We start from the raw sequence: 72,089 nt of genomic DNA, 5'->3' as shown, positions 1-72,089 counted from the left end.
TGGCTTCAAGTGCAACGGATCACCAAGATCGTGCCAAAAGCTAGCATGCCCTATATCAATAAAGGCATCCCTTCCTATGTAAGGGGGGATAATTTATTTTAATAAATAATAAATAATTATTATTATGAAAAGAGAGAAAAATTAACGGTAAAAAATTCAAACATATAAAATTAAGAGGGAAAAAATATATACATTCAAAGATATTTATATATAACTTTTTAAAAGTGAAAAGTACACAGTACGCACCTCCACACTGTCCTCAAGTAAGTGTGGACAACGGCAGTGGTTTTAACCCAGTTCAGAGTGCATATAAGTTGGAAGACTTTCACTTCAAGAAATCAAGTGATAGACACGACTTCACCCCACTTGAACGCATTATAACTCCTCTATCTATCTCCTTTAAACACATAACGCTATGATTCCTCTACTACCTCAAGCTAATCAAGTCTTTCATCCATTCCATTCTCCCCTAGAAGAAAATATATAAAACTTATTAATAGTGACGATTAAAATTAAAATCACTGTTATTTATTTAGTGATTTAAAACTGTAAGAAAATATTAATGTTGTTTGGAAATTAATTGAGATACGATGAAATAACAACATCCATGACATTTTTTAAAAAAAAGGAAACAAAATGTGAGAAAAAATTAGTAAAAAAATATAAGTTACGGGTGAAAAGTGTAATTAATTAACCAAAAAAATTCAATATAGACGAAAATGAATTAGATTATATTCATAAATTTAAAATCTTTAAAACATAGATTTTTTTTTTTTATAAATCAATTCATACTAAGTTTGAAATCGAATGCAGGGCCGTGGCAACTGCTGGCGGCGGTGACTTTTTTCTTCTTAACAAACATGAAAATCAACCTAAAATATTTGTCATTTTCACTTTTTATTCAAAATATAAACTTATGATTATAAATAAATATATGATTACTGTTGAAACTTAGACTTAAATAAAATAATATATTAGACTTTAGTTATGTTGAACCAAGTATTTTAGTTAGTTTTTAATTTTTTTAGTGGAAAAAAAAATTTATTTAACTGTTTGATAAATAAGTATTTTTTAGTAATTTATTAATAGTTTATAGCATTTTTTTGAAACTCTATTTGAATTATCATATTTTTTATACTTATAGTTTTATATTTTTTTTATTTTTATCCTCGATATATTTATTTATTTTTCTTGTTACATTTTACATATAAATCATGGTTTTTTTTTTCATTTTACACATTTTACCTATTTCAACAACTAATTTTATCAAACATTTATAATTTAATAAATTAATTTTTCAACATCCAACTACCAGCTATCAACTAATTTTTCAATTTTCGACTAATTTTCAGCTCATTTAACCATATATAACCTTTAAATATTAAAGACCGATAAATCTGTGTTTTATTTTTATTTTCAGCATTATAACTTTATATATGATATTGTGATTTATTATTATTATTATTATTATTATTATTATTATTATTATTATTTCATTTCAGTCTTATTTCATCTTAAACCAATATCTTATTGTTATGTTGAACAAATCATTTAATTTAGTTTTTAATGTTTTTTACTTGCTGTTTGACTTTTCAATAAACAATTTTTTTTAAAGTAATTTCTAACATTTTTTTAAACATATTTGAAGTAACATCTTTTTAAAACACTAATTTTTAATATTTTATATTTTATTTTCTTCTATCCTTAAAATATTTATTCAATTTTCTTATTATCATTTTTAAATATGTTTTTTTAATTTTTTTAACCATTAGTTTTACTAAATATTTATGATTTAATAAACTAAAGTTAAAAACTTTTCATTATTAATTTTCAACTCTTAAGTATTAACTAGCTTCTTAACTTTTCAACTTCGACATAATTTTCAGGAAAACCAAGCATAAAAACCAAAGTATGCACAACATAGAAGACAGAGAAGAAAAACATTGATAAAACCGAGAAGATAATATGGATGGCTTTTATGACAGTTTGTATAATATCCGAGAGAAAATTTGTACCACTAATGTTAATTACTACATTGTTACAATTACATTATATATAGGAAGGAAATTTACTTAATCCAAAAATAATTTTTGTAAAGTTATTTTTTACTTTTATCATATTTTTAAAAAAATTTAATGATGGTAATAAATAATTAATCTCAACGATTAAATTTTTAAAAAATAAAAAAATAATTTTAAAAAAATCATTCTTTAAATAAAAGAATCTCACCCCTCTATATATATATATATATATATATATATATATATATATATATATATATATATATATATATATATATATATATATATATATATATATATATATAACACTATGTTATAATATTATACATAACAACAAACACATAAAAAAGAAAAAGAAAAACATAACACAAATTAAACGAATAACATTCTTACTAAGGAATGTAACTTACTTAATTGACAAAGATATAGGGATGTTATAAATCTTATAAATCTTCTCATATCATATTTATTTTGTACAGCTAAAAAACAAATAAATAACGTACGTGGTGCAACGTGATTTTTTTTAAATAATAGTATTAATTAAAAATATAAAATGCATTTTGACAGAAAACATTCATAATCGACACACTAGCGGCACAGCGTAAAATGTCCAATTGTTTTTTCTTAATTTTTTAACCAACATGTAAAGCTGATAAGATTTGACTAGATACATACAAGATAATTTAGTTTTGAAAATTTAACCAATCAGCATGTCTTTTACGAAAACATCTTCGAATAAATTATCATTTTACTTCTACTATCCCATTGGGACCATTGCTATCACACTACATAATCCAAAACATATGGACCCTGGTCACCCTGCCACGAGTAGCACCATAAATATTCATGTTTATTGGTATCGAAAGGTAATCTTAATAATATTGTTCAGAAATCAGATTTTAATCGTATCATCTTTTTTTATCTTATCATGATGGAAATATTAAAAAAATGTAACATTATCATCATAATTCAACGAGCTGTGATTGTCCTGTGATTATTGGTTAATAGAAAAAGGAAAAAGTCGAATTGATAGTGAAAAGAGATGCATTATAAAAAGGAGAAAATGAAATAAACAGAACGTGTACTTTTCTTTTAGCTCTTGGTTAAGTTTCTCATCCTAGAGCTTGTTCTGCTATGGCTGGAAACGAAGAAAAGCTTAACATAGTAATATTTCCATGGCTAGCCCAAACCTTGAACTTGCCAAGCTCATTGCTCAAAAGGGTCACCATATTAGTTTCGTGTCCACCCCAAGAAACATAGAGCGTCTTCCCAAATTGTCCCCCAAACTTGACTTCATTTCATCAAATTCGTGAAGCTTCCACTACCCAAAGTGGAAAACCTTCTAGAAAACGCTGAAGCCACCACTGATGTCCCTTACAACGTCATTCAGTATCTCAAAAAAGCCTACGATGATTTGGAAGAACCCTTTGTTAAAAAATAAAATAAAAAATGAGAAATAAATAAGAAGCAAAATACAAGGTCTTTAATTAAATAACAAAATAACAGTAACAAAATAAATTTAATTGACAACACATGAATAATGCATTATAACATACAATAAGTAGAAGGAAGAAATAAACCAGGGAAAGAATTATTTATCCTGGGTTGAAACGCGCAAATACTATCCTTAGAGAGAAAACGCATCCACTGCACAGGTAAGAAATACTGATTGCGTTCCTCTACGGCAACCCGTTGGTTTCGATTGTGTGCAGTGAAAGGATCCTCGAACCTTATGAACACCAATGCTCTTACTCTCAAGAAATAAATTTTTTCATAAGAGAAAAAATAGAAAAACTTTGAGAGAAAGGGATGAGACTGTAGCTCTGTGTGTCTTTAGAAAAGAGGATATATATATATATATATATATATATATATATATATATATATATATATATATATATATAGACATTTATGCAATAACAAAATATGACTGTTAGAAATTAACTTATCGTTGTAAAAAACAAACGTAACAAACTAGTTGACTCATTAAAACAAAAATCTTAAGAAAATCTAAAATAAATATTTTATTTTATAAAATAAAATTAATATAAGTAATATATATTTATAAATTTTAAATTATAGCACAAATATTTACCAATATTCCCCACATAATTTAAAATTTTAAAATATATTTTCTAAAAGATAATTTGTATAAAAACATAAGAGAAAGAGCATGTGATATTGTATTTCGGTATCAGGAACCTTCCGGGTTTGAGCCTTATACCTAGTGTTTATGAACTTTCACTCGAGAAAAATGTAGTGACTTAATTGGTCTTGAACTACATATTCTTTAACCGGACTTTAGTACACAATCCCTACAATATTGACATTCAATTAGGTTCTAATCAGTGATAGCATGTTACACGGTCTTGCGCTTGTATCTTGTTTCGTGAGTGTCACTTAGAGATTAGCCCATATTTCACAATTGTGGCCCCACCACCACACTCACTAGATGAATCCTCAAAGAGTGGGTTATGACCCTCACCCCTACAATAATTGTCATCGAATTCATTAAGAGGTATTTTTTTATACCAAAAATACACATATATAAATACTTCAACCTTAATATTACCACAATTTATAATACACCTCGTCATAGGAATGAGAAATGGAACAGCTCCGCCAAATTTCATTTTAGTGTACTTTTGCCAACAAACAATTTCGTTGTTACCCGTTGAACTCCATTTATGGGATCACCAATCACACGGAGATGGGTGTCCATTGTTGTAACTAAATAATGGGCTTTAGTCCCATTCCTCTCGACGACTCAAGTACTTGTTGACACGTCAACCCTTTTGTAAGCGGATCCGTAATATTATTTTCTGACCTGAGAAATCAAATTTCTAATAGACTTATGTCTCACTCTTAAATGTCTTCTTTTTTCATTAAAATTTTTGCTAGTAACTTTTGATATAGCAACTTGACTATCACAATGCATTGGAATTGGAGGTATAGGCTTATTCAACAATGGCAAATCACATAACAAATTTTTAAGAAACTCAGCCTCACTAGTAGCAGTATCTAAAGCAATAATTTCTGCTTCCATAGTAGAACATGAAATAATAGTTTCTTTAGCAGATTTCCATGATACTGCACCACTAGCTAAAGTAAAAACATAACCACTTGTTGATTTTGTTTCATCAGAATCAGAAATCCAATCTGCATCACTAAACCCTTCAATTACTACAGGAAAACATGTATAATGAATGCCATAATTGATGGTTTCTCTTAAGTATCTAAAAACTCTTTCTAATGCAATCCAATGAGAATGATCAGGATTATTAGTATACCTTCCTAATCTACCAACTACATATGCAATGTCAGGCCTAGAGAAGTTTGTCAAATGCAATAAAGAACCAATAATTTGAGAATATTTATGTGAAGAAATTCCTTTACTCAAATTTTTCTTTAGCTTGATGGATGAGTCATAAGGAGTAGAAACATGTTTCACATCAAAATAATTAAACCTCTTCAATAACTTTTCAACATAGTGTGATTGGGTTAAAATCATGCCATCATTTTTCTTTATAAGCTTAATACCCAAAATCACATCTACAGGACCAAGGTCCTTCATATCAAAATTTCTAGACAAGAAAGACTTCACATCATTTATGAATTGCATATTACTACCAAATATCAATATGTCATCCACATACAAACATAAAATGACACATCCACTATCATCAAATTGTTTCACATACACACATTTATCACTATTATTGATTTGAAAATCATACGAAAGAACAACTTGATCAAATTTTTCGTGCCATTGCTTTGGAGCTTGTTTCAAACCATATAAAGATTTAACAAGTTTGCAAACTTTCTTTTCCTTTCCCGGTTCTACAAAGCCTTCAGGTTGGCTCATATAAATTTCTTCTTCTAATTCACCATTTAAAAAGGCAGTTTTTACATCCATTTGATAAATTTCTAAATTAAAAACACAAGCAAGTGCAATTAAGACCCTAATGGTAGTAACTTTAGAAACAAGAGAATATGTATCAAAGAAATCTACTCCTTCTATTTGTTTACACCCAATCATAACAAGTCTTACTTTAAATTTTTCTATAGATCCATCAGTTCTTAATTTCTTTCAGAAAACCCACTTACAATCTATACTTTTACAACCAGGGGGAAGATCAGTAAGAAACCAAGTTTTATTATTTTTAAGAGAACTCATTTCATCATTAATAGCTTTTTTCCATAAAGGTGCATCAATAGACCTCATGGCCTCACCATAAGTTTTAGGATCATCTTCAAGCAAAAAAGAGCAAAATTCAGAATCAAAATCCTTAACTTTTTTAGATCTTTTACTCCTCCTAGGTTCAAACACAATGTCCTTATTAGTATTACTACAAGAAGACAAATTAGAACAAGAAGTATCACAAATAGATTTAGACAATTTATTTTTCAAAGGAAAAATATTTTCAAAGAAAGTAGCATCTCTAGATTCCATAATAGTACCATTAGAAATTTCAGACACTTTTGAATTAACTACCAAAAATCTATAAGTAGTACTATGCATATAGTATCCAACAAAAACACAGAATATGACATCCTTTTCTTATTAATGGGGATGTTTACCTTTGCTAGACATCCCCACACTTTAAGATATTTCAGGTTTGGTTCTCTTTTTCTCCATAGCTCATAAGGGGTTTTTTTCAAAATTTTTATAAGGCACTCTATTAAGAATATGACATGCAGAATACAAAGCTTCTCCCCACATATTACTTGGTAAACCAGAACTTACAAGCATAGCATTTACCATATCAAGCAATGTACGATTCTTTCTTTACGCAATACCATTAGATTGAGGAGCATACGGAGGTGTCACTTCATGAATAATACCATGCATTTCACAAAAATTACTCATGTCTAAAGATGTGTATTCTCCACCTCTATCGAAACGTAAAATTTTAATTTTTCTTTCTAATTGATTTTCTACTTCTGTTTTATATACTTTGAACTTATCAAATAATTCACTTTTGTGATTAACTAAACACACATAACAATATTTGGAGAAATCATCAATGAAAGTAATAAAATATCTCTTACCACCATGTGTTAACACATCATTACTATCACATACATCACTATGAACCAATTCAAGCAAGTTAGTTTCTCTTTTAATACATGTAGTAAAACTCTTTCTAGGTTGCTTTGCTTGAATACATGTTTCACATTTTTGTTTTAAATAAATGGAAGCCTTAGGAATAAGATTAAGAGGCATCATTCTTTTGATAGAATTCAGATTCACATGTCCAAGCCTACCATGCCACATATTAGAACATTCAACATTTGCAACAAAAGAAGAAATATTGGATATTTTATTAATAGAGTGAGACATAAGACTTAACTTAAACAAACCATCACAAATGTAGCCTTTACCAATAAAATTACCATGTCTCGTAATAACAACTCTATTGGATTCAAAAACAACCTTGTACCCTTGTTGGACTAACAAAGAAGTACTTATTAAATTTTTCCTAATATCAGAAATATGATAGACACCATCTAAAACAATAAAGTTTCTTGAAGATAGCTCTAGCTTCACTTGACCTTCTCCTAACACATGTGCCATACTCCCATTCCTCATGCTCACAGTACGTGTGCTTGATTCCTGATATAAAGAAAATAATTTTTTATCAGTACACACATGAACATTAGCCCCGAAGTCTATAAACCAATCATTTGAGTTAAAAACACAATTTAACTCAGGGCTAGTGACATGGTACCTGTCAAATGGGGAATCAGAGGCAGCACTGGTGGTAACAACATTAGCCTAAGGTTTAGGGAAAGACGTGGGCTGGCGATGACGTTGAAAACAATTCTTAGCCAAATGATTAGCTCGCCCACAAACAAAGCAAAAAATTTCATTCCCCGAATTTTTATCCTTAGGCTTATTGTTGTTATTAAAAGCATTGTTCTTATTTTTAGAAAAGGAAGGCTTTCTACCAAATTTATTTTTGTTAAACCCATGCCTTTTGAAGGACTTAGAGAAAGGTTTGCTAGAGCTCTCAACAAGATAGGCCTTAGAGTGAGAATCAGATTTTTGCAAGTGTTTTTGAGATGAACGATGTTTATCCTTAATGTGGAGACAGACAAGCAAATCATCAAAGGTAAAACTTTCATGTTTATGTTTCAGGCTTCGAGCAAAATCAGTCCACGAAGGAGGCAATTTTGAAATCATGAAAGCCACAAGCATAATGTCAGGCAAAATGATTCCTTTCAATTTCATGTCATAAATAATGTTTTCAAATTCATGGATTTGATCTGAAATAGATTTTCCATCAATCATTTGAAATTCAATCATTTTTTCACAAGAGTAACAACTTAAACCTTTTTTAGCAGATCCATATTTCAATTCAAGTGCTTCCCATAACTCAACAAAAGTTTTGGTATGGCAAAAAATCTTATATATGTTATCAGCCAAAGCACTTAAAATGCGTCCATGACATAAAATATCTTTATCAGAAACATCATGCTTAATGGTTGCATCAGTTTGAACTATATCAGTAGAGGAAGTTGAAGTTTTTATTTCTCTTTTAGAAATCACAGAGTATAAATCCAATTCAGTGAGCCAGAATTTCATTTGTTGTTGCCAACAAAAAAAAATTTCACCCATAAATTTTTCAGGCTTACTGGAAAGGGACTTAATCATATCCATGGCGAACATTTTGATAAAATAGGATGCTACTGCAGAAAAGACTATGCAAGAAGAAAGAGAAAAATAATTTTTCTCTCTAAGACTATTAAAAAATAAAATAAAAAATGAGAAATAAATAAGAAGCAAAATGCAAAGTCTTTAATTAAATAACAAAATAAAAGTAGCAAAATGAATTTAATTGACAACACATGAATAATGCATTATAACATACAATAAGTAGAAGGAAAAAATAAATCAGGAAAAGAATTATTTACCTTGGGTTGAAGCGCGCAAACGCTATCCTTAGAGAGAAAATGCACCTAGGTAAGAAATTCTGATTGCGCTCGTCTCCCAAGATACGACAACCCGTTGGTTTCGATTGTGTGCAGCGAAAGGATCCCCGAACCTTATGAACACCAATGCTCTTACTCTCAAGAAATAAATTTTTTTATAAGAGAAGAAATAGAAAATTTTGGGATAAAGGGATGAGACTATAGCTCTGTGTGTCTTTAAAAAAGAGGACATATATATATAAATATATATATATATATATATATATATATATATATATATATATATATATATATATATATATAGGCATTTATGCAACAACAAAATATGACCGTTGGAAACCAACCTACAATTGTCAAAACAAACGTAACAAACTAGTTGACTCATTGAAACAAAAATCTTAAGAAAATATAAAATAAGTATTTTATTTTATAAAATAGAATTAATATAAGTAATGTATATTTATAAATTTTAAATTATAGCACAAATATTTACCAACACCCTTGACCCATTTTCTCGAATCTTCCAAAGTTGATTGGCTCTTCTATGACCTAATTTCCTTTTGGACAAGTACTCTAGCTTCTAAACTTGGTATAAAGAGCGCCTTTTACAAAATATGTACTCCACCGTGTATGGACTTCATCGGACCCCCTTTAGTTCTCATGGGTGATAATCCCCTCCAGACAAAAATGGGAGACTTCACTGTTCCTCCACTGTGGATCCCTTTTCCAACAACTGTGGCATATTGGCACTTCAAGATCATGAGAATCTTCAACATCGTTTCTGATAATGACTCGGGCATTTCTGACATATACCGATTTGGTACGGCTATCCAAAACTATGATATTGTGGTAATTAGAGGGTGTATTAAGTTCAAACCAGAGTGGTTTGAAGTGCTAGAGAACATTTACCAGAAATCGATTCTCCTAGTGGGTCAACTGATTAACACTAGATTTGAGGGCAACGAGGATATCACCACATATGGCAGTGAATGAAGGAATGGTTGGACAATCAAGAACATGAGAGTCAGGTGTATGTGGTGTTTGGATGCAAAGTGAAACCAAGGCGAGATGAAGTCATAGAGATAGCTCTAGGTTTGGAGAAATTAAAACTTCCATTTTTTTAGGTACTAAGGGTTCAACATGGACCATGGGATCAAGATGTGCTAGTGTGTTACAGTCTATGAAGCACCGACACAGGACACAACATGGACACGGACACGTGGGCACCTGTAATGTCCAAAATATAGGACACAGACACGGCTATATATATATATATATAATAAAATAAAATTACATAAAATTAAATATGAGCAATAAGCATAAAAGATCTGTTGGAAATAATCTAAGTCTCACATCGGCTAAAAGTAATCCCACGTTAGAATATATAAGTGAAGGGCAACCCTCACCCCTTGAGCTAGCTTTTGAGGTTGAGTTAGGCCTTTCACATTATTCATTCTAAGATGGTATCAAAGTCAGTTCTGATCCTGGGATCACGCTTCCGCTAGTCCTTGCTTTGTGGTGACAAACGCCCACCATTTGTTGTTCATGTGCCAAGCCCAGGAAGTGCTTGGCATGAGGGGGTGTGTTGGAAATAATCCAAGTCCCACATCGGCTAAAAGTAATCCCACATTAGAATATATAAGTGAGGGGCAACCATCACCCCTTGAGCTAGCTTTTGGGGTTGAGTTAGGCCTCTCACATTATTCATTCTAAGAAGATCTAAATTGAAAATCAAGATTTATATATTCATCATCATCTCAAAAGAACTTTTCCTATGATAATGAGTCTCACAAAAAATACTAAGAGACCTCATTATACAATGTGGACGCTTTCTTTCTTTACAAAAAAAAAATTATAAAGCAAGATGATGAATTAGCAACTTCAAGTCTTCAAGAATTCCATAAATTAGCAATCATCATTGAAAAAAGACATCCTCTAACTCTGGTTCATTTACATAGGTTTGGTATCATCATCTTGTTCTTTAGCTTGACTAGGACTAGAAGCACTCATCTCTACAACAATTTAAAAAAAAATAAAAATCAATGTAAACAATTTCTAGGTAAAAGACAAACAAAAAAAAACAATTTCTAATAAATGTTATTCTTGCCTTACTGGCCATGTTGTAGCTTTATTCAAAACAGGATATGATTAGAGGTAGGCAGTAATTTTAGAGCTAGGCAGTAATTTAAATTCTAAACCAAAAAACTATGCAAGAGCTACGAGCTTATCAACCAAATGCCACAAAATTAAGGAATGTTTGGTATTAGAAGAAAAGCAATAAATCAATAATGCTTGTTCATTATGAAGAAACTAGAAAGGACAGCGCATACCAAAAACCAAAAAAGAAACAAAAAGCAATAACATGGAAGGGAGCAGCTGAGTAAATTAGAAAAGAGAAACAGGGGAGGCGATGACGTGCAACGCATACGAAAGGCGACGACGTGCAGCAAGGGAGGCGTTTGGTTCGCTTGCGGGAAACAACAAGGAGAAGACGAAGAAGATGGGAAACAACAACTAATTTTCACTAAGCACGCGCGTGCTCTTATCAAGCACGATCTTATCAACCAAATGCCACCAAATTAAGGAATGTTTGGTATTAGAAGAAAAAAAATAAATTAATAATGCTTGTTCTTATGAAGAAACTAGAAAGGACAGCGCATACCAAAAACCAACAAAGAAACAAAAAGCAATAACACGGAAGGGAGCAGCTGAGTAAATTAGAAAAGAGAAACAGGGGAGGCGATGACATGCATCGCTTACGAAAAGAAACAGGGAGTAGCTGAGCAAATTAGAAAAGAGAAACAAGGGCCTACCTGCGCGGGGAAATGGAGGCGACGACGTGCAGCAAGAGAGGCTTTTGGTTCGCTTGCAGGAAACAACAAGGAGAAGACAAAGAAGACGGGAAACAACAACTAATTTTCACTAAGCACGCGCGTGCTCTTATCAAGCACGATCGTGCTTCTCGAAAAACCTCCATTTTATGAAGCAAAAAAGGCACAATTCATACATCAAAACACACCCAAATTCAAAACGAATAGCACAAAGCATATGATCGCATCATGGGGAACAAAACCCCTTAATCGATTTCAAGAAAACATGCAAGAATCAAGAATTCCCAAATTTCTAGGTTTCTAACATTCAAAGCCAAACACTCAATTAAACCATTCAATTCACATCAGGACATCAATTGGCCCCTCAACCATGAGAATTTCTTAGTTATCATTGTATAGGAAAAATTAAAACACATAAATGAGTTATGAATGTACAAAAATGTGCGAAAATGAGTTCTGAACGTGGTGTCCAAATTTCAAGAAGATCCAACGGTTCAGATCGTAGTTTTACTGGGCTAGGTTTGGGTGTATGCGGGAAAAGAAAGAATTTTGGAAGAGGAAGAAGGGAGAACGAATTTGGGAGGAAGAGAGACAACATAGAAACATATTGTAAATGTGAAAATTCACCTAATATGTCTCTATTTATAACTAGAATACTCTGAGCTCATTATTTACTTTATTTTATTATTTTATAAAAAATGAACTCTATTTTACTCTTTCATCAAATAAATAACCAATTAAAACATCCCTTTATTTTCAAAAATATCATTTTACTTTATTTATTTTCTAATACTATGAAACTCTTATTTTAATTAACAAAAACATTTTTCTCTCATTTCTTTAATTTTTAAAAACTCTATTAATTTTTAAATAAAACTATTTTATTTTGTTTAGGAAAAACGGGGTGTTATAGTTAACACCTCATATGATGGGTTTCTATTTTTGTTTTTTCGGAATGATTTTCAAATGATATGGTCTTACCATAGGTTTAATTAAATTATGTGTACAAAAACAATATCATGATTTTTTTATCAGCAAATATTAATTTGTTAGTTTTTGTTAGAAATGTCAGTGAGGAATTCAAACCCACAACATTTCCCCCTCCCTTCACCCATCATCCTCATATTTAAGTCACTAAGTCAACCTTATATCCTCATCATAATCTTTTTATTATATACAAGTTTAGGTATTCCTTGTACCTCATATCTATTATATGTCCTCTTTGTTGATAAAAAGAATATATGATCTTGTGATAATAATTTTGAAGGACTAATAATAACATGGTGACAAGGGAGAAGGTGCAAATACATTACATGTAAAAGTAAAAACCTCAAAAAAGGGGGAAAGTAGGCCGACTCTTAATGTTGGTGGATTGGAGCCTGCGGTGAGGCACTCACAAAATTTAGATGGATGTGGAAAACAATACCTATCAAAAAGGAATTATGCTTGTGTTGGTCTACATAAAAATGCTAATCTCCAGCCGAAAGATTAAGACAAGGCCCTTCGTGATAGAAGAACATAACTGACACTTGAAGAACCTTGAGAGTATGGTGTATGTGATTGTGACGTTTGGAAGCAAAGCGAAACAAAGTCAAGATTAAGTCACAAAGATAACTCTAGGTTTGGAGAAATTGAATGTTCCATTTTTTTAGGTACTAAGGGTTCAATGTGGACCATGGGATCAAGATGTGTTACAGTTACTATAAGGGTTTGAGGAGCAAACTAAAGGGTGTGGAATAGTGTGCACCAGTTGGGCACCAAAATTGAAGATATTGAGCCATATGCATGTAGAAATTGGTGGGTTTTTGACTCACTCTGGTTGGACCTCCGTGGTGGAGGTTGTTCAAAATGAGAAACCTCTAGTTCTATTAACATTTCTTGCATACCAAGGATTGATTGCAAGACTGTTGGAAGAAAAGAAGATGGGTATTTGATTCCTTGGGATGAACTAGATGGATCTCTTACGAGTGATGTAGTTGCGGACTCAATAAGGCTGGTTATGGTTGAGAATGAAGGAAGGATCTACAGGGAAAAAATTAAAGAGGTGAAGGATTTATTTGTCAATGTTGACAGTCAAGAAAGGTATATCGATGAATTGCTACACTACCTTAGGAGGAGTCTTTATAATTGATAATCTTGTTGTTGTTGGTTCTACTTGAGCCTATGTTGAATTTGTTGTCAAAAAAATATAACATGGTCTTATCATGGTTTGTGTGGCTCATAACAAAAAGAACATTATCATCAACGGCAAGGAAGTATGTAATAGACACAAAATTTAAATCATGCTCATGGTTAACACGTCATATGCAGGGTTTCTCTTTTTTTTTCTTTTGAATGGTTTTCCATTGATATGATGTGTACGAAAACAATGTCATAATATTTTTATTGTATATGTATATGGGTTTAGCTATTCTTTGCACCTTGTATCTATTAAATGCCCTCTTTGTTGATAAAAACAATACATGGCCTTGTGATAATAATTTTGAAGGACGAGTAATAAAGGGACCAAACTTTTGTGACATGATGTTGGGGGTGTTTATTGATCCAAATTAACACAATAAACCAAATGATCCTAACCGATGATTTCTTTTCTTGTTTGGGTCTAACTCGAACCAAAAATATTAAAACTAGATGTTGATTGGCTCAGGTATTGAATTTACATTTTCAAACTCAATCCAATCAAAATTGAACTAATTATATTTCTATTATTATTTTTATTATAGTTTTTAATGCCTATAATAATGTCAGTTATTGTTGTTGTCTTGCTTTATATATATATATATATATATATATATATATATATTTAATGTTTGTAGCAATGTAACTTATTGCTTGTGACAACTATATTTTTATTTATGATCAAATCAATAAATCATGTTATTTTTATAATTTTTACTATTATTTAGTTGGTGTAAGTCAATTACACTCAAATATGTGGTTTACATTCTTTTCGGACAACATTATCGGTCAATTTTAGAATAAAACCATGTAATTTTTTTTTTCCAAAACAGATTTTTGGTTCAACAGCAACATCACTTCCGCCTCATTAACGGAAACATGGCAGCAACAAAGATCTGCATGTGCAATCAAGTAGCCATTGTCTCGATCATAGCTACCAACCAGGGGATTGGGTTTGGCTTCAACTCAACTCATATTGTCATACCACAGTTTATGTCAGAAAATAAAATAAAATAAAATAAATGAGAAGAAGATGCAAAGCCTTAAACTAAATAACAAAATAACAAGCAAAGTAAATTTAGAATATGACAGAACATGGATTAACAATGCAATATAACATATAATAAGCACAAATGAAAATAATTTTGAGGGAGAAATTTTAAATAACCTCGGTTGAAGCGCACAAACACTATCCTTAGAGAGAAAACACCCTCATCGCACTAGTAGCAAAATTTAATTGTGCTCCTCTCCCAAGATACGAAAACCTGTTGGTTCTGATCATGTGCAACGAAAAGATCCTCTAACCTTTTGAACATCAATGTTCTTGCTCTAAAAAAAATTATAAGAAAAGGAAGAGAAAAAATTTAGAAAAAAATGAAAATTGTTTTTTCTGATTGTGTCTTTTGACTAAAGAAGAGAGATATATATAGACATAGATTCCCTTATGCAACAACACAAAACTACACACCTAGTGAACGTTGGAAACCAACGTGCAGACAAAAAAACAAACAAACATAACAAACATGTAACAAACCAAATTGACTCACTAAAAGCAAAATCCTAAAAGATATGAATTCTAGTTTTATGTAACAGATTCTAAAACAAATATCTTATTTTATAAAAAAATTAATATAAGTAATATATTTTATAAATTTTAAATTATAAAACAAATATTTACTAACAGTTTGGGATCATGGTTACGAGAAACTTTCAAAACAATACTTTTAAGGTGGTTCACGTTATCAGGTTCGTCACATACTAGTTGGCTTTACAGGAGGGAGCTCGCATCCACCTGTTTTTTCATGTGTCCAAACTTAAACCCTTATAAGCGGATCATTCTACTCAGATTCTGCCACTTACTTCTTCTGTTTTAAGCACCTTAATTGAACCACCACACACTTCCTTCAGATAAAGGAGATTTCCCTTAGTTGTTGGTACATTGGGACGGTCTTTCGGCTTTAGAGCCAACGTGGGAAGACAACGAGACTTTCGTTAAGACTTATCCTGCTTTTAACCTTGTGGAAAAGGTTGTTTTAGAAGGGGAGGGTAATGATACGTTGTTAAGGGAAACATCAAGCCCAAATGAGGTAATGGAGGACAATGCTCGTTATGGGCCTGCCAATGAAAGTGAGTCCACAATAGCAATGCCTCAAAGATTGAAAACAATTCCTTTTTGGAGAAAAGTTTATGTTTAAGCCATGTTGACTGTGGTTGTATGACTCCTCAGAAAGTTTTAGACTCTCAGCACCCATTTGAACGTATGCAATTCTATTATCAGCATTTCAGTCAGTTATGATGTAATCATCGGACTAGTGCCATTTGGCCTAGATCTGTGACGATAAGATTCTATCTTATATTGCAATGTTGAATGAAAATAAGGTAGGGAATTTGTAACAGACGTCCCTTTACTTCCTTTAAATAAATAAATAAATAAAATAAGATTAGGTCATCAATTCCCTCACTATATAAATTAACTTTTAACCCATAGTAGTTTTTACAAAAACACATTCCGTTTATTTTTTCTTCTTCGGACGCACAAGAATCCTAATAGAACAACCAGAGGAGGAGCCAAAGATAAAAGTTAATTTAAGGTATTCTTTTCGTTACTCTACTGTATGATTTTCTTTAGATGCTTATCACATTTTATCCTTTTTGCCAAAGATAAATTCTATCAGATTATATTTTATTCCTGAAATAATTCTAAAAATAAAATTGTGATTAATTTTCCATGATGATGGTGCAGTACTCAAAATCAAAGTGTTGTGTTGTTTCTCATTGTTGGATTTTCATGACTTCGTTGAAATGCATTTAGGATATACATATGTGTGTGTGTGTGTGTGTGTGTATTTATGTTAATGTTTTTAGTATATTAATTACTTATATATATATATATGTATATATATATATATATATATATATATATATATATATATATATATATATATATATATTTAGTATTACATGTAATTGTACAGTGGTATGTTATATATATTTGTAGATAAGTCTTGAAGTCATATGTGTTATGTTATTATTATTATACATATTTATCTAATTGTTAAGTATACTTTGTAATTAGTTAAATTGTAGACATGAGATATGGTTGTGAATGAGTGTGTAATTAATACTTAAAGTGATATTACTTGTCTTGTGAGCTATGAGTTGTACAATGATCCTAAAGGGTTAAACTGTAGTGCAACTTGTTAAATGTGTTTGAAATGTAAGTGTGAGGTCGTGTGTATTGTATAATTCATAAACAGTGTCTGTGTGCAAAAATTGTTTTAGAGGTTGGACCTGAATCAGGAAGGTGAGGCCCAAACAGATTCTTTGGAGTCTAGGCCTTGGGGGTAAAGACACTCAGTTTGAGTGCTCCTTTAAGCCTATGTTGATCCTATGTGGTTGGAGCATTCTCGCAAAACAGAGTAACCTTGACTAGTCACCTTATGATTTTACTTAGTGAGGGTAACCTAACATACCCATTGTGTGGTGTGTCTTGTTATGTACTCCTAAGCGTCCTAATGTGGCTTTTCACTACCATGATATCATATTGTATATAGGCTTAAGTCTTAGTATAATTGTTACATAACACGTGTGAATTGTTTATTATGAAATCGGTGAGTGTTGTTATGCCTTGATTGAGTGTGTGATTCATGGGTCATGTGATGGGTGATTGAAATATGAAATTTAAATAACAAAGTGTTGAAATAACATGGATTGAATTAAGTTGAGTTATGTTATAAATAGTTGTATAATGTATTTTTGCTTATGCTTTTATTTATCCGTATTTTATTTAGAAATGTGATAACTCACTCCCGATGTGTGTTTGTGTTTGGGTTGATTGCCATTTTGTTACAGGTGAGCCAGCAAATGATGAGTTTCATGCTGAAGATGGAGAAACTTAGCCTGTGATAGGGATATGCTAACTGTGACATAGGGGCATAGGATTTTACTTCATATGTTATAATTCTGTGAATGATATAATTGTGTTATGTTTTATGTTTTAGTTTTTTATATATATTTATTCAGAATGGACGGTCTTATTTTGAGTCGGGATAACTTTATCTTTTATTCGAACAATTTCTACTATGATTTCACTAAGCGGATGTGAACCTTTTACCCTTTTGAATTGATTTAAATTAAATGTGTTTTAAAAAAATAATTAATTCCGTATGGTTTTCTTTCCTTTTATTATTATGTGTTTAAAAACTTTTAAATAAATTCTGTATGATTTTATTTTCTTTTATTATTTATTTATATTTGTGAGGGTAGAGGGTGCCATAGAATTGACATTTGAACTCTTTCTTAGCTAATTCTTACCCTTGGAGTCCCTCCTACTCAAAAGGAGAATTTTTATCCCAATTCACTATACCATTGGTGCTTTCATTGGCCACCATGCCTCCCTCTAAAGCTAAGGACCTTTTGAACCAATGTCTCACTCAGATGAAGAACCTTCAGCTCCATATAGATAACCAATATTCCTCCATGGCCGCTGAGTTAGTCACATAAAGGTTGTCAACATAGGTATTAAATAAATTGATGATAATGTTTTCATTTAATTTGAACATTATAAAATAATCAATTTCTGTTGATCATGGGTTGAACATGTGAAGCTCCTTGTAACGAGCTTCAAAAAGAAACTCTTCAACAATGACTCTCATATCTTTTGCTTCACTTTTTCCTTGAGCAACGAGCATTTCCTGAAAAATTCATGGTAAAGCATGATACATGTTTAGTAATGAATATTATGCTAAATCCAATTTGTAGGTTTTTTTTTCTTATCAACATTATTAACTAAAAACTTTGACATTAAAAAGGAAATTATCATGTTATATAAAAAAAAAATCAACTTATTTGTTCTTTTCATCATTAGCATACATTTCTTAATATTTCAACAGAATTTATGAGGAAAGAACATTTTGAAAAGTGAAGAAAAATACAAAAAATATCCAAAGTGAGAGCACTCACGGCAGCTTCTGCCTTTTTGCTTTTATCATTGGGTAGAACCATTTGTTGAAAAATTTAGCAATATTTAATAAAATAATTGAACAGTAATGAAAATGATGAAACATTTAAAAATGCCCCGAATGGGTTGAACATGTGAAAATTGAATAGTAATGAAAATGATGAATCATTTAAAAATATGTATACTCACTTCACTTTTTGCATATGACTAATTATGAGTATATTTTTTTGGGTAAATTATATAAGAATTTGTAATTTTTCTCTTGTAATTTTTTGTTTTTGAGAAAATAATTGTTAAATGAATATCATTTAAGTTTTTTTTTGCAGAGAATATTAAAATTGATGGATTTATGATGCTTAGTGAGTAAAATAAAGTCCAAGAAAACATAAATAATTAAGGAAAATAAGACAAATTAAGGAAAGAAAACTAATTAAGGAAAATAGAGCTAATTACGGAGAAAAGAATAATTAAGGAAAACATGACTAATTAAGGAAAGTAAAGGCGGGCTTAGTGCAAGAAGTCCGCTAATCTGCACCTATAAAAGAAGAAGAGAGAATAAGTAAAAGACACACAGAAGTTCCAAGAGAATACAATGCGAGCATTCTTTGACTTTGGCAATGAGGAGTTCAGCAAGATCCCTGTATGGGTTAAACTCAGAAATCTACCTCTAGAGCTTTGGAACCCTCAAGCCTTAGGGAAAATCCTGTCCAAGATTGGTTCGCCCATTCGATCTGACCATCTTACTGCTCCTAAGGGGTCTATTTCTTTTGCTAGAGCTTTAGTTGAGGTTGATGCTTCTTTGGAGCTCATCGATGAAGTGCGATGTAGACTTCTTGCAGGGAAGACTTTTGTGCAAAAGATTGAGTATGAAAATAGACCTTCTTTTTGCACTCACTGCAAGATGATTGGGCACCGCCTCACTAATTGTAAAACTGTCACTGCAAATAAGCCTGTTCTCATCACAGCCTGCCCCACCTTGAATCAGCCACAAGTGGGTGATTCAACAATGCCTCCATATACCAATACAGCAGGCCCCTTTGATAATCCAAAGAATGTCTAGACTAATCTGTCTGTCCCTCCTCACAGAAAACATGTTCTGGTTGCAAATCATGTTCCTGTCCTTCAGAATTCTTCTGACCTCAAAGAAACAGGGAACACTGAGTTGGATGATCCTATAGAAGAGGGGTTTGTTCAGGTGAAAACAAAACACCAGAAAAAAGGTAAAAAAGTGTCACTCATAAAGACAACCCGTATTGAGGATATGCAAGCTGATGTCCAAAGAGGAAGAAATCATAAAGTTGTAACTAGGGTCGAGGAGGCTTCCTCCCGTCCGAATCCATGATCATTGCCTCTTGGAACATCAGAGGCTTTAATTTGCCTCTGAAGCATCATGCGATGCAGAGCTTCCTTCGCTGCAAGGAAATTAACGTCATGGCTGTGTTGGAAACAAAGTTGAATAAGACTTCAGTTGAGGAAATCATGAGAAGAAAGTTTAGTGACTGGCACTTCACCCATAACTTCGCTTCTCATAATGCTGGCAGAATTCTTATCCTCTGGAAGCAGGATAAGATTCATCTTTCTGTTTTGGAGTCAAATGCCCAATTGATTCATTGTGCTATTGATTGTAAAACCATAGCCAAGCACTTTCAGGTTTCATTCATCTATGGTCTTCACTCCATTATGGCAAGAAGATCTCTTTGGATAAATCTGAATAGTATCAATGCTAATATGAATTGCCACTGGCTCCTCATTGGTGACTTCAACTCTATTCTGTCTCCCACCGACCGTTTCAATAGAGCTGAGCCCAATGCTTATGAGTTGCAAGATTTTGTTGATTGCTATTCTGACCTGGGGTTGGGGAGCATCAACACTCATGGCCCCTTGTACACGTGGACTAATGGTGTGACACCCTCTACCCCTCACATATATACTAATAAGGAAAAATAAAATTCAAATATCAATTAAAAGTATTTTTAAAACATTTTTTTTACAAGTCTTTCAAAGGGGAAAAAGGCTCACATTCATTTTCTTCTACATCATATTCAAACTTGTCCAAATAAATAATAAAGTATTCTCGACTCAAACAAAGTCGTCTAAGCTTCATACAATTAATATAGAACCTATATCCTAATATCACATCCTATCAGAGCGTTGTGTTCCCGTGTCCTCTAGCATGAGGTTCTTCATAGTCATCCACCTATTCATCTGCTCCCCCGAACACAAGTTCAAGATCATCATAGGATCCAAACACAACAACACAAAGGGAGTGAGTTATCACATTCCTAGCTAATAGAGAAACAAGACAATTAAATATACATATTATATAAATGAGATACCACTTGCTTAAACATAGCTCACGTAACTTTACCACTTCGCCATTCAAAATTCACTTTTCAATCATCAATCACATTACACAAGAATCACACGCTCTGATCAAGACATAATAACACATCAATTAGCAAGCATATGCAACAGTTATGCTAAGACTCAATCCTATATGCAATGTGGTACCATGTCAGTGAAAAACCACCCTGGGGCGCTTAGGAGTACATAACAGGACACACCACACCATGGGTTTGTCAGGTCACTCTCACTAAGTAAGATCATAGGGAGACCAGTCAGGGTCACGATGTTTTACGAGAATGCTCCAACCATATGGGATCAGCATAGGCTTAAAGGAGCACTCAAACCCGATGACCCCCAAGGCCTACACTCCGAAGAGTCCGTCAGGGCCTCTCCCTCCTGATTCAGGTCCAACCCCTAAAATCATTTTAGCACACAGACACTGCTAGTGAATTATACAATACCCACGACCTCACACTCGTGTCTTAAACACGTACAACATATTGCGCTACAATTTAACACTGGTTCCTAAATAGGAACCTACACTTTCTCTTTAACACTGGTTCCTAAATAGGAAACCTACACTTTCTCTTTAACACTGCGCATTTACACTTTTCTCAAGATAACACTGGTCGGGTTATTGTACAATTCACAGCTTACAACACAAATAATGTCACATCAAGAATTAATCACACATTTATTCACAACCAAAACTCATTCACAATTTCACATCTCATAATGTCACAATCCACCATCACATGTTTTCACGTATCTCACAATTCAACACCTGTTCTACTTTACACTTTCACTCAATCTCAATAACAATATTATAATCTCAAGGCAACATATTATTCCACAATTCATCACATATTTCATTTATAAGCACTGCTCATGAATTATACAATACCACGACCTCACACTCATGTTTCAAACATGTTTAACACAATTGCGCTACAATTTAACACTGGTTCCTATCTAGGAACCTACACTTCCTCTTTAACACTGCGCATAAACAGTGGTCGGGTTATTGTATAATTCATAGCTCACGATATAATTAATGTAACATCAAGTGTTAAACACATTCACTTATTTACAATCGAATATCATGTTCACACTTTAACATCTCATAACATCACATCAACCATCTCATAACATTCCTAATGATATTCATAAGGTACAACATACACATGTTCATCAAATTTAACCATAATATTCTCAAACTCCAACACTTAATAATTTTTGGAATCATACTGTAATACTCTACAATATTATTTACATAAATTATTAATATAAATAACAACCTCTATATATATATAAGCTAGCATACATCATATTGAATCACAAATTACAAATTTCAATGCACAAATTCTAAATAATTATATGAACACTTTGGTCAATTTCAATTATGATATTAACTTTTTAAATTATATATAAAAACCTAAACAGCAAGAAAAAGAGAAAATACAAAATCAATATCTCTCTCTAAATTTCTCCTTTATTTCAACAATTCATATTAATTAGAAAAAAATACTCGATTTATAGGGTTCACGCTCAACACAATAGCATATCAATTCCACAACAATTGGTCTGTCAAACATATATAATTCACTGTAATAATTATAAAGATAAAATGAAAATTACAAAAATACCCCAAAACTCATTCCAATTGATATCTCTAAGGATTCCTACACATATTCTCACTAATTCCCAATTGTGAATAACTCATCCCTTACCTCTAAGCGGACTCACGTGTCTTCAGCCAGCGATAGTAGCATCTCTAGCGGTTCTCTGAGATTCCTCCAATTTTTTTCCTCTAGCTGCTCCGATAGAATTCCTAAACGTCAAAGAGGCAGAGAAGGGATTGAAGCCTCCACTTGTACTGTCACCATGCGATTTATTTTTCTCCCTCCACAAATATTATCTCACAAATCCCAACTGTGAAAGCGTTCAAAATTGAATTTCTAACAACATATCCAAATTTCATAAAAATCCAACGGTTAACGAAACTGGGATCGTAGTTTTACCGAGACAACTCTGGGTTTCTGCGGGAAAGGAAAATGCTACAATGCGAGGGGTATTTCTCTTAGCTCAGACATAATAATGAAATTCCCAACAGTGAGAATGCTCATAATTGGGTTGCGAACGTGGTGCTCAAATTTCACAACGAACCAACGATGAACGAGTCTGAGATCGTCGTTTTTCTGAGACAGGTTAGGTGGCCTGCGGGAAAAAGAGAGGGTTTTGGGAGAAGAGAGAAGAAACAACATTGTGAGACAGAGGAGGCTGAGGAGTCAGTCTGAAAATTGACCTAGCATGTTGTTATTTATAGCTAGGGGAATTTACGACCTATTTTTTACTCTATTTATTTATTTATTTATTATTTTATAAAAACAAACTTTATTTTATTCTCTATCAAACAATTAAATAAAATACCATTTTTATTTTCTCTCAAATCATTATTTTAATTAATAATTATATCTCCTTATTTATTTATTTATAAAATCTAATCATTTTTTTAAACTGTATTTATTTATAAATAACAATCCTTTTTAATCTAGTTTACGAAAATTGGGATGTTACAAATGGCAGGGTGTGGAGCAAACTGGACAGAGCTTTATGTAACCAGACATGGTTCAATTCCTTTGGAAATTCTGCTTGTGAAGTTATGGAGTTTATTTCTATTTCAGACCATACTCCTCTAGTTGTCACCACTGAGTTGGTAGTACCTAGAGGTAATTCTCCATTTAAATTCAACAATGCTATTGTGGATCATCCAAATTTCTTAAGAATTGTTGCAGATGGTTGGAAGCAAAATATTCATGGCTGTAGCATGTTCAAGGTCTGTAAGAAATTGAAAGCTCTTAAAGCTCCCTTGAAGAATCTTTTTAAGCAGGAGTTCAGCAACATCTCCAACCGAGTAGAGCTAGCTGAGGCTGAATATAACAGTGTGCTTAATTCTCTAAAGCAAAATCCTCAGGATCCTTCCCTTCTTGCTCTAGCAAACCGCACTAGATGACAAACCATTATGCTTAGAAAAGCGGAGTCTATGAAATTTGCTCAGCTCATCAAAAACAAATATCTCCTGCAGGCTGATAAATGCTCCAAATTCTTTCATGCTTTAATCAAGCGCAATAGACACAGCCGGTTTATTGCTGCCATAAGGCTAAAGGATGGGCATAACACTTCCTCTCAAGATGAAATTGCCCTTGATTTTGTGAATCACTTTAGGAATTTGTTTAGTGCTCATGAGCTAACCCAAACTCCTTCCATTTCGATCTGCAATAGGGGTCCTAAGGTTTCCATCGATTGCTTTGCGGCCTTACTTTGTCCTACTTCTAAGCAAGAGGTTTGGAACGTTATTTCTGTGATGGATAATAATAAAGCTCCTGGGCCAGATGGTTTCAATGTTTTATTCTTCAAGAAGGCTTGGAATATCATTGGTGATGATATCTTTGCAGCGGTTAATGAATTCTTTACAACTGGAAAAATTCTAAAGCAGCTCAACCATGCTATTATTGCGCTTATTCCTAAGCATGATCAGGCCTCCCAGGTTAACCATTTTAGACCCATATCTTGCTGTAATTTGTTATACAAGATTGTATCTAAAATTTTGGCCAACCGCATAGCCCCAGTGCTTGAGACTATTATTGGGGAAACTCAAACTGCTTTCATTAAGAACAGAAAGATGATGGACAACATCTTCCTAGTTCAAGAGATTTTGTGAAAATATGCCCGAAAAAGATCCTCTCGGAGATGCCTCCTGAAAATTGACTTGCATAAAGCTTATGATTCCATTTCCTGGGAATTCTTGGATTGGATGCTTAAGTCCATTGGCTTCCCAGCCCAGTTCTATACTTGGATCATGGAATGTGTTTCTTCCACTTCCTTTAGTGTGGCAGTCAATGGATCCATTTATGGTCACTTCAAAGGGCAGCGGGGTCTTAGACAAGGGGATCCTCTCTCCCCTTATCTGTTTGTGCTCTGTTTGGAGTACTTTTCCAGAGATATGAGCAGCCTCAAGGATGATGCCAATTTTAAATTTCATCCTAACTGTGCAAGTATTCAGCTATCTCATTTGGCTTTTGCAGATGATATTATGCTTTTATCTAGAGGAGATATCCCTTCTGTGTCAACTATGTTTGCCAAGCTTCAGCACTTCTGTAGGGTTTCAGGGCTTTCCATCAGCTCTGATAAATCTGCCATATACTTAGCCGGTATTAGGCCTCATGAGCTTTCTCATATTCAGCAGCTTACTGGATTTAGCTTGGGTGACTTCCCTTTTAGATACTTGGGTGTTCCCCTTTTATCATCTAGATTAAATGTATGTCATTATGCTCCCTTGCTTTCCAAGATTACTGGCCTGATTCAGGGATGGAGCAAGAAGTCTTTATCTTATGCCGGTAAGTTAGAGTTGATCAGAGCAGTTATTCAAGGAATTGTGAATTTCTGGATGGGGATTTTTCCTTTGCCGCAATCTGTTCTGGACCGGATCAATGCTTCGTGCCGTAATTTTCTGTGGGGCAAAGCAGATATTGGCAAAAACAAGCCCTTGGTTGCTTGGTTAGTAGTTTGTTCTCCGAAAAAAGAAGGGGGTTTAGGCCTTTTTAATCTCAAGGACTGGAATCTTGCGCTTCTTTCCCGTATCCTGTGGGACTTTCATTGTAACAAAGATTCTCTATGGGTTCGGTGGGTTCAGCATTACTATTTCAGAGGGAGCGATGTGTGGAATTACAATACTTCTTCGTCATATTCAGTTTTGATAAAGAAAATCATTCAAATAAGGGACTTTATTATCTCCGAAGAGCTAAGTACGGAAGAGGCCAAAAAGAGGATTCAATCTTGGAGCACCAATGAACAATTGCTTGTTGGCAAAGTCTATGAATACATTAAAGGTGTCAAGCCTACTGTTAGTTGGTGTTCTGTTATATGGAACCCAGCAATCTCCCCTAAGATGTCTTTCATTTTGTGGCTTGCTAAAAGGAATCGGCTGCTTACTCTTGACAAAGTTGCTTTTTTGAACAAGGGTTCCCTCTGCCCTTTATGTTCAAATGAACCTGAGTCAAATGCTCATTTGTTCTTTTCTTGCAGGAAATCTCTCCAAGTTTGGGCTCACATTCGTGATTTGGCTCCTTTCCGCAGGTGTTTCACTTCTTTACAACGCATTACTGACTTTTTAATTAGGGGCAAATCCACATCAGGTGTTCAAGGAAAATTACGTTGTCTGGCTATAGCAATTACAGTCTACTGCATCTGGCTGTCTAGGAACAAGCTGATTTTTGAAGATTATCAATTTTCTGTAATAGAGATCATTAGCAAAATTAAGTTTCTTATGTATAGACAAGCGCACCTGTTGCATTTGTTTTAGCATCTTGATATAGGTCTTCTTGTATTAGGGAGACTTTTGATTTTCTTTAACTGCGGGGTATGCCGTGTTTATTATTGTATCATTTTCTTTTGATATAATTTACATTTTTCCAAAAAAAAAAATACAATTCCTTATTAAAGGAAAAGGCCAGAGGAAGGAAAAGCGAGCATTGTGAGTCATTCTTTTTCTCCATTCCCTTTCTTATATTTTCCCAATTTACTAAATATTCCCTTTTACTAAATTTTCTATTGCAGGAAAATAAATATACAACAAAAGTTAAATTGAGTTGCAAAATATGCTATTACTCTAGCCCAGTATTAATGTTTTTACATTTGCAAAAAAAAAAAGATATAAAGAATAAAAGTTGGGGTAAACCATCATCAAAGAAAATAAAGGTGCTAAAAATGGTAGCAAAACAATAAGTTTGGTCTTGTGAAAAATTCTAAGTTGTGGTTTGTAAATAATTTGGGGAAATTAATACTCTCCTAGATCTTAAGCTTTGAATCCTAGAAAAATCATGATTTCTTTGTTAGCCCAGCTACGTTACAAGCCTAATAAAGTCCTTAGTGATCCACATTGTGCATATATGATAGCATTGACGAAGATGATGTGCAAAGTTGAGAATTTTACTATTCAGTTGTTATAATTCAAACACTTTTACCGAGACACTTGTGCAATTGAGAGAAACACTAGTTTTGTGAGGACTGAAGTTTGGTGATTATTCCTTTTGATCTGTTATTCTTGCTAACCATTTCATTTGAAGTACATCTTATTCTGCTTCTTTCATGAACTTATGACAATTGTGAACTTGAGAATTGGCCAATGAAGCTTATTAGAATATATGCAGTCATATCATGAATTATGGTTGGTAAACTCTGAACTTTTTTCTTTTGCTTGAGGACAAAAAAAGATTTAAATTTGGAGTTTGATAACTACTAATTATGAGTATATTTTGAGTTTAAATTATATAGGGATTTGTAATTTTTCTCTCCAATTTTTTTCTTTTTTAGCAAATAATTTTTAAATTAACATCATTTAAGTTTTTTGTGTAGAGAATATTGAAAGTGATGAATCTATGAAGCTTAGTGAGTATAATAAAGTCCAGGAAAACAAGAATAATTAAGAAAAGCAGGGATAATTAAGGAAAGCAGAGCTAATTAAGGAAAACAGACTAATTAAGGAAAGAAGAATAATTAAGGAAAACATGGCTAATTATGGAAAGTAAAGACGGGCTTAGTGCAAGAAGTCCGCTAATCTGCACATATAAAAGAAGAAGAGAGAAGAATGAAAAGACACGTAGAAATTCCAAGAGAATACAATTCCTTATAGAAGGCATGGCTAGAAGAAGAAGAAACATTGGGAGTCATTCCTTCCCTCCATTTCCTTTCTTATCTTTTCTCCCTTTACTAAATATTCCGTTCTTGCAATTGTAAAGCCTCCATCATAATGAGAGGCTAAATCTCCTTTGTTGGAAACTTGGCAGTCAACTACTCTTGATGTAATTTGTCTTGCTATCTATTTATGAATATTACATTTGTATTATCTTTTTCTGTGCTTAATATTATTGTTTGTGACTTGATCACCCATTTGCATGGTAAGTTTTAGGGGTAGTGTTGAGAAACATTATTTTCTAATAGAACTGGGAAATGGTATCTAAATAAAGTCATAACTAGGGATATGTTGATATTTGTTTAGCCAGTTATAAATCTCTATTCTTAATGCAAATTACTATTTTAGCTCTACAAAGGGATTTGGGAGAGAAAATAGATAAATTAGACTCTTCCATGCAGGGACCAAAGTTAGAGTATACTAGTAAATGCATGTGTAAATTGAAATAATTATAAATAGAGAAAAATCATTAACATTACATCAAAGAGTAGTTCTGGTAGGCTAAGTTCCCAACATTATCATCTTTTGAATTTCTTTCTACAATAATATTGGATTTTCTCATCTTTTCTTTCTTTAATTAATTAATTTAAATTCTTATTTAATTATTTTTCTTGTTTGATTTAATTTTCTGCCAATTTAAACTACTGTTTTTCTACAACCTTTCCAAATCTTTCTTTTAATCAAATATTCACCTACATAAGTACAAACAAAGTCCTTGTGGATATGATACTTGGACTTCCGTTTTAACTTTACTACTTGGGACGAATTGATGCACTTGCCAATCCATCAACAGTAGAACCATTTGTTGAAAAATTTAGCAATATTTAATAAAATAATTGAATAGTAATGACAATGATGAAACATTTAAAAATGCCCCGGATGGGTTGAACATGCGAAAATTGAACAATAAAAATGATGAAACATTTAAAAATATGATACTCCCTTCAATTTTTGCTTCTTTATTTTTCTCTTGAGCTATGATAAATTCTTGAAAATACTAGCAATATTTTAAAACATTTTAAATAGTAAAGGAAAATACAGAACAACCAAAATATGTATACTTTAATAAATTTAGCCATCATTTTCTTAAAATTTTAGCAATATTTAAAAATAGTATTTTCAATAGTAATGAAAAAGATTCCAAACTCCCAAAATAAGCATACTCATTATACTTATGATCTTCCAAAAAGTCCTTGTAGTTAAATTAAAAAAATGTAAAACATTAATAAGAATGTTTTTTTCTTGAATATATTGATGGTAAAATTTAAATATCATATTTAATTGAGATTTAAAATGTCAAACTCTACATGCGCCTAAGCAATAAAAGAGAACTATACATTACTAACTTATCGTAAAATAAAAGTTCTACCACCACTATCTCTAATATACTCTTTGTTACTAGTTGAAATTTATTGAAAAATACAAGTCTTATTATTTGTTAATTAATCCCACTTATGAGCTTGTAGTTTTCAATAAATTTTAACCAATGGTAAAAGATGTGTTAGAAAAAATGTGATGGGGAATTTGTTGTGAGTTGGAACTCCTCATTTTGAAAGTAAGTACACTCACTTTTGTTCTTCTTTGGTTTTGTTGTTGCTTTCTTCTTTGTCTTGTGTTTTTACATTTTGACGCTGAATACGAATTCCTTCATTCTCGTATCTCTCAACCTCCTCCACCATAGATTGACATCGAAAGCCTTTCTCCTTATCAAAATAAATCTACAAAAGAAAAAGTTATAAAATGAGCAACATTAACAAAAAAAAGCAAAGATTAAAAAAATTGTCAAAAAATAAAGTTGATGTTGCAATTCATTCATTCATAGCATGTTAAATAGGAAAATGTAAAAATGACAAATAAACACAGAAAAAGGGGGGGGGGGGGGGGGGGTTACAATTATAAGCTTAGAAATAAGGTATATCTAAGGATTTTTCATCACTCTCCACTTTAGGCCACAAAGACTCTTGTCCCTTGGTAATTAAGGGTTAAGCATGAGTAAGTGAAACAATATATGTATTAATTATAGTTGGGTATAAAAGGTTCAAATAGTTTGAATTAGAATAAAATGAGATAAAAAAAAATGTTCAACAATGATTGAACACTTTGGATCTTTTAATTTTATGAATACAAGGAATAATTAAAATAATTTGGAAAATTCAAAAAATTTCACAATTTCACACAAAAATTCCTAAAATTTTTTTTATCACCATTTCATGTAGTGTTTTAAAAATTGGACCTATCAAGGTACTAGATTAATGGGTCACTGGTCCAACTAGTAAGTTAGTAATTGGATGGCAAGAATCATCTACTAACATTATATATATATATATATATATATATATATATATATATATATATATATATATATATATTATTTGGGTCATATCTATACTAATTAATCATGGATCTATAGGTAAGTAGTTATACTAAATCATTTTTAGGTCTTGGGTTCAATTTTTGGATTTTTTTTATTGTCTTTTCATTAAAACTTGTATTTAAAATAAAATAATAAATATTGGTTCTACCAGACCGGTTCATTGATTCAATCGAGTCAGGTCCAATTGGATGAATGGCATATCCGATTCAATAAGTGGCTCAGATCAATTATACGACTAGTTCTTGGTCCAACCGGTTAGATCAATCAATTCAAGGCAATTTTTAAAACTATGATTTTAACCATAAAACAATCATCCCAAGGTATCCAACACAAATCAAGCAAAATTGTGTTGATCATCATAGTCATAAAACAACAACACAAGTCCATTTCATCACAAAACAAAATAATAACTAAATACTCAAGTTAGATCATAAAAGTCAAATAAAATCATCTCAAATTATAATTTATGCAATGAACATTAACCAATCATATATTTTTAGTATTTTAAAATGAATTCAATTGTGAAGTTGTATTCAGCTTTTTATGTCAACATGACTAAAATTGTTATGAAGTTAAATTTATTAATCGATAGTTATTAACTATTAAAGGCATTTAAATATGATAGTAATTAATTGATAAATCCATGTTCCAAAAAGTGAACTAGATCAACTTAGTATACATAAAAATCAATGTATTAGTGTATTGAGCCATTCAAATAAACCACAAAATCAGCAAATAAAAAAGTATAAGCTACATATTCTTGAGTTGGCCTCTATCCTACTATGAAAGAACCCATAATAGAATTGTAAGACACAATATTTGACTTGTTCCTTTCTCTATCACCACATCGATCGACCTCAAAAAATTTATCAAACCTTATATTTTTCATAAAACATCAATGAAAGTACCATGAACTATTACAAACATCCATCACATCACCATACTTTCTACCTATAGTATATACGCTAATCAATGCATGTTTCTTTGATCTAACTATTGAGTAAGTTTGATCTCTAGGAGAAATGTGTTTCTTTGATATCATCAAACAAATTTCTGACTTCAACATACTTATTTTGTATTTCATATCCCTTAATATGTGCATTGTAAGTTACTATGTTATTTTTTATTTCACAACTATCCATCTTGTTGAATTTACCCACTACTTAAAGCAACAAAGATTTGCATATACTCCAACCAATGTTATATAAGACACCTTGTCAAGATGAATAAATAAGCTAAATGTTCTTGGTAAACATCTCCACATCGACAACATGTTGGTCAAGATCCTTCCATCTGCCTTTACACAATGCATCCATATATTTATCATTTCTTTTGACAAAATCCATATATGTATCATAAGTACACACATTATGCCCAATTTTATACTATTTTATTCCATCTTACAAATCCTTATAGAAAATGCTACTTACCTTTCATGACACAATCTTTTATAAGTAAGTTGCAAGTAAACCAATATGGCAAACAATCGAAAGCTATAATCTCATTCAAAAACTTCACAACTATTTCAAGGGAAATTTTATCTTTGACCCCTACATCAATAATAGCATTTACATTACCAAATTAAGTTCCAAGATAAAATATCATATGCTCGTGAACAAATTCACTACTCCGAAAAGCGATCATTCCTACCAAGTGCACTAATATATCATTCAATAAAATGAATGAACAATGTTTCAATACCCTCCATTGCAAGATTCTTAAAACAAATTAAAAGCAAGATTTATCTTCTATAACTTGCCAAGGTGTCAAACTCAATTCTCCTTGACAAGTACTATATGTGGCCCCACTCATGGCAAAATCATAAGTTCTTGAGTGGCTAGCAAGTGGTCAATAGTATGGTAAAATCCTTAAGAAAACAAACATAATCCTTAGTGACATAAAAATTGCTTCATAATTAAGCAATCCAATATCTACGACAACAACACCATTAGTAACACTGGAAAGACTATGTAGGACCTCACCAATCGCCTTTGAGTGTTGTTGATTGTTAGCATGGTTGTGAGACCATAAATCATAAAACTCGAGAGAGATAGGTTTAATTTTATTTAGAAAATTCCTTTTTAACTAAATTATAATCTATAAAAAAATAAGAGTTTTAATATACATACATACACACACACATTATAGATATGTTAATAACGATGTTTTTGCAATAGATAATGTTCTGCTTAATTATGAACCCAACCTTTATGCTGTTGAGGATTGTGTTTGTTTACTTAAGGTAATTACAAATACTGGTGAACTCATACTAGCCAGTGAGCCAGGATTTTTAACTCCTACTAGCCAATGGGCCTAGATTTTTCCATGAGTTAGACCACTAAAATTAATTTCTAGAGAAAGTTGAGAAGCAACATGATTAGGGTCCATGGTAGGTTAAAGAAGATTCATCGTGTCTTGAATTTATTAGAAGGGCTAGGAATAGAGAGCATGAAAATACATTGGCTTTGAACTTAATTTGGTTGCCTACAATGCTATTATCGATGAAGGGCGACAAAGGTAATTTCCTTTGAAATAATTGTTGATTTTTTGGTGTGGCTACCAATTGTTTGGTGGATTGGCTTACTTACAATTGATTTCTAAAAAATTGTGTCCCAAAGAGTAGGTGACAACTCTATAAAAACTTTTTAGTTGATATGGAATGTACAATTATAATACATGTGCATGGTGTGTAAAGGCTCACAAATGGATCTTGTAAGGATGCCTACTAAGATCTAGCCCAATCTGATGAGTTATAGTACTTTGATGGATGGATATTCTAAGGGTAAGCACTTTGATGACATGTACACCCTAAATGTATATGATGAAATGAAACACATCTTGATTAGGTTGGACAAGGAGACATGTATGCCCTAAATGTATATGATGAAATGAAACATCTCTTGATTAGGTTGGACAAGGAGTATAATAGTACACTAGTGAGAGTATATGGAAATCTTGGTTTGTTCTCGGAGGTTGTGGATAAATTTAGAGAGATGGAGACTTGTAGAATAAAAATAAATAGTAAATTGCAATGCAATAATTGAGGTATATGGAAGAAAACAAGTATGTCCTGATTACAAAATTATTTGATGACATGAAAGCAAGACACTAAATCTTATATAATCAAATATTTCATTTTTTACTCATTTGGAATAATGATATTTATAATCTGATTAGGCTTATTGATCATATTAAGTTTACAACTTCGAATTTGATTTTCCTCAAGTAAAACATGGACATTGCTTATTGTCTAATTGATGTATTAAGTATTAACCCTACTACATATATGTCATTTCTATGTAATATGCTATTTGTAAAGTTGATTTTCCTATAATTTCTTATGCTTTTGTTTTTCATAAATAGGGGAAACCTTTAGTCTTGTGTTGCATTCTTGGTTGAGTAGTATCACTTGGATTCTCTATCAATATTAATTATTTTTCAAAATTAATTTTTTGTATTAATTAGTTAGCTTTTGAACACTAAGAGATCTCCGTAGATATGATGTTGATCAAGAGATTTTTTGGATGGCTACATGAAAATTTAATCTTGTGTTTATTATTTACTAGTTATCTTCGTAAAAAAATTACTTTATGTTATATCATTTTTTACCATTATTTTTTTCATTTATCAACAAAAGATATGCAAATTGTTATCCTTTGTTGGTAAAGTCTGTCTATCAAATTAAATTATTGGACTAGAAATTATGGGTCCACACTTAAAAGTATGATGTATTTTATTAACAATTGATGTATTGGTGACATAGGTCAATGCTTTTATACTAGAATGGTCTATAAAAGTATAATTATTTATCATAAAATTATAATGGTTTCACTAACACTTTAATTTTAATTATACATTGACTATTATATTGAAGGCTAAATTAATGTTAAACAGATAGTAAATGACTTATATACATAGTAGCCTAACAACTAAGAGCAATGAATGAAATAAAAATATAATCTAAAGAGCTCAATTTGAGCACAAATCTTGATAACTTATTTTTCATTTGTATTAAAGTATTATAAATTAATTGAATAATAAATACTTATTTTTTCTATGTTAAAGAACCTTGTATAAAATCTACTTGTTATTGTCGGAAAAAAAAAGCTATATGCTCAAACTAACTATTAACTTAAATAAAATTTCTATATCCACTATGTATAATATTTATCAATAATTCCAACTATATATGCAAACAAGTTTGGTAATTTTCTCTATAAATTTTTCATAATAAAACAACTCATTAAGAAAATTTACTTATACTCAATTTTATTATATTAACTCATAATGGAAGAAAATAAACAAACATCAAATTTTTCATTTTAAATTGGATTATGTACCTTATCAAATCTTTTATTATCACTTCGCTTTCTTCTTTCAACTTCCCAATTTTTAATCCATTCATCAGATAGTGGTTTGGAACGTCGTCCTCTTTTTGGCCGTGAACTTTGTGTCAGAGATGGAGTTTTATTCTAATAATACAAAAGTATGTAAGATAAACATATTAATGAAAATGAAAACAAAATTTAAAGTTACAATGATGTAGTGTCTTTTTAGAACCGAAAGTATCATGTCATTGTTATCAATGGATACTTTTGGCACAACTAAAGGAGATGTATTTTCTTGTTACTGATAAAAAATGTATGTAAATTTATGAATTGATGTGAATACATAATTGAAGTTTATATAAGGTATATATCTTGAAAAAAATTCATGAAAATCAACACAAATATTTAAAGTGTACAAATACCATGGATGTTCTTTTAGGATTTAATGTATCAAATGTTCTATTGTTTCATGGCCAAGTACTTCTGGATCTTATATATGTTTGAGAATTATAAATTAAATTTTTAGTTTAAAATTTATAAATTAGTTACCCTATAAGGTAGTAAAACAAATTTGATTAACAACCATCTTAATTTGATAAAATATATTTATAAACCAATCTAATAAATTAAAAGTTAGAGTATTTGACATGTGAAATACACTTTTTTCTTGATAAAGTATGCAAATATATGATTAGATGATATATATACAAGAAGTTAAGATGGAAAAATTGAATTATTTTGACAAAATAAATTTTAAATTGAAAATTAAATTTATACCAAATTTGTTGGATTGCCAATGACATCACCACAATCAATGTCATAGTCGTAAGAAATGCAAAAGGATATCGGTGTTGCATCTATAGGCTCCTCCTCATTTGGTCTTGAATGACTCATCCTTATCAAAGTTTATTTGCAATTCTTCCTACATTAATGTAACACAAACAAGAAAATAGTTAAATTCATTATATGTACCCAGAATTTAGAAAGAAAAATTTATGTTGTGAATTAAAAAAAAGTTCTAACACAATATTGATCCAAAACTAAGAAAGCATTCAATTGTATTAAATAGAAACTTCTTTCAATTGAATCTAATTTCATGTATCTAATTATTCAATCATAAATGAAAAATATATTTTGCAATGAAAAGATAGTGTGTTGGAGAGGAGATACTCATAAGCTGATTAGATTGAGTTCATACATACATACATGCATACATACATGCGTGCATACATATTGATCAACAAAGAGAATGAATTAAAAAAATATAAAGGATATACCAACCCTTACAACAATTTAGAAACAACCACTAAAAGATTTTTAAGAAAATTATATGCTCCAAAATAAACAAAAAAAAAACCTCTTGGTGTTGTTTTACTCCAAGTATAAGTTCTAATTGATCAAATATGTATGTATGTATGTATGTATACGTTCACAACAAATTTTATATTATTTGTATAAAACCATTCCCATATGTAAGCTCAAGGGTGAAGGAACAAATATTGATGTTTCCAAAGTCATTGGTTAGTTAATTCATTCATTAATCTCACAAAACAAGGCTGGGGATCCCACGCTCAACGCAGAAACCCCACACGCTACCCCAAGAGGTCAAAGAATAGGTTGCTTTCTTCTTGTTTAAGGATTAACCCCATATTTGGCTCTTAGTGCCATCTCGGGTTTTTGACACTTAGTGCTAGGAGGTCAAAGAGCTCACATGCTCTTTGCCTCTTCCAAGCTTAGCACTTGAATTGATATTAAACATTGACATGCGATTCTATAGAACATAGGTTCACAATTTGTGCCTTTCTAGGCCTCTCGAGGGCTCTAATTCATTCTCAAACACCCAACACATAATTATTATGATGATTCTACATTTGATTCCTAACATGTTTTTAGTTTTTGAAAGTAACAAAAACAATCTCAACAACAATTCACCAATCAAACAATTATCTCTAAATCCTTAATTCTTTAAGAACATCAAAATGGGGAAAAGCATATCATCAAGTACTCAAGACACATAAAGTTTAAATTTGTGCTCCAAGGTGCTCACAATCCATCCAATCTGAAAAATAAAAATGACACATCAATCCTATTAGGGTTTAAGGTCAACCCTTCTACCCATAGCTGGTGACACAACTATGAACAACAATTTCCATTACCCCTTACCTTGAATGATGAAAATGTAATAATGCCAAATGGTACTCCTCCGATTTGCCCTCACGGATCCAACAACTCTAACCCTAGGCGACGACACACCTTTCCCAAATACTTTAGGTTTAGGATGAGATAAAAAGAGATAAATTATTCCTATTGGGCCACGAACACAAGGCCTACTAAAGATTCAAGGAAAAAAACTTTATATCATCATGAATACAACACACACATAAAGTAAACGAGATATGAGCAAGTTTAAAATGTATATATTTAATACTTTTAATGTTTTCGAAATACTTTAGGCTTAGGATGAGATAAAAAAAGATAAATTATTTCTATTGGGCCCCGAACACAAAGCCCACTAAAGATTCAAGGAAATATTTTATATCATCATGAATACAACACACACACATAAAGTAAATGGGATTTGAGCAAGTTTAATAATGTATATATTTAATGCTATTAATGTAGCTAGTATTTATATAAACATTAAATGCTATTATTGAATATATTTGTTAAATAAAATATATAATTAAATTTAATATTCTTATTAAATATAATATTCCTTAAATTTAATATATTCATTAAACATAAAATATAATATTTGCTAGTTACATAAAGACTTAATTTATTTTTGGTCCATATTAATTTTTTTGCATTGAGTTCTAAATAAAACAAAAATTTTGTTTTAGGTCCATGTTACTTTATTTTAATCCTTTTAATATATCTATTTTTTTTTTGTTTTTACCCTAAAATATGTAGATCACTTTTGATTAGTTTTTTTATAGGGACTAATACAAAATGAATAAAATATTATAAGGACTAAAATTGGGTGCTTTTTGTCGATTTACTCTAAGACCCACTTAACCTTTTTCTCTTTCTTCCTTCTCACCCAACTTTTTTTCTTGTTTTATTTTTTTCATTTTTTAACTTTGTACGTTTTTTTTTCTTTTTTATGTTTGTTTTCTTTTTGTGTTTTTTCTTTTTTCTTTATAGTTTTATATTTTTTTCCTTTTTATTTTATATTTATTTCTTTCTTTTATTATTTATTTATTTTTTTCTTTCCTTTTTAATCTAATATTTATATATTTTTATATAATCAATCTTTTAGGCTAGAAAAAAAATACAAATTTACACCTTAAAAATGCGGCACAAGTTTTTTTTAATTTATTTTTATTTTAACAAAATTATTTTGTCTCTCTTTCTCTCCAACTTTTTACCCATTCTACTATTTAACCTTTTTATTATCTATCCCACTCATTTTTATTTTTTTTCAGTTTTTTAACGTTTATAATTTTTTTTTTCATTTTACGTATTTTTCTTTCTTTTTTCATTTTATATTTTTGTATTTTTTTTTATTTTTACGTTGTTTTATTTTTTTTTTTGTATTTTTTATTTTTATGAAATTTTGTAATTTTTTTCTATTCTACTTTTTCTTTATCTTTCTTCTCGGAGTATTCAAGACTCATATATATATATTACTTTAGAATCATATAAAATGATTTTTATTTAAAAATCATATTAGGCTAGGAAAAAGACAAATATATCCCTTCTTAAAAATGTGATACATGTTTTAATTTATGTCATTTAATAAAATTACTCTCTTTTTTGTCCTCTCTCTTACTTTTTTTAACTTTCTTTTCAACTTTTTTCCCATTTTAGTATTTATTTATTCTATTCTATTTATGAAAAAAACCTTTTTATTATGTATCCTACTCATTTTTATTTCTTTTTTTAACTTTTATACTTTTTTCATTTTATGTTTTTTATTTTAAGTTTTTTATTTTTTTTCTTTTTACGTTTATTTTTACTTAGAAATTGTATAAAATAAATTTAAATATTTTCATAAATCAATATTTTGTTAATTAATAGTATATTATAAGGTTTAATTTTTTATACTAAAAAATTTAAATCTATTAGTTAATATATTTATTACAAGTAATATATATTTTTATTTTTTAATTGATATTATTATAATAAATATTTTATTAATTATTATTTATATTGTTTTGTTAATGAAATAGTTTTAATTTTTTATAGTAGATACTTCAAATATTATTCACAGGAAACCATTCTGTTTGGGTCAGATGGTAAAAAATTGTGGTACTTTTATCAATAAGTTATGTCATTTTAAAAAATATATTTAATAAATATTTTTCTCAGTATTATATAAAATATGTTATTATTATATTAGTTGAATGATAAATTTGTATAATTATTTCTTGCTTATTAGTTTCAATAACTTAATGTTATTATTGTATTATTTCTCTTTCTTTTTGTTGATTTAATATATGCACCTTCTTCATAAATGAAAATTAAACGTTGGTTAAAATTTATATGATAATGTAATTTATTTTACATAAGTATATAACAAATATATTAAATTTAATATAATAAATATGATTGTATTTGTTAAATGATTTTTTATGAGGTTGAAATATTTATACTGAAAAATAATTTATACTAATAAGTTAATATATTTATTATAAAATGATATCTGATGCTATGTTTAACAATATCTTAAATAAAAATTTCATAATTAATATTAATATTAATGTTAATATAACCAAGTAACTTTTTTATATAGATGTATAATAATATATATTAAAATTTATTTGTTAACTATATTTCTAACACAAAATATTATATTTGATCATTATATGATTTATTATCTGGTTCACACCATATATTTGATATAATGTTGTTATTCTATCATGTTCTTTATTTTGTTCTCGTACTGTGAATTTTTTTTTTATCATATCCTAGCTTAAGATGAGTCAACTATGTGTTGCAATTTTATATTAAAATGAAACAAATTATTATATATAAGAATCATTTTAAATCATGTGTAGATATCAATAAAATTGGTCCAATTACACAAGTAACTAACTAGATGTCAGATTAAAATAGAATAATAATTATCTATATATTTTACAATAAGTTTATAAAAAGATTTATTTCATCTATCATTATACAAACAAGGTCCTGGATGGCCTACATGTCAACATGTGGTTAATTGTATTTCCCACCTAAAAATGTCAATTCATGCTACAATGATTTATTATACGGTGCGTTTTCAACAAATAGCGTTTTGTAAACTAAACGATGCGTTTCCAATAAACCTTTCGTATACCGATGCATTTCCATTACCCATGCTTTTCGAATATCAATGCTTATCGAATACCGACAACAATTATGACCAGTTGACAATATGTTTCCTTTTGCAGATGAATGAAGGGTTTTGGTTATACGCTTCGTTTCTTTTGTTTTATTTTCCTCCTGGGTTTTGGTTATACGCGTGGTTTCCTCTGTTTTCGTTTCCTTGCATTTGGCTCCTATCGCATTTCATTTGAAGAAGAAAGGTTGGTTTTTTTTCCTACTTTACACAGGTGCATTTGAAGAAGAAAGGTTCATTTGAACAAGAAAGGTGCATTTTTTTCTACTTTCCATGTGTTAGATTAACACGAATTCATTTTCTTTTTTCTTTTTTGTTTTGCTTCGACTTTACATGTGAAAAAAAGATTTTGTTGGTGCATGTGTATGATTCTGTGTTTTGTTTTTGCTTCTTCTTGGTTCTTTGGTTTTATTTCCTACTTTACACAAGTGCATTTGAAGAAGAAATGTGCATTTTTTTCTACTTTCCATGTGTTAGCTTAACATGTATTCGTTTTTTTTTTCTTTTTCTTCTACTTTACCTGAGAAAAAAAGATTTTGTTGGTGCATTTGTATGATTCTGTGTTTTGTTTTTGCTTCGTCTTTTGGTTTTGGTTGTTTTGGTTCTTCGTTTTCTTTTGTTTTCTTCATTACCTGTCTATCATTTTCATCGTGTGCTTATTTAATCACTTTGATGATGGATCTGCCTTTCTCCTCCTCCCCGTGTTTAATTTATGCTTTTATGCATGTCTATACTTTACCTGTGAAACATTTAGTTTATGCATGTCTATGTTTCGGTGTTTTGTTTTTGGTTTTTCCTTATAAGTGTAAATCATTTGTTTTTTGATTGAATCATTTGGTTTTTCTTATTTGTGTGTGTATTCTTTTTTGCTTCCGTGAGTTTATTGGTCTTTTTTTATACTATTTTTTTAAAAAAACTTTAATGCTCTGTTTGATACCATGTTCATTCTGTAAAATTGTGACATTGTAGCGATGTCTCGAAAAGAAAATCTTATATCTGAATTGCATCCAAGGAAAGGGACATGGAAGATAGCAGTGTGTATAATCGATATGTGGGATGTTAAGAAGCACAATGTGAGACAAGCGATTGACATGGTCTTAATAGACCAAACGGTAATTGTTATGTTATTTGCTTTCATTTTATAATTGTTATGTTATTTGCTTTCATTCTACTATGTAGTTAGTGAAGAGGGTTTTTGTAGTTATGGATTGTTTATAACTTTCAGGGTGTAAAGATTGGGGCAACGCTATGACAAGAGTTGTTCCCTGAATTTCAACCGAAGTTAGCTTTAGGACATCAAAGTTGTGGAGAATCAATCTGAATACAAAGTAAGTCCAATTCCATATTTGCTTTACTTTGTGAAAACAACATCTGTGAAGGAGGTTGAAAGACCTGAAATTCATGCTAATGTACACGTGATAACTGAAATTGCTGATATTATTTCTGGCATTGCACCGCGGCATACTTTAGTTGGTAAGTATATTATAATGTTTTCCATTACATATTAGTTTATATATTCAACCTATGTTCAACATAAGTTAATTCTATTCATTTATGTTGGTTTGAAAATAGATGTTGTGGGTGTTGTTGCTGAAGTTATTGAATGAAAAATAGTAAATCATGCATACAGGGTTACAGTGAAGTTGAGAGATAATAGGTTATTTTGATTATATTTTTAAATATTTGGAAAAAACATAATAAAATATGTTAAATCACAAATTAGTATGTATGTGTTATGTCCTGTTAGTGATGCTGAGATCCTCATGACACTGTGGAAGGATTATGCTCTTTAGCTAGATGATGCTATTGAAAAAAACCATTTTGTTAGGGAGCCGTTGGTGCTTATGTTAACATTGGCTAAGATCAAAGATGCCAAATGTGAATATAATGTATTTTTTTATTACTTCTTACGTTTGTGAATCAATCTTATGTGTCACTGCATATTATTACATGTACCTATAATGTTTTTTGCAGACAAGTATCCTCTGAGTGTCCAAAATATAAAAAATGGTTCCAAGTTGTATGTGAACTCCAATGATATTGCCGAGATAAGGAAATTCCGTGATAGGTATGATAACTGCAAACAAATTAAGTTATATATTTTGTTTAAAATAATAGTCTAAACTTATATTTTGTTTATAATAACACTCTAATGTTATGACCTTCCTCCTTGCAGTTTATGTGTTCCATATTATGTTGGTGGAGTAACAAAAAAAGGGAGTGGTTCGCAATCCCAATACACTAGTAATTCACAAAGAAGCGATCGTGATAAGTTCTTGCATAATGCTCAGATGGTGAGCTTAGGTGACATAAGCAGACTGAGAGAGGTAAGAACAACAAATTTTAAATGAAACACCATTAGGATTGGATATGGTGTGGTTCCTGAATTGGATTTAGTGTGGTTGCCGGCCGTTTATGGTGAAAGTATTGTTGTTGTTGTTGTTGTGTGTATGATTTTTTTTCCTACCTTAACTTTGTATCATTATGTTTTTTGCCTATTTCTACCTTATATGTGTATGAGGCCTTTTAAATTTGTGTTGTTGTTTTGTTACAATTTTTCCGTCATTTCTCACTTATTTGATGTTATATATGCATGGTTGGGAAATTTTTTGATTGAATTTACAATTTTTTATTGCATGTAATATTTAATATATATTTCTTCGTGCTTCTGTTAACATTTGTCATCTAAGTTTTTTCACTTATTTTGTATATTGTGTATGATTATGTATTTTTTTTATTTCTTCCTTATCTGTGTATGAGTCCTTTTAAATTCGTGTTGTTGTCGTTTTACAATTTTTGCCCGTTTAATTTTTTTGGTTTGATCTGTCCACTTTCATTTGTTATATATTTTAATTCAATTAGGACTGTTTCTGTTTGATCGTTGCTATGGTGGATGAGGTCCTGATTGATACACCATGGAGTTATGTTAGCTATCCAAATTGCACTACAACGTTTGATCCATTAAAAATAATGGGTGTCTGTCGTTCGTGCCAGAACCAAGTTAGTCATACGGTTCCCAGGTAAAATGTATTTATTCCCAAATGAGTTATAATGTACTTAACATTCGAGTCTTTACTCACATGGATATTGTTGTGTTAGGTATAAATTAGTTTTGAAATGGAACACAATGGGGAGAAAGCTAACTTTCATTTTTGGGATGCAACGTGTATCAAAATGTTCGGTAAGACAGCCAAGGAATGGAGACATGAATTGATTGCGGTATGTATTGTAACATACCCTCATGGATGAAATGACAATTCAATATGAATTTACTATATTGCAATTAAATTTATTTGTTTAAATTTATTCATAATAATTAGGGTGGTGACGAGATCAAAGTGTTCCCTGAGTGTGTGGATGATTTGGTTGGTAAGACATTGGCGCTAAGGTTCAAGTACCGTGTAAACATGCGCTAGTCATCTGTGATGGATGTTAGCCAAGAGGAACATCATATCCACACATTGACTTTCAAAATTGGTTTACAGGTAATAATTAACTTATCGTAAGGGTGTATGCGGAAATTTAAAAACATTTGATGTTGTCTCTGAATGTGGTATATGCAGGATGAACGAACTATAGGGAAGTCACCCGTATCATGTGCTGAGACTTCATCAGGGGATTACCATTCGATAGTACGTAAATTTGTTACACCTTTCATTAAGTAATTAAGTACAAATTTGGTTTAAATATGTTATTGGGGCGTGCTAAGAATACTTTATGTTTGTTTTGTAGCCTTCATTGTCCCAGTCAGCTGACTATGACCCTGGGAACACTGCCTTCATCACCCCTGCCAAAAGATTGAGCGGTCAACAAGCCACAAATGAATTTGATTCTGAGGATACTACTGCGTATGAGATATCCACAAACAAACATATTAAAGCTAAGTAATCAGTTGACATTTTAATTATATATTGTATGCTTAAATTGTATATACGTTTGTTGGGTTATTTTGGTTTATGTTTGTTGGGCTATTTTTTGGTGATGTTGTACCCACTTAATTAGTCATGTATGGACAATGAATTCTATCGACATTATTTCGTATGGTTAAATTTGATATTAGTAATCGTTGTCTATTTAAGATCGTGATGGGAACTATATTGTTAATGATTAAAACGGTGTCTTCGAATTGAAATCCAGACTAATAACATACGACTAAATTTTGTCACCAACGGACAAATATTTACGTCTTTGAATTTGAAATTATCAATTGAAAGAAAACAAAGTTTTTATCAATTCTTTAAACCATATTATGCATGTTTACATAAGGTACATTGTAATTGTTGTTCTGTACACGTGCCTAATTAGTGAGGTTAATTTGCTAAATTCAAATAATGTCATTTGTATTTGTGAAAAAGTAAAAGAGTTGTATTTTGTAATTAATGATAACATTTAGTACGATTTCCTGCAGGTTGACAAGCCAAGATCAGCTTCTGGACTTACGACGGCTTTATTACGGTATATTGTAATTATCATTTGAATTTGTAATTACGTCTTTGAATTTGTAATTATCAATTGAAAGAAAACAAAGGTTTTATGAATTCTTTAAACCATTTTATGCATGTTTCCATAACGTACATTGTAATTATTGTTTTATACACGTGCCAAATTAGTGGGGTTAATTTGTTTAATGCAATTAATTTCTTTTGTATTCGTAAAAAAGTAGAAGAGTTGTATTTTGTAATATAATGATAACATTGTGTACGATTTCGTTGCAAGTTGACAAGCCACTATAAGCTTCTGGACTTATGACGCCCTTATTACGGTAACGTATACACTTATACAAAATCACTGCCATATAAATTGTTGGAATTTGTGCCAAAGCAGGTACTATTTAACCTAATACTTTATAGTATATTATTTTCCATATTAGTGTTAGGTTATACAGTGGAGTACCTTTCACATATAATAGAAGTATATATTAGGTATTAGACGTGACCTGACCTGCATATTCCCAATACCCAGTACACGGGAAAAAGTTAATGCCTCCGTGCCAATTACTTAAATTATTTAGTGTTAGGTTGTAATGTAAAGTACGTTTTGCGTACAATAGCAGGACATATTAGGTATTAGGTTATAATGTAAAGTACGTTCCCAATACCCAGTACATCAAAAAAATTAATGTGATTGACAAGAGGAAAGTAATGTATGATTAAATTCTATTAGAAGTGAAAGATTTCACCAAAATGTTAATATATGAATAATTAATAATTAATGCATTTAATTAAGGGTTACGGAAAGAGTAAAAGGGTGTCCATTAATATACAATATTATTAGTAATTAACAAACACATATATGGGAAGGGGGAAAGAATAGCAACTATTATATGTTGTATACTTAATGGAATTGTCATTTGCATGTAGACTTTGGCGACAATATTATTTTTTGGGTAATTGATAATTAATGCAATTAATAAAGGGTTATGGGAATATTAAAAAAGTGTTAATTAATATACAACATTATTAGTAATTAATAAACACATGTAGACGTGATATGAGAATGAAAAAAGGATTCAATTATTAACACGGGACTTAGAAAATTTAATGAATGTTAATTACAATTTCAAAAAATTATATTTGTTGCCACACTTTGCAATCAATGGTTACACAGTATTCGAGTATATGTTAAGTGCGGTTTCCAATACCAAGTAACTGCTACATTAATACTCATTATCTATTTTTGTAAAAATAATTGAATCATTATCAATTGCAATATACAACTTGTATGTGGTAATTACAAAATCTTCATTTGTCTCTCTTTCTCTTTCTCCTCTCAACATGAGTACACAGACATCTACGGGCTCCAATGTTGTAAGTCTGTTTACTTTCACTTTCTTCTTCTTTTTCTTTTTATATGTGAATGTTGAATGTAGTTTGATCATTCATGTTGGTGATTGTCATGCTCTCGAGTATGAAATTGATGCTACATTCTTAATATTTCCAACATGTCATAATGTTATACTTTTCCAAAGTTTACACTATTGAGAACTTGCAATGTATATGTTTGGAATGCTTTCAACATTGAACTTCATATTTGTCATGACAATTTGGGATGACATTTTTGTGTTTTTTTCTTTATCTCATTTTTGTGTTGTAAGTTTGTCTACTTTCGCTTTCTTCTTCTTTTGTTTTTTATATGTTAATGTTGAATGTAGTTTGATCATTCATCTTGGTGATTGTCATGCTCTCGAGTATCATATTGATGCTACTTTCATAATATTTGCAACATGTAATAATGTTATACTTTTCCAAAGTTTACACTATTGGGAACTTACAATCTATATGTTTGGAATACTTTGAACATTGAACTTCATATTTGGAAATTGTATCTACGACGATATTTTTGTGTTTTTGTCTTTATCTCATTTTTGTGTTGTAAGTCTATCTACTTTCACTTTGTTATTATTTTGTTTTTTATATGTTAATGTTGAATGTAGTTTGATCTTTCATCTTGGTGATTGTCATGCTCTTGGGTATGATATTGATCGTACTTTCATCATTTTTCCAACATCTAAGTCTGTTATACTTTTCCAAAGTTTTTACACTATTGGGAACTTGCAAATGTATATGTTTGGAATACTTTTGACATTTTCGTGTTTTTGCCTTTATCTCATTAATAATTCTATGAAAATGGTATAATTTATAATATTTATTTGGGAAAATTTTGTCATTCAGGCCCCACCTAAATTCTTGGGATGCATAGTAATATATCAATTTCAGGCTGCATTCCATGTTGATAGAGTAAGTGTTTCCCCACATAATTATTTTATCATTCCTGTAATTTATATTGCTATTGTGATATTGTTGAATCTTTAATTGCAGAACTACATTGAGGTACCCTCAAAATATCATCAGTAATGGGTTCCTGATTACCCCCCTAATGTGCTCTTTGATTACAATGGACACAAGCACATTATAAAGATTAGAAAATATAATAACATATACTATTTTGTTGATGGGCTTAAACAATTTAGAAGACAGTTGAATATATATGAAGGTGTCATGGTTCACTTTATGGCACCCAACAATAATACAACTTTTCATCTTCATTTCACTCCACCACTGGAAAGACAGACATGTGGAAGGCCTCGTAGATCCACAAGAAATTATGTGTTAACCATAGACATTACCCAACCTATGATCTCACATGCTACCCCATTGGTATAACTTTATTGATATGATAAATGTTTGTTTTGTTTATTAATATCATAAATTATAAATGTTTGCTTTGATTATTAATTAATAATGACCTTACAATCATTAGTGACTGCTTTGCTTTAAATGTAGTTGCTGCCCCCCAAGGCTCTCAATTTGGTTGGGCCATCATCACTATATATGACTATTCAGCGTAGTAGTGGGCGTCGTTTAATATGGACGATGTCTATGGACAATGGCGTTCGATGTCTGGCTGGACCTTGGTACCGGTTCTTAATGGACAATAACCTAATGGCTGGAGATGTGGTCGCCTTCTATTTTCAGCCCAACCAACATGTATGAGAACTTATCTTGAGGAAGCAACTCATATGGGATGACGAAGGTTAGTCCGATTGAAGAATCCAGTCCACAGTCCAATATAATTTATTTGCCCTTTTTTGTTAAACTTATTTTATTTTGTAAGTTTTGATGAACCCGAATGGTGTAACTTAATCACCATGGGTGATTAAACAATATTTAATTACCTTCGGGTATTAGACAATATATATTTTGGGAGTGTTTTATTTTCATCTATGTGACCGTAGTATATTTTTTCTTCATATTATTAGTCAAGTTATTACATGGTTTTTTTTAATATATATATATATATATATATATAGATGCCCGAATTTTTATATAGTTTTAAAGTATTAATTGCTCAACATTTAGAACCACAATGGAGCGTATGACTTTACATGTTCCTAGGATCTTTAAAATTACTTTACACAACCCATTTTCTAAATTCACTGCTCTAAAATATATTGGTGTACACAATTCAATAAAAGTGAAGCGTAACTATTTAGAATACCAAAATTGTAAATAATTTTCCACCTATTTAATAACAATAGAAATATAATAAATATATATAATCAGTAGTTTAAACAATTTGGCTTTTGTGAATGTAACTTCAGAAATATGGAGCTTATTATTCTTTCAAAGACCACACGGGGTTATAAAAAGCTGCCAACACATTTAATGAACACAATTAATAATGTGTACTTGCAAGTACTGTAGCCAAAAGTGAAGCAATGGAAAGTGTCACCCAATGTCCAATCAACAACTTGGGCAATGCACGAGAAGGGCTTCTTCTTCACTTTTAGTAGGTTCTCTTAATGGAAATCAATTTGATAATGTTGTTTTTCTATCATCATCACCATTGAATCAAATTCAACAACAAATAACATGCAGATAAACTTGAACGCTGAACCAAAACGCAAGTTGGGAAAGCTAGATTGAGACAACAACACAACATTGACAAGAGACAACTAACCATCAAGTAAAGTTTCTTTGCTTATTTTTTTGTTGGTGAAAAATAAGTTTTAACTCATTGTACAATACTACATGCAGTATCAATTTTACATGTTGCAATTTTAATATGTTTATCTTAAATTTTTATTTGCAAAGACTTACAAAATAATGTAGACTTTATTCACAAGTGCAATTTGAAATGGAAAATTTTGCCGAACGGAGGAAATGTAGAAAAAACATATTGCGAGAGAGAAGACAAAGTGATGACAGTCAAAATAATTATGTACCTAACTGTAAAAATGTATATCAAAGCACATTTCATTTATGCTTATGTTTTATAAATGCTAACACGAATATAATGACTATTATTGCAGAAAAGTGTAAACGTATGTCACCATGTGACACACAATTTAAAGGGCATAGTCCCATAGTACATACGCAGTGTACACCATTATTAAACATCATGTTGTCTACAAATCAATGTGAGCGCAATCATACAAGTGAATATGCTATTTAGCCGAGGCATTCATTCCACCAACGTACCATAGATGCTTCAACTATCCAGACGAATCTGATGTCAAAGTTTGGGAAAGAAAATTTAACTCCATCGATGTTGAATCATCATGCAAATTGTTCAATACATACAATCTCAGATGCTGATCCCATTCACTCTCCCTCAACAACTCAGCATATACATTCAGGAAAATATACAATACAGAAATCCATATTAATAGAGCACATCTCAGATGACAATGATAAAGAAATCAATAAAATTGAGGGGGGCCTTGATACAAGTCAAATGTTGTTGTTGTGTTTAATCAAAGAAACTTTATTTGAATGTTTTTGTTGTGTTTAAATTATGTTAACTTCCCAATCGTTGTATTTAACTTACAACGTATTTGATTTACTTTTTTAGGCAGACACAATTTATTTTAGATTAAATAAACAATTTTGGTGTCATATAGATTACTCATTTGATGACCCACCAACAGAGGATGATGCAGAAACTGATCAAAATGAGAATGTGGACACACCATATGAAAATCAAAATACAGGTTTAGGCAATCAACTTTCCATTTTGATGGTGTTTTGTTTAATTCCTTTTGATTTATGGTTGAATGTAAACTTACACATTAATGTACAGGTATAGGTTACAAAGATGTTGGAGATCCAGTTTGGCAATGCTGACACTGTAAAGCTATGATGTGGTATGATGAGAGGATTAACAAAGACAAACAAATAAAAAACCCAAAGTTTGCATTATGTTGTAGTGATGAAAAAATACAACTACCTGTGTTACAAGATGCTCCACAATCGTTGAGGCAACTACTCTTTGATACTAACGACTCTCAAGCTAAGAACTTCCAGCAAAACATTCGATCATATAATGTAATGTTTGCATTCACATCACCCGGTCTCCAACTTGACACAAGGTATAATACAAAAAGAGGGTCTCCTACATTCCACGTACATGGTCAAGGTCATCATCTTATTGGAAGCCTCCTACCTTTGGCAAATAAGTCACCAAAGTTTGCACAACTATATATTTATGATACAGACAACAAAGTTAACAACAGGCTTTCGCAAAACCCGTAAGTGTTACAATCCAACCAATAAATGTTACATTACATATTTTTAAATTATCTTTTAACAATGTATACCATCACCACTTGCTTTTGCTCCTTCATCAATGTACAACAACAAACATGTTCTTGATGAAGACATTATCATTGTCATTAAGAATATGCTAGATAACAACAACCATTATGCGCATAAGTTTAGAATGGCAAGGGATAAACTACAATCTTCAATAGTCTCTAGCCTAAAGCTTAAACTCATTTATGATAGGCAGTCAGATGGAAGATTATACAATTTGCCAAATACTGTTGAAGTTGCTGCTTTGATTGTTGGTGACGAGCACACAGGTAACCACAGGGGTATCATAATAGAAAAGAAAACAGGATTGTTGAAAAGAATCAATGAACTTCATCCTGCATATTTGCCTTTGCAATATCCCCTGTTGTACCCTAGAGGGAAAGATGGCTATAGGCCAGATATTCCTCATAAGGATCATCCAAATATCCATGTAGCAAAGAGAAAAAAGGTTACCATGCGTGAATATTTTTGTTACAGGCTGCAATCAAGGAACAATTAAGCTCAAACAATACTGCATGCAAGGAGATTGTTTCAGCAATAGGTTGTTGATGGTTACTGTATGATTGAGTCGCAAAACCTAAATTTTGTTAGACAACATCAACAGCAACTCAGAGTTGACAAATACATCAATTTGAATGCTTGTAATAATGCCCCTGAAACACTTGGCAACGAAAAAGGTAAGAGAGTTATACTACCCAGCTCCTTTGTTGGTAGTCAAAGGTATATGGAACAATTATATTTTGATGGCATGGCAATTTGTGGCCATATCGGATTTCTAGACCTATTTTTGACATTAACGTGTAATCCAGCATGGCCTGAAATACAAAGAAAGGTTAGGAAATCCAATCTCACACCTCATGACTGCCCTGATGTTGTCTCACAGATATTTAAAATAAAGTTAAATCAATTGATCAATGATCTCAAACGTGGACATGTCTTTGGTCCCATTCTGGGATGTAAGTAATTACCATTTCAATCAATGTGTTCTTACAATTGCAATGTTAAACTATAATTACAATTATTCATTATTAATGTGGCTACTAATATTTTATGTTCACTGCAGTTATTTACACTATTGAGTGGCAAAAAAGAGGATTGCCTCATGCTTATATTTTAATATTTTTGTAACCTGCAAACAAGTATCCAAATCCAGAAGACATTGATAAAATAATTTCTACAGAGATACCAAATAATTACACAGATCCAGAATTATATGAAATTGTCTCCAAACATATGATTCACGGTCCATGTGGACTCCCAAATAGAAGTGCACCATGTATGGTCAATGGGAAGTGTATTAGATTTTTCCCTAAGAAATTCAACGAAGCCACAATTGTAGACCAAGATGGATTTCTAGTATACAGGAGAACAAATGACGGGCGTATGGTTCAGAAGCATGGTATTGAACTTGATAATCATTTTATTGTACCATACAGTCCACAATTGCTACTCAAATACAGGACACACTGAATGTCGAATGGTGCAATCAGAGCACATCCATCAAATACCTATTTAAGTACATCAACAAAGGTTCTCATCGAGTTACAAAATCTATTGTTAATGTGCAGAACCAAAACGAAAGACAACATTAGGTTGATGATGAAATTAAACAGTATCTTGATTGCCGGTATATGTCAAACATGTCTTCCTTAAATGCATAACATTCATCTACACACAACACACCCTTCATTTATGCTTTTCATTGTCTGGATAGTCTTCTTTTGCTTTTTATATGTTCAACTTCCACATTTTTGTGTTTTTGTCTTTATCTCATATATTATGGTGTTCTCTGAAAGGGTATAAATTATTATATTTAATTCAGGACATTTTTGTCTTTATCTTTCAACTTCAACATTACTCGGTATAAATTATAATATCAACCATATGTTCATTAAATGCATAACATTCACCTATACACAACACACCCCTCATTATTACATTAATTGACCTACTTCTTATGTGTTTATGTTTTACTAATCATCCCCTAGGTATGTCTCGCCCCCTGAAGCATGTTGGAAGATTTTTGCATTCCCTATGCATGGACATGCACCAGCAGTTGAGCGTCTCTATTTCCACCTTGAAAATCAACAGCCAGTTTACTAGACAGACAACCAACAAATTGGGACAGTACTATCTAAGAGTACCATCAAAGAATCAATGTTTACAACTTGGATGCATTCAAATAAAATATACCATGGTGGAAGGGATCTTACTTATCCTGAATATGTGTCCAAATTCGTTTATGTTGCACACAAGAGATGCTGGCAGCCAAGAAAACAAGGAAATACAATAGGGAGACTGATATGGGTACCCCCTTCAACTAGAGAGTTGTTTTACATGAGGATAATGTTTTCCTCCGCTAAAGGCTCACAATCTTACAAAGATATCAGAACAGTAGACAATGTGGTCTACCATACTTTTTGAGAAGCATGCTTTGCAAAAGGTTTCCTAGGAAGTGATCAAGAATTTGTTAGTGCTTTACGAGAGGCTAACACTTGGGGAACTCCACACTTCCTTCGAAAGTTATTTGTCAACCTGCTATTTATGAATACAATGGAGAGACCAGAATATGTGTGGGAACAAACTTGGCGGTGGATGACAAATGATATTGTATTTAATCATAGAAGTCAAGGTAATTTCGTAAATCCTAAATAACTATATATCATTCATAGGAAACAATGTACTTGCTAACAATGTGATTATTTGACTATTCATAGGCATTCAACTCACTGACAAAGAAACAAAGCATCTTTGTTTCACTCAAATTGAAAACATGCTACAAGCCAATAGGAAAAGCCTATGAGATTTCCCTTCAATGCCATACCCAATAGGCTATGCTGCCAACCCACACCAAAATAAGTTCGTCTACAATGAAATGACTTATGACAAGGAAGTTTTGGCTGCCAAATTTAACAGATGCTATCACTCAATGATAGGTACGTACACCCCATTTGAGTTTTAACTCACAAAATATTCATTCCCAGCAATCCTTACTATTAATTTTGATTTATACATTACTAATTTCAGATGAGCAAGCTTCTATTTTTGATAATATTATACGTGTTGTTGCAAGTCAATTAGGGGGAGTTTATTTTCTCTATGGATATGGTGGGACCGGCAAGACATTTATGTGGAAAACTTTATCATCTGCTGTGCGCTCCAATGGAGGCATTGTTTTAACTGTTGCTTCTAGTGGGATTGCTTCATTATTATTGCCTGGAGGTAGAACAACACATTCTAAGTTGTCATACCTGTGCCTGCAACACAAAATTCAACATGTAATATTCATCAGGGGAGTGACTTGGCTGAATTGTTGCAGAGGACAAAATTAATAATTTGGGACGAAGCTCCAATGTGTCACAAATTTAGTTATGAGGCACTTGACAAAAGCTTAAAAGACATCATGTACAACGACAGACCTTTTGGGGGAAAGGTTATTGTTTTTGGTGGTGATTTTCGACAAATACTACCTGTTGTTCCAAGAGGTAATCGCTCTGATATTGTCCATGCATCTCTAAATGCATCATACATTTGGGATCATTGTCAAATTCTAAAATTGACAAAATATATGCTTGCAATCCAATCCTTCTAACCATAGCAACACTGATGAACTCAAACAGTTTTCTGATTGGTTACTAGACATAGGTGATGGCAAACTTGGCCAACCTAACGATGGACATTGCGAAATCGCCATCCCAAATGAGTTTCTTATAATGGATTTTGAGGATCCTATCCAAGCAATTGTTGATGCAACATATCCAGATTTATTACAAAACTACAACAACGCAGATTTCTTGCAAAAGAGATCTATCCTAGCCTCTTCAAAAGATGTTGTTGACAAAATAAATGACTATGTCTTGTCTTTGATTCCCGGTGACAAGAAAGAGTATTGTAGTGCTGATAGTGTTGACAAATCTGATGAGCTACTCAATCTTGCTTTTGGATTACTAACACCTAATTTTCTTAACACCTTGAAAACATCAGGGATACCTAATCACAAGCTAAGAATCAAGATTGGTACTCCCATCATACTATGAAATTTAGACCAGATAGATGGTTTATGCAATGAAACTTGGCTAATTGTCACCAAACTTGGAACCAATGTAGTTCAAGCAGAGTTAATAACTGGACCTAATGTAGGTCATAGGACATACATACCAAGAATGAATATGTCTCCTTCCAATTCTCCATGGCCATTCAAATTAATTAGAAGACAGTTTCCATTTATCGTTTCATTTGCAATGACTATAAACAAGTCTCAAGGACAGTCCTTGGCACATGTTGGATTGTATTTTCCAAACCCAGTATTTTATCATGACCAACTATATGTTGCACTTTCACGAGTGCAAAGTAAAAAAGGACTACGTATTCTTATTCATGATAAACAAGGCATTGCAAAAAATACTACCATTAATGTGGTATACAAAGAAGTGTTTGCAAACTTATAAACAGGTATGCTTACCAAATTGTTATACTTACAAGTCCTACATTGTCAACTGTATACATTTTCCTTAGATATCATTTCCAACAAGTCAATATTTAATTTACAAAATTTCAATATATATTACATTTATTTCTTTATGTTGCCATGCAGCATCAGATGACCAAGGCAACTATTGAGTGTTTCTTATTATATCACCTCCACTAAAGTAAATTGATTTTAAATGTCTACTTATCAGGAGAATATTGTTGAATACAATACTATTGTGCAACCTCTCTTTCATTGCTACAACAACACCATCCAATAATGTACGATAGCATTAGGTTTGTTTGTATTCTTACTTTTTGTTTCTTTTTTCTAAACATAGGTCAACATTATTATCATACAAATAAACATCGTTATTGAACTTTGCACATGTGTTGGTAATATTGAAATAGGAGTATGAGCCTGAGCATCGGCACAGGCAAAAGACTAGTTGTGAAATAAAAGAATGACCACAACCTCCATGTGTTAGTCCCACATTTGTTTGCTATTTTTTAATTCCAGTTTCGTTGAAAGCGCCACGTCGGAGTTGCTATCTACTACATTTTAAAAAAAAATTGTTTCTTAAAAACCATTAACCATTTCACGCTTTATTTTCAAAATACTCAAATTTAGATGAACAAGCGTGTGAGAGAAGCTTGTGCTAGGTATTGTTAAATCATTCTGTTAGGAAAAGGGAAAGCTAGCCTGGGCTCCGAGGGCTAAGATCCTCCTTAACAAGATAAGAATTGCTCTTAAAAGATTTCATTGCCTTGCCTTATTACATGAAATTTGTATTTATAGACATTACGATAACAAAATTTGGAATTTGCAGGATATGCAAATAACAAAATGGATTCTGCACTATGGAATTGGTAGGCAAGTAGGGGACAAGGTTGTTAGGTCAGCTCTAGCCATTACATGTAGTCTTTGAGGTATTCTGGCATGGTGCTCCTTCTGTTGGGCCTTGCCATTGGCACCCCCTCTTTCTCCTTCTTCGTATCATTCCTCATGGCTTGGAAAAGCACCTTGTCCTTAAGGTGGAAGGTAGCTTTCAATGGCTCTCAATCTTCCCACGATGTCTCTTCAGGTAGAAGGTCGTCCCACAGCACCAACACCTGAATTTTCCGTGTTACAACGACAACCCAGAATTACCAAGGGAGCAATCAGAGGTTGGCAGTTCATGCAATTGACAGGCAGAGGTAAATGGGTGATGGGCTCTATGGTGGAGTGATGAAAGGGCTTAAGTAATGAGCAGTGGAAAACTGGATGAATGCGAGCATCTTTCAACAACTGGAGTTTGTAAGCAGTTTTGCCCATGTGTTCCACGATTTGGTAGGGCCCATAAAATATCTTTGCAAGCTTGGAGTAAGTTCCTGAGACCGAGGACTGCTTATGAGGTCGTAGCTTGACCATGACCCAATCACCTTCCTTAAAGGTGACGTCCCTACATTTTTTATCTGCCATTTGTTTCATGAGGTCCTGAGCTTTCAACAGCTTCTTGCGGATTACCACGAAGGCCTCATCTCTGATTTTCAAAACCTCATCTACTATGCCCAATGTCAAGGTGACTGTAATGTATTGTGGTATGGTGAGGGGTTTCTTGCTGAAAGTCATCTCGTATGGGGACAAACTAGAGCCGGAGTGGACCGAGGTGTTATAGAACCACTCCACCCAATTTAAAAACTTCCCCCATGAAGACGGCTTCTTATGAACAAAGGCTCGAAGACATTGTTCTATGACACGGTTCAGCACCTTTGTCTAACCATCGATCTGCGGATGGTAGGCGGAGCTCATCCGCAAGGTCATGCCACTGAGCCGAAACAAGTTTTGCTAGAAGCGGCTCAGAAACAGGGGACCATGGTCTGCGATCAAGCTCCGAGGCATGCCGTGAATTTTACCCATGATATCCATGAAGAGAACGACAACTGAATGAGCGGTGTGATGGATGGGTAACATACCAAGGTGAACGCCCTTCAAAAATCTATCGACCACTACCAATATTGTTGTATAGCCCTAAAATGGTGGCAAGCCAATGATGAAATCGAGGGAGAGATCCTCCCAAGGCCGGAAAGGGACAGGCAGAGGATAGAGGAGTCCAGCCAGCTTCTTGGTCTCATATTTCGTATGTTGACAGTCAAGGCACTGAGCAACAAAGCTTTTGACATCCTTGAGCATCCCTGACCAAAAAAAATTTTCGCTGAGACGAGCTAGAGTTTTCGTGATCCCTATATGGCCCCTTATGGGAGAGGAATGATACTCTGCGAGTAAGGTAGGAATGAAGGGAGACCCCACCAGTAACCAAATGCGGCTTTGGTACATGATTAAATCCTGAGCAATTCGATACTCCGGATATTTGTCAGGATGTTGGGTGATCTCTTGTCGCAACTTGAGAAAATCAGGATGTTGCAGGAGTTGGTTCTTCAATTCATTGAGAAAAGTCATGGACGAAATTGAAAGCAATAGCATAGTACCGACAGTAGTTTTCGGAATCCGAGAAAGGGCATCAGCCGCACTGTTCAACTTGCTCGAGCGATACTGAATGGAGTAGTCATACCCCATCAATTTGGCCAAATACGTTTGTTGTTCAGGCATTTGGATCACTTATGTCATCAACTCTCATAGACTACGGTGGTCGGTGATGATGCTGAAATGGTGGCCCAGAAGATATTGGCGCCACTTCTTTACTACAATGGTAATGGCGAAAAGCTCGCGCACATACGTGGAGGCACGATGGAGTCTGGGTGTAAATGGCTTACTGAAAACGCAATTGGATGATTCTTTTGGGACAGCACTGCGCCCATGTCGACACCAGACGCATCTGTCTCCACCGTAAAAGGAAGAGTGAAGTCTGGTAATTGCATGATAGGCGCAGTATTCAATGCCTGCTTTAATTCATTAAAGGAAAGCCTTGTTACGGGGGTCCATGTGAAGGTATCTTGACTAACTAGTCGTGTTAGCGGTCTCGCAATGGAAGAATATCCGAGAATGAACCTGCAGTAAAATCCAGCGAAGCCAAGAAAGTTGCGCAAGGTTCAAGCCGATTGTTGTGTGAGCCACTGTTGAATCGCAAGAATTTTTGCTGGAACTGGTTCCACCCCTTGGACCGAGACCATGTGTCCCAAATATTCAATTTGTTTCTGCACAAATGAACATTTGGACCGACGCATGAAGAACTACTCCCTCAAAAGGATTTGGAAGGCCTTTTCCAAGTGAATGACATGGTCTTGGAGAGTCTTGTTGAAGATTAATATATCGTCAAAGAAGACGATAATGAAGTGACAGAGATATGGCCGGAAAATGGCATTCGTCATCGCCTGGAACGATGATGGAGCGTTGCATAAGCCAAACGACATGACTCTGAATTCAAAGTGGCCATGATGAATGTGAAAAGATGTTTTAGAAATGTCATCTTCATGCATTAGTAACTGATGATATCCATGAAGGAGGTCCAACTTAGAGAACCACGTTGCGCCCCCCAATTCATCCAACAACTCATCAATGGTGGGAATCGGAAAACGATCCTTCATCGTAATGGCATTCACAGCATGATAGTCTATACAAAACCGCCAAGAGATGTCCTGCTTACGAACTAGGATTATCAGAGATGAGAAGAGGCTGGTGCTTGGATGAATTAGTCCATTCTGCAGCATAGCATTCACCTGGGTTTCAATTTCTTGCTTTTGGAAATGAGGATAACGATAGGGTCTTACGTTTACTGGGTCAACATTTGGGACAAGATGGATGCGATTATTGGTGGGTCTGGATGGTGGTAAGGAAGAAGGTGCTTGGAAAAGGGAAGAAAATTGAATGAGGAGCTTCTGAATGGGCGAAGGCAGGGTGTTAGGGATGAATTAAGGGGGATGAGGGTCTATTGGTGTAATCTGGAGATGAAAGTAAGTGCTAGTGGTATCCTTGCGAATTAATCTGCGAAGTTGATGAGGAGTGTTGAGATGGAGGGATGCATCGGTGTCTCCCTGAAGCTCAACCAAGTGCCCTTCTCAAATGAATTTCATGGACAATGTGTTGTAGTCTGTCAATACCGGATCCAGAGATTTCAACCATTGCACATCAAGAACAAGGTTGGCCTCGCACAAGGGTAGAACGTGAAGATCCACATTGAAAGTGATGTCCTGAATTGTAATTAGGGTGGCCTCGCAAAGGAGGTGACAATCCAGCGTATGGCCATTGCCCACCATTACCTGCAAGGGAGCCGTAAGGCACAGCGACAAGCCCAATTGCTGCACCATGCTTTCCTGGATGAAATTATGTGTACTCCTTCCATCTAATAAGATCACCACAGGGTACAAAGCAACTTGGCCCACCAGGCATAAAGTTTCTGGAGCGAGATGGCCTGAAAATGTATGCAAGCTAATTTGGGCCTGGAGTGGGTCATGGGTATCAGGTGGTTCGGGTGAGGGCTCCAACAAAGGAGCAGCGTCTTCAAAAGGGTCATCATCGTCCCTAATGAGTAGAAAAGCCTTAGAGGCGCATTTGTGGCCGCGATGAAATTTCTCATCGTAGTTGAAACAAATACCATGTTCACATCGCAAGGTGAGCTCCTCATAGGATAGCCATTTAATGGGAACCGAGGCTTGAGGCTTCACTGGAGGCGGAAATAACGGCACCGAAGGAGGAGCCATAGCTGGCGAAGGCGTGGTGGTCGGTGGTGGAGGAAAAGTAGATGGTCGAGGACAGAAAGGGCAATGATTGTCCAACAACTTCTCCTCTTAGAGACAAGCCAAGCCCGTTGCCTAGACCAAGGTGAGGGGCTGTAAAGCTTAGACCTCGTGGCGGATATCGGGCTAGAGGCTCGAGACAAAGTAGCTCAGAAGGAATTGCAATGGAAGACCGACGATCCTGTTGGCCAAATCCTCAAACTTCGCCAGGTACGTTTGAACATCACTATGCTGCGTGAGTTTGAATAAAGACCTAGTGGGGTCTTCATATTAGGTGGGGGCAAATCTGGTTTGTAGTGCTTACAGGAACACTGGCCAGGAGGTGAGTTGACCATTTCGGGTCATCCACTGGAACCAGGCAAAGGCCTTGTCGTCCGTATAGAAGGAGGCTATGGTTAGGCATTTGTGGTCTGGGGTCGTGTGATATTTAAAGAACTGAGTAATCTTGAATATCCACCCCATCAGGTCCAACCTATCGAAATGCAACACTTCCAGCTTCAGGCGATGAGCAGAAGATGGGGATGTGGGAGTTGGGATAGCTATGGAAGAGGAGGATGAGTGCTGAGGGGAGTCTGGGGTTGAAAATTTGTGAAGGAGCTCATCTAATTTAAGGGTCATGGAGTGTATGGTTTTGCTGAGGGATAACTGATGGTGGATGAGTTTGGTGATGGCATCCTTCAAACGCTTCGAGTTGGCTTTCGAGCGGACTCAGCCATTGTCGAGCTCAACGAGAGCACCAATTTGTTAGGAAAAGGGAAAGCTAGCCTGGGCTTCGAGGGTCAGTATCCTCCTTAACAAGATAAGAATTTCTCTTAAAAGATTTCATTGCCTTGCCTCATTACATGAAAGCTGCATTTATAGACATTACAATAATAGAATTTGGAATTTGCAGGATATGCTAATAACAGAATGGATTCTGCACTATGGAATTGGTAGGCAAGTAGGGGACAAGGTTGTCAGGTCAGCTCTAGCCGTTAAACGTAGTCTTTGAGGTATTCTGGCCTGGTGCTCCTTCTGTTGGGCCTTGCCATTGGCACCCCCTCTTTCTCCTTCTTCGTATGACATTCTGTGTCTTTTCTACATAAAAAAGAGCGAGAAATTAGTGAGTTCTTTTGTCACCCTTTGCTTTCTTCACATGACTGATTTGGGATATAAACATTTTAAGCCAAATTAGTGAGTTCGTTTTTCATGCTTTGCTTTCTACTTCTCTCTCAAAAGTGTCTTTTTAAGCCAAATTAGTGAGTTCTTTTGTCGTCTTTTGTTTTCTTTGCATGACTGATTTCATTTCATCTTGTAACAGTCTTCGCTAAAGGGAGAAACAAAGGATAGGATGAATAAGGTGAGATGCGGATCTTTTGAGGAGACATATGCATTCTAATTTCTCTGAAGATTTTAGTATGTGCCATGATTTTAAGCAGCAGCTTAAGAAAATTGAAGAGAGTTTTGCTCAAGAATGGAAAGTTGTTGATGATTTGTTAGGTATAGCCAAGGTATTCTGCACTTTCAACAAATGAAATCCTTCTTTGGTTGTGTGTGTGTTTTATGTAAACATACATATCAATGTTCACAATTTGGTTGGCCTCTGAAATTTGATTTATTTTCTTCAATAAACTCAATTTATATCATCTAGCTGATAGTTATAAATGTTATAGACTCTAAAGGCAATGCCTGTAATTAATTTGGAAACACCAACTATCTGCCTTGTTGGAGCCTGTGAAATTCAGGCACCTTAGTTCTTTTGGTACTAAAATATATAAATATGTCATACGAATCTTTTAGCATCCTTATACCCTCGATTTGGTCATATTACTTTTATCTCTTTTTCTTAATTCATGATTTTTATCTTTGGAACCAATGGGTCTATCATGCTTCATGTGTATCTAACACTCGTTTTGCAATATTATATTGTCCAAAAAGGGATATCAAATTTTATTGAAGCATTAACAATTGATACATATGATTTAGCTATTATTTTTTTACTAAACTTTCTAAATGAAATATATTTTGAACTTTTGATTCACATTGTTTTGTACGAGGATCAATATAATGATAATTCATTTAAACTAATATCCTTTTATCCACGGCCTACTATCTCCTCCTCATGTTGTAAAAACTAATTCAAAATAACAATCAACACATTGAGTTGTAAATAAATATATTGATGATTTAACATATTTTATTACATATAAAAATTCATATCCAACCTTCTTCCGAGAACTCATCTTAGTTTGTTGTGATAGAACAATTTGACTCATTTAGAATATATACAAGACATTTACACATCTAACAAAAATATTAAATTGGAAATATATATGATTGCTAAACAAAATCAATTACAAGAAGTGGGAACTAATTATAACTTGTTGGCATGATGAGAATCAATATTCCAACATGCAAGATTGTATTTTCCCAAGAATACATTGGAAGTTTTGGTCCCATGAATAATGGTATTGCCATAGATTTTTTATGTTTATGAGTTATTCTCCAAGTCTATTATGTATATGAGCATGTTCTAGAAGATGTTCAATATAAATTCCAATAATCATAATATATTCATTAAAATCATGAGATGTAAACACACCAATATTATCAAGACAAATTTTCTTGAGTTAAAAATCTTGCAAACTCCTAATTGCTAGTTGACAACAAACATGTGATAATCTGGATAATGCATCAATCTAAACCATAAAATATCTAATTGGTCCACAAATATTATCTTGTATCCATTCTAAAAATTTAAGGAATTCATTCTTAATTTTTCTAGTGATGGTATTATTATTAACACTACTCTTGGGAACAAATAATATATGAGAAATCATTGAACAAAAGATTCTATTGGATCTTTAATGGGTGTTCATATAATTTGTAACTACTTTTTGCTCTATAATAACTCGTAATGGCCTAACCGGTCATGGCAAACAAAGAAAAAAACTTATTTTGTTTCATAAACTTCTAGTTTATAATGGTACATTTTTCAATTGTACTAATTAAACATGTATAGTACAAATTTAGCATTAACGTCTTGTCGTGTATGAGTCATATTTTTCTTGATTTCGCTCATTGTAAAAGACACACCGCATACCATACATACATATACATGTTTATAAACCAATAAAATCATTTAAAGAAACATTGCAACTTTAATACATGTAAAAACTATCATAATTAGTTTATATGAATTCAATAATGATCATCACACAGCTTTAAAGAAATTTTCATAATAAATGCAATGATAACTTAATGAATGCACTTATAAAGATGATAACATATGCATACGAAACTTAAAATAATTTAAATCTTGTTGCCCATTAAAAGCATTGCAGTTCATATATTGGCATATAAATTTATTTAATAAAACATTTTGGAAAAGGGCATATAAAGTCCATCCACATATACATTATTTCAATTTGGTGGATTCTAAGACAGTTTTATAAATAATCATCGTCAAAGGGGTCATTTGAAGATGGGTTTTCAAAATCGTTTTCGTATAACAAGATGGGATTTACAAAAATGCCATAGTCTTATTTTTTAAGACGGTTTTCTAATGACAGTCGTAGAAAATACTTTTTTTTAGTAGTGTTGGTTCCTTTGATTTAGAATTATTTTAAACCAAATAATATGTCTTCTAACAATAACGTGAATATGAAGTCAAAAGAAAATATTCCGAAAGTAATCCATTTATCTATATAAAAGTTGTAACCATAGCAATAATGATTAAAGGTTACATAATAGTAATAAAATATTTTTAAAAATTATAAAAATACATATGTATTACAATATCTTTAGGGAATGGAGCAAGGCCAATTAAAAGTGAATTTCATACTTAATTTTTCCATGGGTATACATAAAAAATAAACCCTTCAAATGTTTCTTGAGTTTTTTTATATTATTACTACATGAACCCATTATGAATATATATATATATATATATATATATATATATATATATATATATATATATATATATATATATATATTATAACGTAATCATTGATAATTTTTTTACTCAATATCAATCAACTAATGATTCTAAATATTATATATTTATACTCATAATATAACAAACACACAATATATAACATGAATATATTTACCGACAATAATAACACTAACAAAAAAATCATAAATAATTATCATAAAGAATTATGAATATGCCTTATACCTACAAACACCTTTACCTACAGTACAAACATGAATTAGTGTAGGTAAAATTTAAAAATATTTTATTACCTACCATTATTCAATGTAGGTTAAATTCAAAGACTTATACTTACAGTTTTTAGTATAAGTAAATCTGGGTAAATAAAAAATAAAAAATACCTACAACTATGTGGTGTAGGTAAAACCTTATAAAAACTTATACCTACATCCACTACAACAAAATTTTCCTGAAATAATGAATCTAATCTAATACTAATTAAAAGTTGTGCACCATGGTCTATGCTGACATCTGTTTTAAAATAAATTAACAATATTATAATTTTAAAATATTTTAGTAAAACTATAACCTGACTAAAGCTCAGCTCCAATTTAGGGTTCAGAAGCAAAACAATTATTAGATTATTATTTCATTTTCGTGGTATCCCCTTCTTTTTCCCAGCGATTTGTTCGATCTCTTGGAGATTTTTGTTCTTTGATTTAGGGTTTTCAGACCTTGACGATCTTCGCGGCCTTCACGACAGGGTTTTCTCTCGCTATGGCCTTTCTCCCAACAGCCTTGTAGTCGTAGGAGCAATCGTGGCAGTTGGAGTAGCGGTGCTCGGTGTAGCAGAGCATAGAAGAGGTCACCACAGCGACACCGAAATCCAGTGAGCCCCACGCGCCGCCGACAAAATTAGGTTGGATTCCCTAACCCTCCACAAATCCCTTTCTTTTAGATTAAACCAGTCTCTTTTTTTTTGTTGGCGGAGTGGGTAGATAGTAGATATGCTTATGAATTTGGGTTCAAACTTTATCATTGTTGTTTTAGATAAAAAAAAAAGTGTTTATTTGACTGATAAGTCATAATTCTTTTATTTTCTTGTTGTTGTGTGTAGTGTGTACTGATGAGAATATATTGGTCTTTGTGAGCAAATGTTGCTTACTTTTGTTTATTTCTTTTTTAAGTATAGGTTTGGGCTAAACACAAGCAAGTCTGCCTACACAAAGATAGTCCGTTGGGAGAAACCATTCTAATTGCTTACTACTATATCTTTTGCTTAGTGCTATTGTTGTACATCTTATTGAGTATCTTGTCTTAATTAATACTTTTTATTTTTTTGTTATTATATATTATTTTACTTGTTGATTGCGATGTTGGTAGGAACATTCTCAGGCAGAGGCTTGAGGTTGGGGATCGTGAAGTGGATATTGAGCAATGTCGGGTAAATCAATTCAATCGTGAGGCTTGAGGTTGGTAGGAACATTAGTGTTTTCACAAGTCACAATCAAATTATATTGATATTGTATTTGAAATCTAATCCTCTAATTTCATGCCCAAAAACTATATTAAGATGACAAGATTAAGCAAAATTGTAAGTGTAAAAAATGTTATGTGGTATAATTATAACTTGTAAAGTGGTTATTAACTTATTTTAGAACTTAACTATTTAATCATACTTAACAATCTATAGTTAGATGGTAGTATAAAAAACATTTATATTAATGGTGTATTTAAATCAAGTTCTTATTATTTATTTTTTAAAAAAAACCCTCCAATATATCATACTTACTACAAATGTTTCAGAATAAAATGGCACGTTGATGGCCACCACTGCTATGTTGTTGGGTAAGTTCCTCCAACTCCATAGTAAAACATAGCGTTCATTAATTTTCTCTTCACAATAAGATGTTTCAGCTGCATGTGTGGACGTGTGGTGCTAATGAAGAGTTCTGTCACTTTTTTTCCTCCTTCATAGTAATGTCACATTTTTATGATGTCTATATTTTCAGAATGGATGGTGTCCAATGGTCAACTTCAAGCAGGTCAAATTACAATTTGAGAGACACAATCTCTCATTGCACAGTTCAGGTATATGCATGCAGATAAATTATTTTGTTGTGTTTTTGATTCCTATAATTGTTCCAACTTTTCGTTGATTATTTTTGAGTTAGTTGATTATTTACAGTTTGTGTTTTGTTGGTGACATGCTCTCTGCCAATTTCCTAATGCTTCATTTGAAAGGCATAATTTCCAATTACAGGAAGATTTTGATTTTAACATCACTAATCTATTTGTTTCCTTTATGTATTAACTCCGTTCTGGCTATTTTTTTGTATGTTATTTATTGTTGAATGTGTTGTTCAATGCTAGTACATTTGAAGTTAATTCTAGTTGTTATCTGTTGCAATGTTCCTAGTTAGTTTATTATATCTATTTTTTCCGGTAACCTATTTCCTTTTGTGCTACTTTTATGCCGTGATGCTTTGCCCTTTTTGTAACCAAATCAGACATTATCTTCTTGATTTGTTGAGAGTAACTCCTCGTGATGCCAACTATACTGGACCTGGTTCCCGATTTTGTATCTTGAGACCAGAATTAATTACTGCCTATTGCCAAGTAAGTACACTATGATTTTAAGAGTATTTGGGTTTTGTTTGTATTTTCAATTTTCAACAGCTGGCTCTTTGTGGGAATAGGCCCAAGCAGCAAAGGCATTGAAATCTAAGGAGAAGAATTTTCAAGAGGTAGACAATTTGGCCACTGAATCCTGAAATGGGCAGTACTTTTCAATGCAGAAAAAGTGTTTCTTTGCCATAGGAAAGCTTATCCAAATGGGCGGTATCTTTAGTTGATATTTTATGCATTTACCTACAGTTGAAGATGATAGGTACATATTAAAGACTTTTACCTACAATTAGGAGATGTAAGTAGAAGTTAATGACTTTTACCTACACATTATACATAGTAGGTGAAACCTATAGTGACAGACAATTAGCCGTCATTATAAGTCCCTCAAAGTTGACGGAAAACATGTCCGTAGGAAACGTCTATCATACATTTACCTACGGATTTTTTATTTATAGTGACAATTTTTGTCTGTAGGTATAGGTTATTTTTCTTGTAATGTTGATAATTTTTTTTACTCAATATCAATCATCTAATGATTCTAAATATTATATATTTATACTCATAATATAACAAACACACAATATATAACATGAATATATTTACCGACAATAATAACACTAACAAAAAAATCATAAATAATTATCATAAAGAATTATGAATATGCATATATCTTTTGGTTCATATTTTAATATTATTAATTGATATGTACCTAATCATTTAGATGGCATATACCCAATAATCATATTTTAACAATATTGATCAAATTTAATTAGTGAAATCATAATGATATTCCTTTTAATGAAATGCACATATATAAATATTATAGGTAAGATTAATCATGTTAGGATATCACATATAAATTGAGACAAATTAATATCTACAAATCAAAATTTTAACAAATAGTAAAATGTTACATTCTTCAAGAATAAAAGAAAAATCATTTTTCCTTTTTTTTTCACTATTTCCCACTTTTGGTGAAAAATAACCCATCTTTTTCTATTCTCATTCTTCAAGAATGATAAATTCTTTCTTTTTCATTTTTGTACTACCCTTTTTTCACATTTTGGTTGTGAGAATAAGTTGCTTTTTAAATTCATTGTGTACTATAAAACACACTCTGCATAAGTATATGAAATTCCAATGAGGTGTCGTTATCAATAATAAAAATAAATAATTATCTTTCAAAGTATCTTCATCAAATATCAAATAATACATCTAAACTCCAGGAAATACAATGTTGAGAGATAAATAATCAGGAAAATGAAAAAGAAAAATTATTTCATTTTCACTACTTTTTACATCACTTATAGTAAGAAAATTTATTATTAAAATTTCTTTCTTGGATAAAGTTTCTGAGACCTTTTACAAAAGTAATTTTTTGAATTTCTTTATTGGATAGTGTCTTCAAGACACATTACATCTAAATAAATTTCATATTTAAGTGAACAATATAACTATACACATCATACTTACAAATAGTATGAATAGGGAAAAAAGAAAATTCTTTAGCTTGAAATATGAACTCAAGAGAACAAGACTTTCTTTTGGTATAATCAAATTAAAATAAAATATATATGCCTCAACCATTATGAAATTATTTTCTCACTTCTAGTGAGAAAATTATTCTTTTATTTTTACTTTTGCATTATATTTTCCTTTCTAATGAGAATAAATATTCTAAAAATTTATTTATATGATAGAATCTTTAAGATTTTTAAATGATCAAATTCACAATAAAATAGAACTCAAAAAATATCCTACCAAACACTTAATATGAATAATGAAATTAGAGATGGGAAAAAATCTGATATTGAAATATGAATTTAAAAGAATAGTTTTCTCCCATCAAATTTTTTATGAGGCTTTTTCTTGAAAATTATGATACCAATTATGGGTGACTCATGGAAGAAAGATAATCATACAAATAATATGTTAAATATAATATAATTTGGAGTACAATAATAGAGATAATATAGAGAAGAAGAAAATTTAGAAAAAAAAAAGTAATAATTATACGTATTATTTGTAACATGAGTAATCTATTTATAGATAAAAAATATATTTGAGATTACAAAAACAAACATAAATAGGAAAAAATCTTAAACCTCGATAACATATAAAAGAAAAAAGATCTTAAACCATAATAACATATATAATATAAAAAAAAACCACAATTATTTTATTCATAACGTCTACTACTATATTTTTTATTCCACTAGGTAAAACCATAAAACAAGCATTCAACCAAGTTATGATTATGAATAATCGTATAAAAGGAAAAGATAATAACACCATCATCACCTTGCGAATTAACATTTCAACGAGCTTTTAAGATTGCGCAGGAGATTATCAATATACCTATTATGTCCTTTTGTATTCACAAATGAGTCCTTCATTTCTTTGATTCTTTCCACATAGATTCTTCCTTCTTCTTCAACCATAACCAGCCTCACTGACTCAGTTATCGAGTCACTCATGAATGATCCATCTCTTTCATTTCTAGGCACAGAAATACCCCATTTTCTTCTCCTCCAATACCCCATTTTCTTCTCCTCCAATACCCTCGCATTTACTCATTGCTCTGCCAAAAATGTTAACAGAACCAATGGCTTCTCGTTCAGAACCCACCAACCGTCACATGGCCCAATATCTTCAATTGCGGCGCCCAAGAGGCACACACAACTCCACGCACTTGCGTTCGCTCTTCAAACCCTTCTGGTAACTGCAACACATTTGGGTCCCACGGCCCATGCTGAAGCCTCAACACCCACAAAAACGAAGGCTTCAATTTCTCTAATCCCAAAGCGATCTCAATCACTTCATCCTGCCTCGATTTCGCTTCGCTCCCAAATGCCACGTATACCACACTCCCTCACGCCTGCTTGTCCAACCAATCCTCACCCATCGCCACTTGTCGTTATCCTCACCTCCAACAGGACCAATACTACTAGGTAGCCGCCCAACCAGAATAACCGGTTTCCAATAAATATTGTCCAACACTTGAAACCACTCCGGTTCGAACTCAGTACACCCTTGATAAAAATTTGTACACCAAAACATGTACTTTAAATTATGTTACTAACCTCCTGTCACAGCTCTTCCCATATATCCTTGGTGAATTTGACAACACTCGTCTATTGCAAAGAATGCTTCTAGTCTTTAACATAATTACTCATATGGAATGGATGGGTATTATTTCTGACGTGTTTAGACTAGGAACTCTATGTCTATTTATATAGATCAGATTTTATTCATCATAAAAAATGATTCTATAATATCAGGATGTAAATATTCTCTCTCAACAACTTTATAATTAAAACTAAAATGTTGTTACCAAATATGACTGAGTCAAGTGATTGAGAAAACAGAAAGGTGGGTGAGAAAAATTAGAACCACTCTAATTTTGATCTCAAAATCAAAACTAGCATTCTCTCACTTAGTCCAATGTTTCTCACACTTTATGATATCTACAACATTGATAACTTTATGCTCACACCCAAGATGCTAATCACATGAATCATGGTGATAGGTTCTCTAAAAATGATTATTATCTTCCATGTATTAAATGTAATCACTCTTAGTAAAATCAACAATTTAACTGAATGAACATGTTCAATATTTAGAATCCAAATTACACGTCTTTCTCAACAACAAAAATGTATACAACAAAATGAGAAGACAAACAAATAACTAAAGTTTCACTACAAAAGGAACTTTATATGACAGAATCAAGTCCCATACTCTTAACATGATCCTTCAATGACTTTGCTTGCATGCCTTTTGTCAATGGATCCACAATCATTAGTTAAGTATTGATGTTTTCAATGATGATTTCATTTGCATTGACACGTTCCCTCATGGCTAAATACTTAATGTCAATGTGTTTGCTTCGAATTCCACTTTTATTATTTTTAGCCAGAAAAACAACAGTTTGAATTATCACAATATATCTTTAACGGTCTAGGAATAGAATCAATCACTTGGAGACTGACCATGAAACTTTTGAACCAAATACCCTGTGATGTCGCTTCAATAATGAAATAAACTCAGTCTCCATGGTAGAAGTGGCAACTAATGATTGTTTTGCACTTCTCCAAGATATTGCTCCATCAGTCATCATGAAAATGTATCCAGATGTCGACCTACGAGAGTCAACGCAACTAGCAAAGTCCGAGTCTGAATAGCCGACAACTTCTAAATTGTCAAATCTTTGATATATATATATAAGCTTGCAATCTTTGGTTCCTTGAAGATATATTAACACTTTCTTTGCAGCTGTCCAGTGCTCTATTCCTGGATTACTTTGATATCTCTCAAGCATTCCAACCACAAAAGCAATGTTAGGTCTTGTACACACCTGCGCATACATAAGGCTTCCTATAATGAAAGTATATGGAATGTTTCTCATTTGTTCCCTTTCAAGCTCATTTTTAGGACATTGATTCAAATTGAATCTATCACCTTTCACAATAGGTGCCATGTTGGCTGAACAATCTTTAATCCGAAATCTTTCTAGAACTTTATTAATATAGGCCTTTTGAGACAAGCCAAGAATCCCTTGAGATCGGTTTCTATGGATCTCTATGCCAATGACATATGCTGCCTCCCCCATATCATTCATATCAAAATTCTTAGAAAGGAATTGTTTCACTTCATGTAACATCCCAAAATCATTGGTTGCAAGAAGTATATCATCCACATATAAGACTAAAAATATTATTTTACTCCCACTGATCTTGTGGCATATACATCTATCCATATTATTCTCAACAAAACCAAATGATGAGATGACACTATAGAATTTCAAATACCATTGACATGATGCCTATTTTAGTCCATATATTCATTTCTTGAGCTTGCAAACCAAGTGAGCCCCATCACTAGAGGAAAAACCTTCGGGTTATGTAATATAAACTTCTTCTTCTAAGTCACCATTTAGAAAAGCCATTTTCACATCCATTTGATGTAATTCCAAGTCAAAATGAGCAACTAATGCCATTATGATGCGTAAGGAATCCTTCATGGATAAAAGAGAAAAGGTTTCTCTGTAGTCAACTCCTTCCCGTTGAGCGAATCCTTTGGAATCGGGCCTTGTGTCTCTCAATGTTACCTAATGAATCCTTCTTGGTTTTGAAAACCCATTTACATCCAATAGGCTTTATCCCATTAGGAAACTCTACAAGATCCCATACTTTATTATTTACCATAGATTCCAATTCATCTTTCATAGCATCATACCATAGCTTAGAATCACAACTGTTAATTGCTTGCAAAAATGACTCAGGATCATTTTCAACTCCAAAGTCATATTGAGACTCTTGTGAATACACATGATAATCACTAGGAATTACAGGTTTCTTTATTCTAGTTGATCTTCTCAATGTTACATCCACACCTTTTGGTTGTTGTTCAACAGGTTGTTCAACATCTTGTGTTTGATGTTGTTCAAAAAGTTGCTCAACATTTTGTGTTTGATGTTGTTCAACTGGATCTTCTAGGACATGATCAACTTGATGTGGAGCTTGTGTTACACAATTTTGGTGAGTATCGCTAAAAACCACAAGCTTATAACTTGATGTAGGAACTGCTCCCTCGTATTGATTTTTCTCAAGACCAATGCCTTTAGTTAAATCACTCCCACTAGCCACATCATTTTCTAGAAACTTTGCATTTCTTGACTCAATAATTCTAGTGCTATGAGTTGGACAGTAAAATCTATACCCCTTAGACCTTTCAGCATAACCAATGAAATATGCACTAATGGTCCTTGGGTGCAACTTCTTTTCATTTGGATTATAAATCCTAACTTCAGATGAGCAACCCAAACACGCAGATGTTTTAAACTTGGCTTCCAACCTTTCAATAATTCAAATGGGGTTTTAAGGACCGCCTTTGTTGGTACCCGATTTCGTATGTACACAGTTGTCTTAAGAGCCTCATTCCATAATGAATGAGAAAGTTTGGAATTGCTAAGCATACTTCTTACCATATCCATAAATGTTCGATTTTTTCTTTCAGCCACACCATTTTGATTCGGTGAGCCAGGCATGGTGTATTGGGCCACAATACCATGCTCTTGAAGAAACTTTGCAAAAGGACCAGGTGCTTGTCCATTTTCAGTGTATTTGCCATAAAATTCACCTCCTCTATCTGATCTCACAATCTTTATTTGTTTTCCACATTGTTTCTCTACTTCTGCCTTGAAAATCTTAAAGGCATCCAATGCTTCATATTTATTATCAAGCAAGTAAAG

At 32.3% G+C, this 72,089-nt stretch overlaps 1 protein-coding gene and 2 pseudogenes across 1 annotated transcript; 2 read left to right on the top strand and 1 right to left on the bottom strand.

Moving 5' to 3' along the window:
• The first annotated feature begins 3,155 nt into the window (after positions 1-3,155).
• LOC100803714 (UDP-glycosyltransferase 91A1-like) lies at positions 3,156-13,919 on the top strand (annotated as a pseudogene).
• A 29,680-nt stretch (positions 13,920-43,599) lies between these two features.
• LOC121175240 (uncharacterized) lies at positions 43,600-53,737 on the top strand (annotated as a pseudogene).
• Positions 53,738-55,693: 1,956 nt separating this feature from the next.
• Positions 55,694-56,224, bottom strand: LOC102661168 (uncharacterized). The gene has a single exon (XM_006586454.1). The coding sequence runs from the start codon at positions 56,222-56,224 to the stop codon at positions 55,694-55,696; it is 531 nt and encodes a 176-aa protein (XP_006586517.1).
• Between the last annotated feature and the right edge of the window lie 15,865 nt (positions 56,225-72,089).

Source organism: Glycine max, chromosome 8 (genome assembly GCF_000004515.6).
Source record: "Glycine max cultivar Williams 82 chromosome 8, Glycine_max_v4.0, whole genome shotgun sequence".
Classification (NCBI taxonomy): domain Eukaryota; kingdom Viridiplantae; phylum Streptophyta; class Magnoliopsida; order Fabales; family Fabaceae; genus Glycine; species Glycine max.
Note: the sequence above shows the minus strand (reverse complement) of the source record. Positions and strands in the feature narration are given on the sequence as shown.

Excerpts from the sequence above, each read along its gene's own strand:
- LOC102661168 (XM_006586454.1), bottom strand. The coding sequence starts at position 56,224 with ATGACTTTCAGCAAGAAACCCCTCACCATACCACAATACATTACAGTC.